The sequence below is a fragment of the Crassostrea angulata genome, chromosome 4 (genome assembly GCF_025612915.1).
Source record: "Crassostrea angulata isolate pt1a10 chromosome 4, ASM2561291v2, whole genome shotgun sequence".
In the NCBI taxonomy this organism is placed as follows: Eukaryota; Metazoa; Mollusca; class Bivalvia; order Ostreida; family Ostreidae; genus Magallana; species Magallana angulata.
Window position 1 is genome coordinate 22216799 of NC_069114.1, and position 68744 is coordinate 22285542.

The window sequence follows — 68744 nt, forward strand, 5'->3', positions numbered from 1 at the left end:
CTGAATGTCTTTTTTAAAATTTTTAAGAAAATTTTACTGCTTTTATATAGGAATAACGTGAATTCTACAGCGAACCGTACGCGCAAAATTTTCGCGCATGTAACATTTTTTAATATTACCCGTTGCCAAGTGCGTTGCTAACGCTGAGGGTAATAGTAAATATTATTAACTGCGTCTTAACCAATCAGATTTCAGTATTTAACATGAAAGTATAACATAACGTATGCTATGATGTGCTATGATATAACAAATAAATAATTTGTTATAATAAAATACTAGTTTGTTATAACAAATTAATAATTTGTTTTAACAAATTAATAATAGCAGATAGATATCATAGCATTGCATAGAAATCTCATAGCATTGCATTTTTATACTATTTTTTAGTATGCTATGATATTTTCAATGTTTTGTAATGAGATTCCATTGCTATGCTATGATATTTGACCGTCATTTTATGCATATCTATTACAATCTCATGCTATGCTGTGCTATGAGATTCCAGTAATGTTTTAAGATTCATAAGCAATGATATTATTCCTATGGAATTCTGTAAAATTTCTATGCGATGCTATATTAAATTGAAACGAAATGCTTAATGATATAGTAAGCAATGCTATGATCAGTGAGAATCATATGAAATGCTATAGGATTCAAATGCTTTATAATGTATATCGATGCTATGCTATGAAATTTAAGGAGGCCGACTTTAGTTTGCATAGCGCATGTTTTAGCGCATTCAAATATAATACAGTTGTTTTATACTTCTTATGAATTTTTTTCGATATCATTTATAAAATTGAACACAATAAACAAAAAACAGATCAAAATATTTAGATTTTTAAAGGACATTTTTATTTCTAACACGATTTTTACGTTGTGCGGTAGGGGAGCATTGCCATTGCGCTTTTATGACGTTATGATAAAAATGAAGCTTTGTAGGAGTACGTTATAAGAAATAACATAAAAGAAAAAGTAAAAATTGTACGCTGTTGAAATTTTATATACAGAATGATGCTATCCTCGAGGATATTTTCCTCATTTTTGGAATGAATCCATTATACCAATCATCATTCGTGATGATCCAAATATATAGCAAAATTTGGTGCATTTTAATATTTTGAGATGGCCCCCACTAAAAACCAGACGGTAGAATTTTGTGTTTTTTTTTACATATAAGGTAGGAAATGATATTAAAACTGCTATGATGTGCGGAAAATGACAGTTTCCTATACATTCCTATAGTAAATGTACCTCTATTTTGAGATGGTCCCTTAAAAGAACCAGACGGTCGATTTTCATGAACCTTCGCATAAAAACTAGAGTTGGTTTAAATTACATATGGTTAAAAAATAAAGAGTTTTGCTATTGTAGTTTTTCCGCAAAAAAACCCAAATCGGCCTCCTTAAATAACATAGCATTAAAATCGTATGTCATAACATTGGAATCCTATAGCATATCACTTGATTCTCATTCAGCATAGCATAACAAAACCTGCACAGCATACCATATCATGTAATATCATATATCTTCATAAAGCATTTTATTAAATTTACTAAATCAAAAGCATTTAATGATATGCTATGATATTTCTATACTATTCAATGTTATGGATATAAAAGGCTAAATGATGCTATGCTTTGATGAATGAAAATCAAATTATATTCTATAAGATTCCAATGGTATATAATGTAATTCCAATGCTATGCTATATGGAATTAGATAATTGTAAACATATCATTGGAATTACATTGCATAGGATTGGATCTTATAGCATATCATTTGATTCTCATTCATCATAGCAAAACAAAACCTAGCACTGCATACCATATCATGTAATATCATATATCGTCAGACAGCATTTTAATTTACCAAAAAAATAGTATAAAAATGTTATGCTATGAGATTTCTATGATATGCTATGATATCTGTATGCTATTATTAATCTGTTAAAACAAAATATTAATTTGTTATAACAGATTGATAACTTGTTATAACAAATTATTAATTCGTATATCAAATTACTAATTTGTTATAACAAATTGATAATCTGTTATAACAAATTACTAATCTGTTATAACAAATTATTAATCTGTTATAACAAATTGATAATTTGTTAAAACAAATTGAAAATCTGTTTTGTTATACTTTCATGTTAAATACTGAAATCTGATTGGTTAAGACGCAGTTCATAATCCGTTCTATTACCCTCAGCGTTAGCAACACACTTAGCAACGGGTAACATTAAAAATTGTTACATGCGCAAAAATTATGCGCGTACGGTTCGCTGTAGAATTCACGTTATTCCTATATAAAAGCAGTAAAATTTTCTTAAAAATTAAGACATTCAGTATAACAAGATAAATAGTGCCTGTTTTGGAGGATAACAGTTGAAATCGACACCCCTCGAAAACCCTTGTCAACCTCCGCTTCGCGTCGGTTGACAATGGTTTTCTTGGGGTGTCGATTTCAACTGTTACCCTCCCATACAGGCACTATTTATATAATAACAAATTATTAATCTGTTATAACAAATTAGTAATCAACAAATTGATAATCATTTGCGATTGAAAAAATAATTTATGTGATAAATATAGTTTACTAAAAAAGACGAAAACAATTACTTATTATAAAACAGATTATAAAAGCAATGTTACAAGGTACATCGGAATGAACTTGGTTGATTTACGTTTCAAACAGTCAAATCGTTCATAATTATAAACAAAGAAGAGGGGCGTACAAGGCGTTGCATACCCCACCACTCGGAGCAATGAAGACGAAAGAATTTCAGTTCAAGTTAGAATATTAATTTTTGACTTGTATGGATTGTTTAAGTTATAAATTTCACGATGGAAGTCAATATTGCGCTTTCATTCTATAAACACGACAGATATTGGTTTCCGAATTAAGCTGCACCTCGTTTTTGCCTAAATCTTGGATCATTCACTGTTCTTCAAAATTAGGTATAAATCGTCCTGACTCCATCTTAAAATTACTTTTGTTTAAAGAATAAGTTTATTTTGATTTTTATTATTGATTTATTAAAATGGAGTCTAGACCCATAATGGGTCAAATTTGTGATTTTCACCAAAAACGTTTACTTTATTAATTATTGTCAAAAAAGTTCAATTTATTCCCCCGTACTCTAACGTAGCTCACTGTGATAGGCGGAGGCTCGTAGTCCATACTTCTCCATGGAGAGGGTGTGCGAATCGTATAGACGGTGTTTTACTTTTAATACATTTGCCTTTAAGTAAAACGTGTTTTGCTTTTTTATTGATTGTGAATAAATTATAAAAAACAAAACAATTTATATAATGACAACTGTTCATGTTCTGTACATACAATGTCGGATAAAAAATAGCGCTAGCACAGATATGAAATCATGCTGTAATGCTTAGGAAGCATCAAATAAAACAAAGGAGATAAGTACCAAGTACATGTATTATTGTATATTTTTTATTATTTGTCAGAGAATGCAGTTCCATATTATACATGTACATGTACTGATGCAGAGTTTCAAATGTGTACGAGGGGATTTGTCAGGCCTTGTACGCTCTTGTCTTTTATGTACATTACATTCAAATTCCCATTTATTTCAGGGTTTATCAATTAATTACATGCGCAGGTCCAAAAAAAAAAATCCGGAGGCGGGGGTGGGGTGTGTCCAAGGGCCTTGGTTTTGGTAATTTTACATATAAATTTAGCCTTTTAAATAGATATGCATGGTTCACCATATTTATTAAACAATAAAACGTTTTCTTTGGTGATTCATTCGGGATTTATGAAGATAGCCACATGGCAGAAAAAATACATAACCCGCTAACGCGTATTTTTTTCTTGCAATGATCACTACCTTCATAACCCGCATGATTCATCAAAGACAAGGCGCTTGCACTCATTGTCAATGAAAATCAAACCAGCTAGTATATTATTTGAGTATGCATATTTTGATCCCGAGCATAATTTGACTTCAGCATAAAAAATATGTTTTTAAAATTTCTAACCTTTTTATTATTCATTTGGAATAGATAGCACTGAAAATTCATCATTATAATTTTTTTTTTTTTTTTTACAAAATCTTAAGCCTTGTTTCCTAACCCATCACCCCCTGTTTTGCTGTTTCCTTCAGAATAATTTCTTCTATATATAGGTAATCCTATAATTCACAACTTTCCCCCCTAAAAAAACAAAAAAAAAAACGCCTCACTGTGAACCACAGGGGTAATACATGTGTAGCAATACTAAAAAGAATAAACTTAGAATTTGTGATTATCTATTTTTACAAGTAATACCTTTTTGATTCCTCAGAAGAACCATACCCCTTTCTGACCTACTGAGGTTATGATTTGAACAAATTTGAATCTATAATACACATGTATATCAATAGCTAATGTAAAAGTTTGCTTATTATGGACTATTTGGTTCTGGAGAAGAAGTTTTTTAAAGGACTATGTGTGGTATGGTCAAATATCTGCCCCCGATTTCAACCAATTTTTAAATAGTATCGTATAAAAATAAAATCTTCACAAATCATTGTATAGAGGATACCTATAACTTTAATCTTGATTTTAGTCATCATTGCTCATTCGCTGCTTATCTATGACGTCACTAAAATGACCTAATTTCCGCAAATTTGCAAACAAATGAAAATATTCTCATTTTTGCTCTATATTTTGCATTAGGAAGTATAGAGCGCAGGTCTGCTCAAGTGCGATTTTAACATATGTTTTTCTTCAGATAGATATACACATTATACTAAAAAATGGTACTTGAGCAAGCCTGCGCTCGATGTTTCCCAGTCGAAAAACCATCGGAAAACACCCATATTTGGCTACAAAACATAAATTTATCAAAATAATGCCATCTTCATGATGTCATTTCTACATTATGACGTCACTGTGGTGATAACCTTTTACACCTTTATTTCCAATATGATTTTAACTATCTTTTACCTTATTTTCAAAGCTCTTTCTAAAACTTTGATTTTGGGGGCAAAAAATGCATAAAACCGCACATAGTCCTTTCCTCATCATACATTCACTCTTTCTTAATTATCTCCCCTTTGAAAGGGAACTGGTCCTTCATTTTAACAAACTTGAAAGCCCTTCCTCCAAGGATGCTTTGTACCAAGTTTGCTTGAAATTGTCTTTGTAATTTCCTAATCATCTCCTCTTTCAAGTAGGACTGGCCCTTCATTTAAACAAACTTGAAGGCTCTTTCCACAAAGATTATTTTTGCCAAGTTTGGTTGAAATTGGCCCAGTGGTTCTGGAGAAGAAAATAAAAATGTGAAAAATTTACGACAATATGATCAGAAAAGTTCATTTGAGCCTTAATAGCTAAAGTGAGCAAAAAATTTAAATTTCCATTGTGACCCCACCCTACCCCTGACAACATGATTTGAACAACTTCAAATCAATACACTATCTGAGGATGCTTCTATACAAGTTTCAGCTTTTCTGGCCAAATGGTTTTGAGAAGATGTTTAAAAAATACCAACAAATTACAAATTTTCAATAATTCTTAACTATCTCCCATTGAAAGAGGGCATGGCCCTTTATTTCACAAAACTTGAATCCTCTTTACCCGATAATGCTTTGTGCCAAGTTTGGTTGAAAATGGCTCAGTGGTTCTTGAGAAGAAGTTGAAAATGTAAAATGTTTACAAACAGATAGACTGAAGGATGCCAGACAAAAAGGGATCAGAGAAGCTCAAAAGCTAAAAAAAAATACAACTTTTACATTACTGGAATCATCAAAGATACTGCATGCATTCAGTCGTGTTAAATATAAATATATTTCACTAATCAAAAAATCATTGTAAATTGTACCGGTAATAAGAGAAAATATCTTCAAAAAATTGTATACAGTGTAATAATTAGGACTGCAGCAAAATCTTTTATTAATTTGTTATATCAGATAATAATTCATAGATTTAATTTGTTTCTTTTACATCATTTTATTTAATAAATCGATCACACAACAACGTTAAAAGCAAAGACAAAGATAAGCACATCTTATGAACAAAAATTGTATTAAAAACATCAACAAATCTGTAATGTGACAAAAGATACTGATCTTTAAAATTGAAGATAGATTTATTAAAGCTTCATTATGTAATAATCAAAACCATGATTCTTTTTGTTATCAATTTCATAAATAAATTATTTTATCTGGTATATATTAAGGTCAGATGACACATTCTTTGAGCATCTTTTTTGTATTTCCTCAAAATAAAGAGTTCCAATATTTTTTTCTTATTTAAAATCATTGTTAAAATGATTAGAATTTTATTTTTTTGCATTTATGGGCCTAGATGGCCGAGTGGTTACAGCGGTGGCCGCTCACTGCTAGGAATGTAGGTTCCATAGGTCCTGGGTTCAAACCCTGGCCCCGGCCGAGGTGGAGCTCTGACAAAATGAATTTCCCTGTGATGTATATATAAGTATATAAATTTTTATATCAGCAATTCAAGTGTACCGGTAGTTACAAGAAGATTATATAGGAAATTGCATACTCTAGTATTTTGTAGAAATGCCTGGTAAGGTATCCCAATTTTGTGCAAGAAAGCTTGTCAAAGTAGTAGTAAATCAATGACAAATTTCCTGGAAAAAGTTATATAAAATTGAGGAACATGTCATCTGACCTTAATAATGCACTAATATAAGTGATAAATAAAGTTTTTATACATAAATACAAATCTTATGTCAAACATGAGGTTCATGTGGAAGTTCCATCCTACGTGGATAAAATGTATGCTCTATGGGATAATTCAAGAGATTTCTAACATTAGACATGTACAAATCAGCAAAGCGGGCCAATCTCCGACTAAAGTAGGTTGGATTATGATAAGTCCTGAATATGCTTCCAAATTGGGCATTGAAAAGAGACTTCGTGTAATTTCTACAATACAAACAAGAAAGGACATCAGTAATCGATATTGTTATTTGTATGCATTTCAGTTAAATACTTCTTTGTTAATTATCTGAACAGCCCACAACTTCTCATACCTATCCCCAATTGTCCCCTTCTCTGATCGAAAGGCATTATGGAATAAATAAACCTGAAACTTCTTTAAAATAGGTTGCTTTTTACAAAATTCCTTAAATAACGACTTCCATTTTCTGCAAATAAATTTTTATTCTTGATTCTAACAGCCCACCCTCTCTCTCTCTAGCTCTCACAGACCCTTTGGCTGAAGGTAAAAATGAACAAGAGGCCAACAGGCCTTGACGGTAATTGTTGATGAAGATATTCAGATCACTGACCTGATTTCCTTCCTTTCATCGAGCCAGGACTGCCTTATTTCAGTTGTATCCTGTGTTGTGTCCATCTGTAAATGATGGTTGCTTATATTTCCTTTCACACATTTCAAAGAAATATTTAGACTCATCTAAGCTACCAAATGAGCATATCACATTAAAGTTTCCTATTTGTTTCAAAAATACCTTTCAGTGAACTAAAAATCTTTCCATCACCCATGCTTATCTAAAATGTTGTTTGAATAAAATTTAAAATTTATGCTTTTGTGATGAATTATCAAGAAGACATTGGTGGTTTCTTTTCTGCACATATCAGTTTAATAAATAAACAAGAGGCCAATTGGCCTTAACGGTCACCTGAGTAGCATATATCCAATAGACAAACTTGTCATGGAGTCTCATATATGCATCTAATTAATTAGGTTTCATACTGGAGTAGAAAAATTATAAATTTGTAATGACAACCACATTTAATTCAAAAAGAACTGTGAAACCTATAATTTTGGTGAAAAACTAAAAGATCTGGTCTACAAAATAATGAATTTAGTTTTCCTTTCAGGTGTGTGGGAGTAAAAAAGATAATTTTTTAACGTTATATGCATTAACATCTATACATCCATTTTGGCCCTGCCCTAGAGTCAAAACCCATAACCCAGGGGACATGAAAATTAAAATTTCAGTAGAGGACTTCCTGGTAAACATAATTATTAGTCGTTTTTTTTTATACAGATGTGTGAGAATAGAGAAGAAGATTTTTAAACATTATATGCATTTACACTTTATTGCCATATTGCCCCCCTCCCCCCCCCCCCCATGTCCTGAACCCATGACCCAGGGGCCATGAATTTCACAATTTAGGTAAAGGAGATTGTGGATATCATAACCATGTATTCAGTTTTTTGCCCACATGTGTGGGAGTAGAGAAGAAGATTTTCTTAGATTTAATACATTTTTACTATATGGCCATATTGGCCCCACCCTAAAGCATGAACACCTAACAAAGGGGTCATGAATTTCACAATTTTAGTAGAGAGCCTCATGGACATCATAATCATGCATTTAGTTTTTCACAAATATATATAGGAGTAGAGAAGAAGATTTTCTAAGATTTAATACATTTTTACTATTTGGCCATATCGGCCCCACCCTAGAGCCTGAACCCCTGACCGAGGGGTCGTGAATTTCACAATTAAGGTAGAGGGCTTCATGGACATCATTAACATGCATTTAGTTTTTAACAAATATATATGGGAGTAGAGAAGAAGATTTTCTAAGATTTAATATATTTTTACTATTTGGCCATATTGGCCCTACCCTAGAGCCTGAACCCCTGACCCAGGGGTCATGAATTTCACAATTTAGGTAGAGGGCTTCATGGACATCATAATCATGCATTTAGTATTTAACAAATATATAAGAGAGTAGAGAAGAAGATTTTCTAAGATTTAATACATTTTTACTATATGGCCATATTGGCCCCACCCTAGAGCATGAACACCTAACAAAGGGGTCATGAATTTCACAATTTAGGTTGAGGGCTTCATGGACATCATTATCATGCATTTAGTTTTTAACAAATATATATGATAGTAGAGAAGAAGATTTTCTAAGATTTAATACATTTTTACTATTTGGCCATATTGGCCCCACCCTAGAGCCTGAACCCCTGACCCAGGGGTCATGAATTTCACAATTAAGGTAGAGGGCCTCATGGACATCATAACCATGCATTTAGTTTTTAACAAATATATATGGGAGTAGAGAAGAAGATTTTCTAAGATTTTAATACATTTTTACTATATGGCCATATTCGCCCCACCCTAGAGCCAGAACCCCTGACCCAGGGGCCATAAATTTCACAATTTTGGTAGAGGGCCTCATGGACATCATAACCATGCATTCAGTTTTTTCCTCACATGTGTGGAAGTAGAGAAGAAGATTTTTGAAAATTTGGCTTTTTTTGCATATTTAGCCCCGCCCGTGGCACCCCAGGGGTGGTAGAGCCATAAATTTCACAATTTAGATTCTTCCTACCATAGAGATGCTTCACACCAAAAATGGTAACGATTGGCCTGGTAGTTTCCAAGAAGAAGTTAAAAATGTAAAATTGTTAACACACGACGCACGGCGCACGACACACAACGCACGACGACGGACGAAGACCAATTGCAATAGGTCACCTGAGTGACTCAGGTGACCTAAAAATCTTTTAATACTTTTACTGCTTAAAAAAGGAATTTATTTCTTTTGTGCAATTAGAGGGCAATGAAGAAGAAAATCTAAGGGATTTTCAGCAGAGTGGGTGCTTGGAAGAGCTTGCCAAAATTCCCTATACCTGCAACACAAATTTTGGCAAGCGCTCACAAGCTCCCACTCTGCTGAACTTGCCTCTAGATGATTGCTAAAAGACTTTCAAGCATTGCTCAATGCCTTAAAAACAGACAGCAAGCACCCAATATCTACTCATATGCATTTGTAAATCTTTAAAAAATCAGATTGTCTTTATGATGTCGTATCTATAGTGACATCATTTGGATAATTTGCCTATTTTCTACATTATTTAAACTCTCTTTAACCTTATTCATAAATCTCTCTTTAGAAATTTGATTTTAGGGCCAAAATTGCATTATTACTATAGTATTTAATACACATGCAACTTCTCTCACATGAATCTCAGAGTTGTAAATATTTATGTATACCTGGGCATTTTCGATTAGGTTCTGCAAAATATTTAACCATTTAACTGCTTGCTGGTATTCCAAACAATTGGACCTTATGATTTCCCTCTAGAAAAGAAAGAAAACAATTTACATGTATATGAAAAAGCAAATTAAGTGGTCCAAAATAAAATCAAAAATAATTTTTTGTTATTTACACATTAACTGAACTAACACTATAAATTAATGAAGTTTAGTTCAACTATGGCTATCAAAATGGCCAATCTTTCAGTAGTTGATGCAAGTAGTTGTTGAAAATTATGTACAAAGAGATATGTTTTCATATAAGAGGAGCACATTGTGTGAAATTTTAATAAATACATCTAAATGTAAAATTTTCCACATCTGTGGTTTCACTGTAATCAGCTGCCTTGAATACATATGATAAGTTGAACACCAAAACACTGTACAGGAGCCTTAAAAAAATGTAATTTGGGTAAAAAACTGTACACTGCCTAACAAGAGGCCCAGGGGCAACATTGCTCACCTGAGCAACAACAGCCATAACTCTGATCAAGTCAGCATTACGGTATCAAAATAACTTGACAACAAAGTATGGATCTTGTGCAAAAGTTTAAAAAGAATTGCTAATCTTTATCCACATATTTTTTATGGTAATACCAAACCCATTTTGTTGTTTTGGTATTAGTGAGAAGATTGTTTCTATTCCTATTTAAAAATCCCCCCGTTGTGACCCTCTTTTTCTTCAGAGAATCAGGGTTTGATCAAACTTTAATCTGCGCAACCTGTGCTTTCACACAATTTTCTGATTTTTGAACTGAATGATTTTCCTGAAGATTTTTAAAGATTTTTCTCTATATCTTCCTGTGTAAAAATTTGACACCACCATTGTGGCCCACACTACCCCCAAGGATCATGATTTGAACAAACTTGAATCTCAACTACATAAGGATGCTTCCACACAAGTAATAGCTTCTTGTTAATTGTTTTTTAGAAAAAGATTTTAAGGGTTATTTTCTAAAATTTGAACCCCCCCTTCATTAAGGCTGACTGGTTTTTGAAAAGATTTGAAAAATACCCCAAAAGTTTCAAGAAATCTTAATTATCTCCCCTTTCATGGGGACTTGGCCCTTTATTTGTACAAACTTGAGAGCCCTTCCCCCAAGGATCCTTTGGGCCAAATTTGGCTCAATTTGTCCCAGCGGATCTGGAGAAGATGATAAAATGTTGAAAGTATATGACAACAACACCAATGTCAATGACGATGACAAACAAGGACATAATTTGATCAGAAAAGCTTACTTGAGCCGTTGGCTCAGGTGAGCTAAAAATGATAATAAAAGGACATTAAAACCAGTTTATTCATCTAACCTTTTAGCTATGTGTACTACGGTCAAGGTAAAGGACTTCCAGCTTGTCATATTAACTCTACTGCAATTTAACCTTATCAGGTTTCAAATAATTAAGAATATAGATTCTAAAATATCTGAGTAAAATGTGACTTAATCAGTCTGATGCAGAAACAAATACACAAAGCACATACTTCTAACTCTGGTATGATTGCTCCAGTTCTCCATCCATGCTTCAAAGAAGGATCCTGTCAACAGAATTACAATTCTTACCATAGTCTTTTTGTTTAATTCTTTAATAGATTTGCAAAAAAAGATTGTTATTGATATATTTTATGCATATATTGATGAAGCAGATTCTACAATATGAAATATTTTATTTAGCCAAAAAAGCAGTACACTACAATCAAATTCAAATTTTAAATGAAAGGAAACTTACTGCCAAATCACTGTAAACATGGTCTCCAAAATACAGTACATTGAATCCATACCACCCAGTCATGTCCTGTAGCATGTAGTAATTTCCCTACAAAAGTATTCATTTCAATAATTTTCTTGTTAAAGTTTCTTTTTGCATGCCAATTTTTACTTTATCCAATCGATCACAAAAAATAATAGTGTGTCTCAATAATTTCCTAAAAGCCTTCATAAAATCAATTGAAACTAAAATTGATACTACATGTACATGTATTAATTTGAAATAGAAGTATCTTTTCAAAACAATTATTTCTCTTTAAACCTATGCACAGATAATGTTACACACATTATAGAATCAACTACAGAAAGCCTAATGACCATGGGACTCTTGTTGTTTCATATAAAAGTAAACAAATTAAGTTTTTGTTAATTTATTTAAATTAGTAATATGATGATGATGATGTTATGTTGATGATTATGTGAATGAACTTGATTTTAATAAATGAGAGAAAAAAATTAGTAATATAAATACAGAATATTTTAAGAATTTCACTAAGCCATAGAACTAAGACTTGAATGAAATAATGATTTTTGATGACCAGGGGGCAGTTACCAAATTGGTGAGGATCTAACCTCTTTAGACCAGAAACTGCTTAAAGACACACAAGAGGGTGGACCATTAAATTTAACCGTTAATCTTTATGAAATTTGCAGAGGCACATCTTCTGATCATGTTCAGCATATGTAGTGCTTTTATGCCCCAAAATTCAAAGTTATGAAAAAAGCTTTTAAACTAGAAATTTGATAAAAGATAAGTTAATATACATCTAATTCAGGTTTATAAAGATAAATTGTCTAATCGAAGTCATAATAGAAATATGTTAGATTAATAATAGCTAATTTCACAAAAAAAGTATGTATTTTAACAAAAAATTGAGGGATTGCCTATCAGTTTTTGGAAAAAGAAACATCAAGTGCATGCTTGCTCCAACACTATTTTTTAATATGATATGCAAAATAATATGACCAATTATATATGTATGTGGTTTTAGAGCAGCATTGCTCTCTTCACCTCCTACTCTTGAATATGAAGAAAAAAGCTGATGAAATTTTTATGCTTTTGAGAAAATACGGGAAATGGCCCATTTATGTGACTTCATAGAAGCACAACGTATGATCAATGCTTTAAAACTTGTAGATTTCTGTAACTAGCGTATTCAGTTTTATGTTTTATAAAAAAATATCTTTATAATATGATGTTTTTTTCAAATTTATAAAGCATGGGGACAGAAATTAGGCCTTTAGACTATTCAATGCAGTTGTTAAAAAAGCTTATTGGGGGGGACAAAATTGTGTCTAGACAAATGAACAGATGGATAGGGCAATTCCAGTATACCCCTCTAAACTAAGTTTGCTAGGGTATAATGATCAATATTAGCAAGTTTTATAAAACAAGTTGAAAACGTTCAAAAGGAAATGCTGGATGATCATGAAGAGCCAAAGATAAAAATCAATTAGTTCACTACCAGGTGACCTGGAAAGGCAGACAATTATTTTTTACTACAGTATATTTTCCAAACATATACACTGGAACAAATCTTTAATTTCAATGACACAATCACTGATAACTGATCTGTTTACCTGTTGGTAAATTTTTCCTTTGCTTAACTTCAGCACCCTGTCATATGATTCACTATTGGTTTGTGGATCATAGATTCTAAATGGTCTGTAAACAAAAGTAGATTTTGAAAAATTATCCATATTAAATTGTAAATGAATAAGTAAAAATAGGTATTTAGAGTTACACAAAAAATCAGGGGCAAACGCATACTGTTTTGCCGTAATGTCTGTACTTAGATCACAGATCTGTTTGCCTGTAATTAACTTATATAAAAATCTATTAAATCTATCAAATTACATAATGCATACTCAACTGTTTTGAGGTTTTGTCTGGTGTAAAAGTGAATAACTCATAGAATATCATTTATATTCAGTCTAGTAATTAGTTTACTAAGGAACAATAATTATTCAAGTAAAACTTTTCAAAGTTGAGGCTATGTGTTAAAAAAAAAAACAAGAGAAAAACTGTCAATGGGACAGCAAACCAGTTTTCTTTTGTGTGAACAGTATATGATTTCCATTTGTCTACCATAAATTGATAAACACTAAGTAACCTTTCCAGAAAAATGAGGTACTCTTTATGCAATACAATGCAAAATAAGAGACCCATAGGCCACAACGCTCACCTAAACAACAGTTTATATAAAACCAACCAAAATAAAGATTTACAAATTTATTCAAATTGCCTTCTGGGCACTACTCAGCTATTAAGCAACAGAACATACAGTAATATAAAAATACACACGCAAACAAAATATTAGAAACAGAATGAGGCAATAAGGCCTGCAATATCTAGAAAAGATATGTAGTAGCCGATGGCTTGAGATGTGATGTAGAAGGCCGATGGCCTGATATGTAGTAGCCGATGGCTGATGTGGAAGGCCGATGGCCTGTGTGCGTGTGTTTGTACTAATACAAAATGAGTGAACATTGTACAATTCTTTTGGGGTATAATAACACATGGCCAATTGACCATGTGTGAAATGCCATAACACATGGCTAATTGACCATGTGTGAAATGCAAGTAGTTACCCAAGATCAGATCAAGGTGGTGGTGGGGAGGATGGTGGTACTTTGAGTGTTTACTGTTCAACTGCAAGCTACAAACAGGCTGCTGCGATAATATGATTGGCTTAGCGTAACACGTGATCCAACACAGATGAAATACGATCTGCTCTACATGATTTTATATAAACAACATTTAATTACATTAAATTACATTTTATATAAAACCAACCAAAATAAAGATTTACAAATTTATTCAAATTGCCTTCTGGGCACTACTCAGCTATTAAGCAACAGAACATACAGTAATATAAAAATACACACGCAAACAAAATATTAGAAACAGAATGAGGCAATAAGGCCTGCAATATCTAGAAAAGATATGTAGTAGCCGATGGCTTGAGATGTGATGTAGAAGGCCGATGGCCTGATATGTAGTAGCCGATGGCTGATGTGGAAGGCCGATGGCCTGTGTGCGTGTGTTTGTACTAATACAAAATGAGTGAACATTGTACAATTCTTTTGGGGTATAATAACACATGGCCAATTGACCATGTGTGAAATGCCCAAACGAAGTTATTATAAATGTTAATTGTAATAGCTGAGAGCCCCAAAAGGAATTGGGTTGATCACCACCACTCTTGATCTGATAATACACCTTCATGACTAATACACCTTCATCAACTAATATAAGAAACATTCCGACACACAAACAGTACAAATTTCGCAAAATAATTAAACATTGTATCCTGCAACAAATAAGTACGGTACATAGTAACTGCAGTTAAAGGATAACCTCTATGCAAAGTCATTATCTAAGCTACACATAACAATAACAAACATCAGTCCATTTCAACAATCGTGAGATATTGCCAATACATATGCAAAGTAAGTAATCAATTGAAAGTCCATACACCCGACTCACATAGTTCTAGAATTTAAAGACAACACATAGCTTGTTGAGCACGCGATAAAGTTTGGTCATCGGAGCGAATGTATCTGGTATAGCAATCGGAATTCCATCTTCCCAAGGTTTTGATCAGGTGATCCTCTACCTGTCCTGCGGCCGCGGATGTAGCTGCTCCAATCCTAAATGAATGTCCCTGGAATTTCTCATCATCAAAACCAAGCGATTTTAGAATCTGTTTTAGTTTTGATATGAATAAATGTCTTGATAAAGGATTTCCACTCTCATCTACGAATAATGCTGAGGACACATTACGGTTGAACCAACTTCGTCGGAACATCAAGTACTTTTTCATACACTGCACTGGACACACGGTTTGACCGGATTGAAATAAACGGATTTGTATTCCTTTTCGAAAAGGGTCGGTTTTGGATCTTCTCAGAATGAGAGTAAAAGCTGTTTCTTCAGTATCCATAACCATGTCTTCCGTACGCAGTATATTGTCTTGTTTTGCGTTGTTTATGGTAAATTCCCCACATCGAAGATAGGCAAAGAATGCTGTGGAACAAGCCGCTTGCAACATAGTATCAAGAAATACTCCGAACATTCCTCTTTTTAATGCATTATGGATTTGAACTAACACACTATATGTTATGGGTCTTCTTTTCTCCTTTGTGCACTTTTGCTTCTGAATTCCTCTCATCACTGTTTGTAACCTCACACAAGTATCTGTTGCCGAACACAAAGGATTTGGCACTCCAGCCTTGATGTAATGGAATCTCACCGCTGCAAGATACAATTTGATAGTACTGTGACTCAAATTGAGCATATTGCAGCAGTGGGTAACGAAGTATATCAAGATCTGCTCAGAAATTTCTGGAGGATGATAATCCCTTGCTTCAATTCCAATGGACGATAGAAATTGACAAAACATAGTAAATCCAGTTCTATAGGTACTCCTGGTATTATCACTAATGGATGCCTCACATAACATCCTAGATTCTCTTTCTAATACAGGATTAACTCTTGTATGGGTGGAACTGGGGTTGGAGTTGCTGCTGCCGCCGGAGCTGCTTCGCGGAATCGTGACATCTGGAATCGAGATAAAGAGTCAGCTATAATGTTTATCTTTCCTGGAACATGGTCACATAAAATTATGAAATTGTCAATGGCTGATATCCAAGTTAGTTTTCTAAGTAATTTCATAATCATTGGTGATTTTGATCTACGTTTTTTAATGATTTGAACAGTGGCAAGATTATCACACCAGAATTTTATCCTCATCCCCGACCACTTGTGGCCCCATAATACAGCTGCAACCACGATAGGATAAAGTTCCAACAAAGCCATAGATAAGGGGTCATCTCCTAAATTTTGAATTTCTGACGGCCATTTTCCTTGAAACCATTTACCATCGTAGTAGCCTCCAAATCCCATGGTAGAAGAAGCATCTGTATATAAGCAAATATCAGAAGCGCTGGTCACATTTTCATCCAAAAAGAAAGACTTTCCATTCCATTGCTTTAAGAATGTCTCCCACATAACCAGATCATTTCTGCATTCTTTCGTTAAATTCACATGATGATGTAATTTCTTTACAGAATGTGCCAATGTTAATAAATAGGAAGTAAACGATCTTCCTGCTGGTATTATGCGTGCTGCAAAGTTGAAATGGCCTAAGATACTAAGAAGCTCTCGTTTTGTACATGAACGTTTTGACTTTAAATTCCCAATGAGGAAGAATAGGCGCTCTACTTTCTCTAAAGGTATGCGTGCTTCCATCTTAGATGAGTCCAATATTATTCCTAAGTACTCCATCTCCTCACATGGACCTTTTGTTTTCTTCTCTGATATTGGAATTCCTAATTTATTGAACACCATTGTCAGTATCGCCATGCTTCGGAATCCTTCATCGCCTGTTGGGTCAATAGTCAAGAAATCATCTAACAAATGTAATATATGCTTAATATGGTAATTATTGTTCAAAATCCAGCAAACAGCCTGAGAAAGCATGTCAAAGATTTTTGGACTACTTCTGCATCCAAAGACTAATCTTTTGTAGAAATAATATTTATCTCTCCACTTTATTCCATAGTAGGGTTCCACAGATGCCGATAAAGGCAATAATTTGAAAGCATCCACAATGTCTGTCTTGCACATAAGTGAATTATCACCTAATATCTTCAAAATATTAATAGCATCATCAATTCGAACATACTGGAGTGAGTAATCTTCCTTATCAATAAGACTGTTGATACTGACTTCAGAAATGTGTTCGTGAGGTGATGATAGATCGACTATCAATCTATATTTTTTCGAATATTTTCCTTCCACCACACCAATCGGACTTATACGATATATGTCATAGGGTGGCTTTTCAAACGGACCATCTAAGTATCCCTTGTCTAACTCATATTTGAGTAAATTGTCCACTACATCAGGATTCTTTCTAGCAGAACTTAGATTTTTGCATTCTAATGTTGTAGCTGGTAATTGGGCAATTCCTGTGTCAAATCCTCTTTCCAAACCATTGATAAAAGTATTCACAAAATCTCTATCTGGGTGGTGTTGTAATTCAAGTTTAAAGGCCATGATGTTAATTGGCGTTACACATGTATTTCTCTTCCCACAAGAATCCGTTTTTGTAGATGCATTCTCTAGTCACTGTTTCTCCATTGTATTTCCGTCTTTTTGTCTAACAGCAGTTTTGCACTGAATAGATGCATGTTTCCCTAGCTTGCAGGCTGAGCAGATATGAACTAAATTACAGGATTGTCTGTTACAGCCATTTTCTCCATTGAAATTGTTACATATCTCTTTTCCTTTGTGTGTTAATCGCGGTCTGCCTTGAACATCAAGTTGATTGGACGATCCTCTGTATTTAGAATGCACAGGGTTATTTTGGACCGGCTGGACAGGATTTAATTTAGCTTTTGGGCAAAAATGAGCTGTGTGCGTCATACTGTTGCAGCTGTCACATCTAATCACAGTTTGACCCGCGAATATGGAAGTAAACAGTTTCGTGTCTCTAACTGACCAATCGACTCTTATATTTCTTTGATGGAGCAGGGCACTTGCTCTTGCGGAAAATGCCTTGTGATAATCGTAAAAAGCTGGCCCACGCGTCATGGATGCCATCTCTACGATGTCCCTCTCATATGCATCCAACTCTTGTCGTCTCTCAGGATAAACCTCACACATGACGTTTTTAAACTTGGAGAAGGCCAGGATAAATTCGCTTATTGATAGATTTCTCTGCAGTCTGACATCGTGATTTGGTTTGATTAATATGACTTGACCCTCGTTATCTTGGATTTTATGTTCTTCATTTTCACGGGGCAAAAGTAAAGTAGCCAAATTAACATCTTTACCTTGTATAATGTTGTTGCGCAGAGTTGTGGACACCGTCTCTATAAACGGAACAGAATCCGAAGAGACCCGTGTGTTTAGGTCGGTTGTTGTTCCGTACGTCAATGACTGGTTTCTGTTCCCGTTGTGAGCCTGAATGCTGCTGACTGCGTTCGTCAATGATACCAATGACTGTTGTATGTTTTCTACAGCGTGGGTGAGCGAGTCTACTTTCGCTTCGGTGGACATCCGCCCAGCCTCACTTTCGATAACATCAGATGAAGTTGCCGGAAGTACGGGTAAGACGTCGCCATTTTGAATCGCGTTACAGTCAATTCCTTCCCCGCTTGGTATTGTTCTGTCACTCGATTGGTTTGAATTCAAAACATTGTCTCGATATATCTGAATCAACTGCGACTTTTTCAAAGAAGCTGGCACCAAGATACTTGCCTCTTTAAGTCTCCGAATTAACTCGGTCACCGACCAATTTTCAGGCTCGTTTTCATCCCATCGTGGAATTTCACCGCGTGTACGTACATTTCTAACGGGTTGGCTCGCCTGTTTTCGCTTTCTTCCAGTCATGTCTAGTCTATTAATATCACATGTAAGAGGTTAAAAGTCAAGGGCTGAAGGCACTCAGCCGTGTCTTGTAAACACAACACACGTGGATTAACGTTAGTTACTTTCACTATATATTTAACACCTTTCACAATGTTGTTTATGTTCCGCGTTAATATCGACGATAAATCCAAATGAATTAGGGTATATTCCAAAGGAATCGGTATAAAATACTTTGAGTGTTTACTGTTCAACTGCAAGCTACAAACAGGCTGCTGCGATAATATGATTGGCTTAGCGTAACACGTGATCCAACACAGATGAAATACGATCTGCTCTACATGATTTTATATAAACAACATTTAATTACATTAAATTACATTTATTGTATCATTCACTTTCAAATTTATGAATATGAAAATACAGTAAAATTTGTCGAATCCAGATGTTGTGCATTATGGCATGTTGTTCAATGCAGCAAAATTATTCAGTCCCTTGACATTTTCTAAGTATCATTTATGTTAAAAAAAGGTTGTGCAATCTGGCCATTTATCGGTCGGCCTTATGCCGGATAATTATTACTCAATTATCGAATAATTTTCCTGCCATTGCTATTGATTTGATACCCTTAAGTCTTACCAGAATACACATTTTTTAGCCAAAATTAGATAATTAAATTATACTTCACGCCATTTTTTTTAGGCCATGATTCTGGATACTGAGTAAGACTGTCGATATTGTTTGTAATGCCCGTTGTGTGGTTACACTTACAGAGTTACATTTTATTCTGTCAAAATGTTTCATTCTATATTAAATTGTCATGTATATTAATATTTATCCATTATTCCCTGCATCAAAACAGTTCTTGCCATTACTTAATCAGCCACTTGTTGACTTGTGGCGTCGTCAATGTTTATTTAATACTTTCCAGTGAAGCATGCACTTGTCTCGTGATGGACTTTTCAGATTAATTGGATGTTTATAAATTTATCAATTACGATGATTTAATTGAACAAGAGACCCACAGGCCACATCACTCGCCTGAACAACAGTTCCTTGTTTCATTTACATATATTCGTTTTTTAAACATTTTACCAATATATTTCTATTTTAAACTTTTAACACCTCTTGGGACCCAAGTATTAGCCCAGGGACCACAATTTTAACAATTTAGAATCTACATCATCTTAGGATGCTTGCATTGTAATTTCACAAATTGTAGCATTGTAATTCTTAAAAAAGAAGATTTTTAAACGTTTTCTATGATAAACTTTGAACTCCTCTTGGGGCCTCAGTAATAGTTGGGCCATCAATATTTATTTATGTGTTTAATCTTTAATCATTAAACAGAAATTGCTGGTCTTTGATACCACTACTGCCTTTAGACACCATTTTTAAAAATAGTTTTCTATAAACAGAGAACTCTTTCTTGTGGTTAATAACTTTCGATTTTGGATGTTATTTTTTTAAACACTCATTACAACTGGATAATAGCAAAGTAATATAACGAATTGGAGCATAGTAGTTCTTGAGATGAAGATTTTTGAACATTTTCCCTATATATTTCTATGTTAAAATTTGAACCCCTCATGGGGCCCCAGTATTGGTCCAGGGGTCATGATTTTAATAATTTACAATCTACATTATTTGAGGATGCTTGCATTGTAGTCTCACAAATTGAAGCATTGTGATGATTGAAAAAAGATTTGAGAACTTTTAGCTATATATCTCAAACTTTGAACCCCGAAGGGGCCTCAGTATTGGTCCAGGGGTAATGATTTAAACAATTTATGATCTTCATTATTTTAGGATGCTTGAACTGTAATATTACAAATTTGTGCATTGTGGTTCTTGAGAAGAAGATTTGAAAACATTTTCCCTATACATTTCTATGTTAAATATGAACCCCTGATGGGGCCTCAGTATTAGTCTGGGGGTCACGATTTTGACAATTGATCATCTACATTGAGGATGGTTGCATAGTAATATCACAAATTGGAGCATTGTGGTTCTTAAGAAGAAGTTTTTTAAACATTCTCCCTAAATATTTTTACTTTAAAATTTGAACCCCTGATGGGGCTCCAGTATTGGTGCAGGTGTCACGATAATGACAATTCAGAATCTTCACTATACATTGATTATACAAGCTTTGGTGTAAATATTAGCATTTCTGGTGCTGTGGTTCTTAAGAAGATTTCTTAAGACATGCACCGTATTTTAACTTTTTCACAATTATCTCCCTTTTATAAAGGGATTTGCCCGTTATTTAAATAATTTAGAATTCCCTTACCATAAGGATGCTTTGTACCAAGTTTGGTTAAATTTTGCCCAGTGGTTCTAGAGAAGAAATCAGAAATGTGAAAAGCTTTCAGACAGATGGACGGACAGACAACAGATGACCGACAACAAGTGATCAGTGTCTCAAGTTTGACTATGCGACATGTCATCCAGAATACTGTAGATACCTTATTAAATGTGAGGAATTAATATTCCCGTAAAATTGCGGATTTTAAAATCTCACTTTTATTTATCAGACAGATATCAACTAAATGAAGCTATATAGACAATCTAATTAAAATTGGATGTTATATCTGTTCACTTACTCGCTACACAAAATATAACTTGTGTAGTAAGTAAGCGAGCGGATCCAACATCTAATTTTAATTAGATTGCTATATTTTATATTCTCACAATTTGATGCAAAACAGTTGAGTCGTGGAATTAAGAACTTGTGTAAAATAAGGATTCTACAGTACCTTTCATCTATATTAATAGCTTTGATAAGTTCAATCTTTGTCTTGGTCTCTTTTCCACATTTCAGCACACCCATTTTAAACTTATCAATATTTAAATATTAAGTCTAAAGATGCATGATGAATACCTTTTTGATTCATTGAAAAACTTGGGTTTTCTAGCTTTTGTAATGATGACTTCAAAAAGATCTCTCCAGTGATTCCCTATCAAGAACTTCATTCCAGCATCTCTGTAAGAGAAAAGTCTCATGTATATTCAAAATATAAAATACAAGTATATTTGCGATGTTGTGAATTACAGTAAAACACGCTTATAACGAAGTGCCAGGAACGGGCAATTTAACTTCGTTATAAGCGTAATTCGTTATATCCGTCATGTTTACAACATTAAATAGAGACTTGGGGAATGAAATTCACTTCGCTGTAACCGTGTTTTACTGTAGTTATCAATTGACACTCTATGGTTGTACTACAACTTGCTTTATATTTGTGTTTGCATGCATGTGTATGTAGTTAAACTTACACAAAGGGGAAGCCACTGTTTGTGATCAAAAAAAGTTGTTTTCCCTGGCTCACCAGTGATTCTAATAAATCACTTGTACCAGAATCTTTGTCTAAATATGTTTCTGTAATTCAAAAAAAAAACTGTAATCAGATAACATGCAGATTGTATCATATCTTACTAGATCATATGAAACAATACCATATGATACAAGTTCATAATTATGATACACTAACATATCAAATAATTATAATATATCATATCAAATAATATGATGCCATATCATGATACAATATAATTGTATAACATAGGGTACTATCAAATAATATATATGATACAATGTTGTATAACACAATATCATATGATATCTTACAATATTTTACCACATGACACGATATCATAATACAATATTGTATATCATATACAGCACTACAATATCATATTAAAGGCGCATGGCCACAATTTTGGTCAAATTCTATTTTTATTATTTAAAATGCTTTAAAAATGCATTTCTAATGACAAAATTAAATTTGAGAGTCAGTTGTAGAGTTATAAGCAAGATTCAGGGCTCACAAAATTCTTGTCATGTAAACAAGGCTCATGCCCTGTTTTTGATTACATGGGTTCAATATACCAGTAAAAATTCTTTTTCAAGCTGATTTTTCAATCTCCTTCAATCTTTCTCAAAAAAAAAAGTTCCTAACATTTAACAAATTCATTTTTAGTTGAAAACTTGAATTTTCACTTCAACATTCAAAATGTGAACAAACAAGGCTTTGTGTACATTTCAAAGCTCTGTAACTCACTTAAAACTCGACAAATGACGCTAAAATTTTGGTTGCCTATTAAAAATGTCTTACTGAAGCATTGTAAATATTAAAATAGGAAAAATCATTTTTGACCAAAATTGTGACCATGCCCATTTAAATGAAAAAATATATCATATGATTTAATATTATAGGAATAGGAATAGGAATCATATATCATATTTCAACAATCACATCTATCAAGCATGTTCAGGTGAGGTAGGACAAGGTTTTCTTTGCATCCTTGATAATGAGATTGGGCTCTGCATCTGAAGCAACCCTTTTATTTTAATTTTTTTAATTGTACAACAACTTTTGGATTAAATAATCAATCAAATTAATTGATTAATTTGAAAGAAGAAACGCTAGCTTTTCCAGTGAGTTTTTTTAGGGACCTCAAACATCACAGCTACTTATAGCAAAGCACATCAGTATATACAACACTTGGCATGATAATAACAATAGTGTAATGTTGTGCATGTACTATGCCTCGCCATAGTACATGTACTATGTACATATACCATGTACTCGCCTCCGGCTCGTGCCCATGTATCAAACCTTAACTACTATTTAGGCATAACACAACACTATTATACAAATAGTGTATCAATATCATAGGAATCATGTTATATCATAAATTTAACAACAAATACATCTATCAAGCAGGTTTGAGTGAGGTATGACATTTTTTTTGCATCATTGATAATGGAGATCAGGCTCTGCATCTGAAGCTACCTCTGCAATTCAATTATAGTTATAGTCAAATCAACTATGCAAGCTATTACCTACCAAATATGTGACCTGTTCCAGAACACTAAACTCTCATCCAGTATCTGAAACCTGTGGCTCAGATTCAGCATTCAAGCCTGTCAAGTGCATCAGTATCATAAGACGCATCATCCATGCAAGTTTGGTGACGTTAGGACCAATAATAACTAAAATATAATCATCAGAGGGCACCTGCTCCAGAAACTTTAACTAGCTCTTAAAACCTGAATCCCCTCCAGCATCTGAAATCTGTGGCTCAGATTCAGCATTCAAGCCTGCCAAGTGCATCAGTATCATAAGACGCACCATCCATGCAAGTTTGGTGAAGTTAGGACCAGCAGTAACTAAGATTTAATTATCAGAGAGCACCTGCTCCAAAAACTTTAACTAGATCTAAAAAGAGGCACCATCCAGGCAAGTTTGGTGAAGTTAGGACCAGCAGTAACTTAAAAATTGCTATCAAAGGGCACCTACAAGTACTCCAAAAAATTTTAACCTTCTCCAGCACCTGAAATTTAGGGCCAGGTTCAGCATCCAAGTCTTTCAAGTCCATGAGAAGGTCCAGATGCATCATCCATGCGAGTTTGGTGAAGATGGGACAGGTAATAACTTATATACAGGACCTGCAACAAAAACTTTAACCAGGTCCGGAAGCCGACGCTGGGGGTATAGCATTAGTTACCCCCGACTTCGTCTCGGTGAGCTAAAAATGGTTTTTGAGAAGATAAACCTCCATTGTGATGCCATCTTACCCCAGGGATAATGATTTATACAAACTTGAATCTACATTACTTGAAGATTCCTCCGTACAAGTTTCAGCTTCTCTGGCCATTTGGTTTTAGAGGAGAAGATTCGATGAGTTTTCACAATTGTAAACATTCAACCCCCATGTGTGGCCCCTACCTACCCCTGGGGAACATGTTTGGTGAGAGAAAGTTTATTTTGTAATTGTAGTTTGCGCAATATATATAACTATCGTATATTTTATAGTCTAGCTGTAATAATAACACAGAAATAAAGCATTATTTAAAATAACAATTGCTTGAATTGAAACAAATTGATTTTTTTTACCTAAATCAGCCAATATCTGACTATGGAGTTGACCAGAAGTGTGAACACCTTGCACTGCAGACTGAAAAGAAACAAAAGTAGAAGGATCTACAAACAAGAACATTAAGCATTTAGTCAACATATATTTAAACTAAATCTTGGTGTGTTGATCAATCCTTCTTAATATTTGACTTATGATAATCTTACTTTAAATTTTGCAGAATTCCCGGATAATATTGAAAAGTGACCAACTCTAAGTACATAAAAGTTAATAAAGTCAAACAAAAAAATTATAAAGATACAAGCAGCTATGATCATACATATAATTTTTTTTTCTGAGTAGAGAAACTTTTTATACTTTTAAATCCTATAAAACTTACACGAACATCATGAAACACATATTCTGGATCATATGGTATTCCATTTTCCATGAAGAACTGCAAAACAATTTTGATAAAATATGAATCACTAACTTTAACAAAAATAACAACATATAAAATTTGAATATGTACAGTTTTCAGTTTCTTTATGATAACACTAGTACTACAAATCAAGTTTGTATTAATGTATGGTTCAATACAATTCATCAATGATGCAAATGATGTACTGTTGGGGCGCAAGCAGGGTTTGCATCATTATACGAAGTGAAAACAAGAGACCAATGGGCCCCATCGCTGATCTGATCAACAATAGCCATTTTTCTCCAGATATTCTCATGTTTAAAACTGAGCCCCTTTTAAAACAGGTTGATTTCATAGTAATATCACATATTGAACATTGCAGTTCTCAAGAAGATCTTAAAACAATTGTTCATAAATTGACTGTAATTTACATTTTTTCCTATGTAAAAACTGGACCTCCCCCTCCCTACCCCCCCCCCCCCCCCCCAATGTGATCCCACCCTACCACTGGAGATCACAATTTTGAAAAACTTGAATCTACACAATCTGAGGATACTTTCACCAAAATTACAGCTTTTCTAGCCGTTTATTGTTATGCTCATCACTGCATACCCTCTATATAAGGCCAATACACTATTCAGGTTTCACCACAATCAGGTATTTCAGTCACCCAAACATGTTACATTAGAAGAATAGATTTGAAGAAAATATGACGACCACTGCACTAGTAAGAAATATTCAATGAAAGACAAAATAAAAAACAGAAAGAAATCCAGTGATTCATGTTTCAAAAATCCTCAATCATTTCAGAACGCTTTTCTGTGTAGTACTGTGATATCATTGAACATGCGCAAACCACACACCATACAGATTGTGCAATGACAGCACGGACTTCAGAAAATGGAGTATTTTTGTAGAAACTAATAAAAACAATATTACATTGTTACTTTCTTGGATATAATATCTCTTATCTACTGTGTTTGGTGTGATGGGACTGATGTCTACAATATGATGCTGACGTTATGCACATGCACTGTATGAACGACACATGTTTGATGTGCATGCTAAGTAAGGCAACACAACGTATCTCTATACATGGTAAAATGAATAACTTGAAAATTCTTCTAAAGAATATACATGTACAATCTTTTATTTTTCATTCATTTGATCATAATTTTCTTCATTTATTTTTGAAAAACATTTGCAGTTCATGCATTTTTAAGTCCATGCAACCTGAATGCCTCAATCGGAAAGCAACCCGCAATAATAACTTTCTCGGCCTGTAGACAGACAGACAGACAGATGGGTAACAGACAATTTGATATCTACTGTACACAGGGTTATAAAAATTAAGCCATAGATTCAGGTGTGCTGAAAACAATGTCTACCCTTTGTAAAGGAGAAATATAAATACTTACATCAGTCAAATTGCACAAGAGGGTCATTTCTGGAGGAGCAAATAAGTCAACCAACTGGTACATGGGACCCTGTTATAGAATAAAGTATATAAGTTACAAACTAAATATTTACTTATAAACTTGAGTTGTCCTAAAGAAGTAAAATATTTTCCTGAAAAACAATAAAAGTACTGTGACATTTTATTTTGACAAGTTTTAGCCTATTTTCAAATTAACACTGTAGTACATGTACAGCATTTTTTTCTGTAAATCTCATTAGCTAAAACAATGATCTCACTTTATCACTATATAGATAGTTCATAACAATTTCATATTTGTATTCACTAAGTATGATTCACTCTATTTCTTATGGAAATTGATTGTATTTCAAAGCTCTATAGAACCCGACAGGACTGAAATCTCTGCAATCCAGTTCTAACAGTTTAACCAAGTCTTCAGCAACCTATGAAAAATCACAGACTGCACGAAATAATCATGATGTTCCCATAAAAAACAACTTGAATTGGCTTTAATCTAATGTACTGATGTACATTACCGGTAACAATAATTTAGTTACTTTTTAAGATCAATTCAATAATTTGTTAAAAGAGAGATGTAAATATAAACAATAAAATGATTTCTTTGATGATTCATGGGGGTAATGAAGGTAGCGGTCATTGCAGAAAAAATTAGCTTACGCAAATGCAGGTAATGAAATTTTGCAATGTCGCTGTAACCTTCATATCCCACATTTATCTCCAAAGAAAGCATTTTATTGTTTAAATATTGACTGAACAACCATCAAAATGAACTTGTATTAAAACCACCTGAGCAATAACCTCCATGCCTTATGGTTTACCTTGAAAACAAGAATTGTTTTTTATTCAACTAGCAGCTCCAAATTGCTTTATAGAGAGATGAAGTGGGTTTTGAAGACAGCTGTTCATTGTAATGCAGAATATTTTGTTAGTAATTGTTTATATGTTTAACAATCACAGGCTACTACGGTAATCGAAATGATATGCAGACAACGAACTTTTTGTTGGATGTGAAATGCACTTCACTTATATATGAAATATCATTTTTAATTATTTTTTTTTTTTAATTCTAAGGGTAATTAATTATAATTATTAATATTATGCTTGAATTATTTTATGTAAGAACATGCAATGCAAATGTGTAAGGGAGGTCCTTGGAACATCCACATTGAGATATACATATGAAGCAATACACAATGATTGGACTGTAACTTAGACGCGAAATTGGCATGATTTTAAAACTTTCTCTATCTGAAGTAATATACTCATGATCAGTGAATGCATGTGTTTCTGATAATATACTGATGGAATTCATTGTATATTGGAAATGTAAAATTAAAGATATTTCTTGTAGTCAGTATATTCACTCATCCACTGGGTATTATAAAAGAAAATCCATGCATTTTCAGACTCATTAACTCAATAAGCAAGTCAATATTTGAGCTATAAGCAACTTTATAAGAAATCACTTAACTGTTCCATAAAATGTGTTCATGTCCTCAAGAGAAACATGGATTCCACCATACAAGGTTTTTACAGCCTCATCACTGAGGGCCTTGGTACCTCTACAATAAAAAGAATTAAACTTAAAAAAAAAAATTGTGAACAATAAAAATCAGCAAAAACTTCAATTATTGATTCATGTATTAGTTACTACTATACCTGTAAACAGTACCCAGCTGTATATTATGGAAGGAATCCAGTTTAAGCAAAAGGCCCTGTAAATATGAAAAAATATAAATATGATAAACAATAGTTATATAGTTTGATATTGATTATCTTATTTAAAAAGAAATGTTTTGTAAGTACATTCAAACTTCGTTATCTCGAACCAGATGGGACTGTTTAAAAACTTCGAGATATCAAAGTATTCGAGATATCGAGAGTAGAATACTTAAAAATAAGTAGTTGGGACTTACAGATCACTTCGACATATCCATTGTATTCGAGATATCAGTGTTCGAGACACCGAAGTTTAATTGTAGATTGAAGAAATAGAAACTTTGGGAATATAAAGAGTCTTTTGAGATTTAGAAGGATTCCATAGAGATTTAATTTCATTGTTTCTAAAAATTATCACATTCAACAAAAGGTTATATAAACATTTTGCGGAGAATGAAATTTTTGATGTGATCATGCAGCGAAATTAACAAAATTTATTCCCCAACAAATTTGTGATCCGTACATCCCGAGTTGGAATTTCCCAGGGGCTTTTGTTGTGCCTTAATTTCTGAATTAATTTTTTTAATATATTCATATTTTATTCCCAAACTGCAAAATTTTTGCTTATTTGACGTTTGTAAAGCTTATTTGTCATTATATCTTTTATAATCAAATAATTTACTGTTATTTTAAGTGACTTTTTCCAGGTGTGTTATTCAACCTTAAAATCAAAGTCTAATAACTCAAATTTGTTGGCCATCAACAAACTCAGCATCACACACTGTACAAATTAAGTTTTCTTCGGTATAATAAAACACCTATGCACTGACCTGTAAGACAAAAACAAGTTAAAGTCAGACGCGACCTTTCTTCCATTTTTTCTATTTTTTCCTATCACCACAATGTGAAGATTTCCATTAAGTAATTCCATAATTATTTTTTTATGTTAAATGATATACTTCTTTTATTTAGATATAAAGTGTTCAATTGAAAATATATAATACAACTTTATTTATAAGCATTCAAATGCATTTTGAAGTGATCAGAATAGATGTGTATCAGTTCATCAAACTGATGCACCTTTCATGACCGCTCAATATTCTTTTCATACTGACTGGCTAGGAATAATATTTTACAAGAGAGTATTCCCTCTATTTCAATATAACCTCTGATTTGTTGATTTTTAAATGGTACGTGACAAATTAATTATATTAGCCTCCTTGGAACAAAAATATTGCCCTCTGCTTTGCCTCGGGCAATATTTCGTCCTGCAGGGGCTAATATAGTCAATGCTGCCCTGAACCCTAGTCAATATTTGTATAATATATTAACTTATACAATCTATATTATTATACTTTCATGTTAAGTACTGAAATCTGATTGGTTTAGATGCAGTTGGTTATCCGTTCTATTACCCTCAGCGTTAGCAACACACTTGGCAACGGGTAACACAACGAATTGTTACATGCGCGTAAATTATGCGTGTACGGTTCCCGTAGAATTCACTTCATTTCTATATAAAAGCAGTAAAATTTTCTTAAAAAATAAGACATTCAGTATAATAAAATAAATATTGCCTGTTTGGGAGGGTAACTGTTGAAATTGACATCCCTCGAAAACCATTGTTTTCTCGGGGTGTCAATTTCAACATTTACCCTCCCAAACAGGCAATATTTATATATTACCGGTACTTTTCAAAGATGACCAGTGTACATTTTTCAAATTGAGTCACTAAAATTTTCAACTGATACATATTTTTCTATTTAAAACCAATATGATGCAGTGTGCAAGTATTAAGTGCCAGCGCAACTGCTTACCTTTCTAACATCATAATGGCAACCTCTTACTGCAAAGTCAGGACAGTATTCTATGTTAATAAGTTCCGATGGATACTAAAAGAAAAGCATATATTATTAGTTAGTATATACAGTGCTAACTTAAAAACAACAACTTATCAAGTATAACTAATTATTCAATTACATTACTGCTTTTATTTAACCAAGAAAGGACTGTGCTCGACATATATAAGGAATAAGGAATCATTCTTTAAAGGGACTTGGACACGATTTGACTTAAAATTTTCAAATTTTATTTTTTCCATTTTCAGTGTTTATACTGATAAATATAAAAGTTTATAATGCTTTGTCAAAATTTGAAAGTCAAATATTAAGTTATAAGCAAGACACAGAGTTCATAATTTTTTGTTTTGTAAACAAAGCCCGAATGTTGTCATTTTTACATATGTGTTGTATTGGTGTAAGTTTCAATCAAATGTAATTTTCTTTTGTGATACTAGTATTTATGAAGATATTGAGTTAGTTTTAATTGTTTTTTACATGTCATTTTGTCTAAGAAATGGTTAATCTCTACTTTACATATTTTGTAAACAACTATAAAACTCGAGCTCTGTTTACATAACAACCAATTCTTACCTCTGTATCTCACTTGTAACTTGACTTTAACATTCAATATTTTGGTCAATCATTTAAAATGCACCAATAAACCATTTTATACATAAAAAATTAAAATAAAATTTTTGATCTCAAATCGTGTCCAAGTCCCTTTAAGTATTATGAGGTGATAATTTTAGTCGGGGTGTGATTATCCAATAAAGCCCAAAGGACTTTATGATAGATTTGATCACGCCCCGATCGAAATTATCACCTCATAATATTCAAAGAATGATTCCTTATTACTTATATTTATATAATTTTGTGCCATTGTACGATGAAATATTTAAATATATATAAGCAAACCCCGCTGGCGCCTCAATTTGGCGCCATTTGAAGTTATGGGTTTTATAGTACAAAATCGATACGTAGTGTACGTTATCACAGGCAAAGACACTGGAAAATGTAAATATATGTATATAAAGGTTCTAGGCCTATCTGAGCCTTTTAAAAACTGTGTATACATAGCATTTATAATTATTACTGGGCCTTGCTGCTTCCTTTGAAATATATGGCAGCTAGGGCACAAAATTCATCTGTTCATCATAATAATTAACTTACCCCATATTTCTGAATTAAAGCCTCTTGTCCAAGCTTAAAAATCAGATAATGCAATTCAGGTTTGTAACAAGCCAGTGTATAGTCATAGTCAAATCCATAAATGTCTATTTCACTGAGAGAAGTTTCATTGTTTGCAAAAATTGCATTAGGATTGATCTGCACAGGATCCTTGAAATTTTCTGGAGTAAAAAAAATAAATGTATTTTACATTCTAAATATTTATACAAATGAAATCCATAGGCCTAAGCACGCACCTCAGAAACATGCATCCTCATGTTCCACGAGATAGAATCATGAAGTTGCATGACATTGAATGCATGTCAAATAAAATACCTTGTAGTTTCTTCTTTTGTCGGTTATAAATTTCACTCCAATTGATGGATCCGGTGCCGTTGACATTGCTAGAGATCATACAACGAACAATGCTATTCTCTTTTAAATACTTGTAAAAAATGCGTTTCCTAATACAATAACGCTGAAAACATATTCGACCCGTCTGCATTTTGTAAACACTTATTTAGGTTACTGTCAGTTCGCCCTATAGCTAAACCGACCCGTGTACTTGCGCCCAAACATTTTAATCAATTTGTTATCACGATCCCATTACTGTTGTGTAGCCGAGTCAAATTATTACTTACGAGGTTGATATTATGGAGTTTTGAGGATTAATGAGGGATGGTATATATTTGGGGGGGGGGGGGGCTGGAAAAAGTTCAAAATTCTGATGGTTTGAAATAGATATTATAATTTTTTTCTTTGATTCTGTTTTGCTTTTGAGAAAGTTCTTTTTTTTTTTTATAAACGTTTAAGTGATTTGTTTCTTTATTTATGCATGCTGATCAGGCACGTAGCATCGTTTTTGAAAGTGGGGGGGCCAGACCCATCCAAAAATTCTTGACAAGAAAAAAAAAGAAAAGGAAAATTAAAGTTTTCAAAATCTTCAAAATCCTAATCCGTGGGGGGGGGGGGGGGGGGGGAGGTAACTTCAATTTGACTCCTCATTTCCTTATTTTCATATCAATTTTTTTACTTACTTCCAAAAAAGTGGGGGGGCCAACGCCATTTAAAATCATTTTTTTGTAAATTTTAAAAAATTTGTTGCTGCGAGAAAAAGTGGGGGGGGGGGGGCAGTTGATTAATTTTTTTCTTCATTTGAAATAATTAACATAATGATATCATATCTTCAAAAATGGGTTTATATGAATTGTTTACATTCATTCCCTGTAGACTAACTCTGTCCAACAATTCAAGGCCTTTAAAATACACGAGCTCATTTGCATGATTTGGGTACATTTTTCTCTTCAGCTGGTCATTGAATGTCATCTTATGAAAGTTTATCTATATGTGACAGGAGAAAAATGTACTCGCAAGTCACGTGACATACAAATCGGTAAGCGTGTTCGATGAGATTGTTCATTAACCTTCACTTATGCGAACACATCTTTTGTAAGTTGTATTTTTCAACAAGAGCTTAAATTTTTGATCGTTAAATTTTCCCTCAAATGGGGAGATTTTGGTGATAAACAATGTCACGTGTTACGTAAACTAGCATTGTCTGATCTGCTTAGTTCCTCATACATAATTGTATATCTACATCCACCAAGTATTATTCCCTCTATTTCTTACGGAAAATTATAGTTAATTCATAGCTCTATAGAAACAGCCAGACTGAAATCTACACGCCCCGTTTATCGAATGGTCGAAATATACGGCAGCTGAAACTAACAAGAAAGTGACAGGTTTGAATTTGACACGCCGTGTTTATCGATTGGTGGAGACCTACAACTATACCTAAGAAAACTCACGGACTGCACGAACTAACCATGATGGTGTCAGACTCAAAGTCTCACTGGAGACGATTTGGCTGTTTCTTTTAGCTAACGTACTTATGTACATTAACAGTAATTTAGCGAATTTTACTTACTTTTTACGCGCAATTAATTAATTAGTTAAAATAAAGATGTTAATATAAACAATAAAATGCTCACTTTCGTGATTCATGTGGGTTATGAAGGTAGCGATCATTGCAGAAAAAATTTACATAACCCGCTAATGCGGGTTATGTATTTTTTTTGCAATGTCGCCACCTTCATATCCCAAATGAAACACCAAAGTGAGCATTTTATTGTTTAAATATCCTCTTCTGTAATGTATATAGGGCCCGCCCATTCTTTTCATTTTTATTCATAGAAAGGGCTAGGTCACCAACCTGTTACTGGGTCTACAATTTTATTTGTTATACTTTCATGTTAGATACTGAAATCTGATTGGTTAAGACGCAGTTCATAATCCGTTCTTATACCCTCAGCGTTAGCAACGCACTTAGCAACGGGTAACAATATATAAACAGGCACTTTTTATTTTGTTATACTGAATGTCTTAATTTTTAAGAAAATTTTACTGCTTTTATATAAGAATAACGTTCTATTACCCTCAGCGTTAGCAACGCACTTAGTAACGGGTAACATTACAAATTTTTACATGCGCGAAAATTATGCGCGTTCGGTTTGCTGTAGAATTCACGTTATTCCTAAATAAAAGCAGTAAAATTTTCTTAAAAATTAAGACATTCAGTATAACAAAACAAATAGTGCCTGTTTGGGAGGATAACAGTTGAAATTGACACCCCTCGAAAACCATTGTCAATCTCCGCTACGCGTCGGTTGACAATGGTTTTCTCGGGGTGTCAATTTCAACTGTTACCCTCCCAAACAGGCACTATTTACAAATGTTACCCGTAGCTAAGTGCGTTGCTAACGCTGAGGGTAATAGAACGGATTATGAACTGCGTCTTAACCAATCAGATTTCAGTATTTACTAGTAACATGAAAGTATATAACAATTCAACTTGTTATATGCGCGTAAATTATGCGCGTACGGTTCGCTGTAGAATTCACGTTATTCTTATATAAAAGCAGTAAAATTTTCTTAAAATTAAGACATTCAGTATAACAAAATAAATAGTGCCTGTTTGGGAGGATAACAGTTGAAATTGACACCCATCGAAAACCATTGTCAACCTCCGCTTCGCATCGGTTGACAATGGTTTTTTCGGGGTGTCAATTCATCTGTTACCCTCCCAAACAGGCACTATTTATATAGTATCCTTTCCTAAAATCATTTGTTGGTTTAAGTTTTTAGTCCGAGTTTATATATATAATACTTTATTTTTTACACGTGTAAAGCATAGGAAAGTTAGAAAAAAGTATAGAGTTTTATATATAAAAATATGAAGATGACTGTATTAAAAATAGTACATATATTTAAATATAGTATAATACTTAAGTACTTTATTTAGCACATTCACGGGTTTGCTTTTAGACATTAATACATGAAACAAAATTGCTAACCTTTATCTATTTTTTCAGTAACTTAATTATATTCATGAAATAAATAAAAATTATTGTATCAATAAATGACTTTTTCTTCATAATTCTCGATAATGTTCGGGTTTTTCTATTAGGGGAATTCAAACATAAATCAGATTGATATTTAAAACGAAAGTACGTAAGAAATATAAGTACGATACTGTTATAAATATAAAGAGGTACATGGTGAACATTGTCCTCTCAGTCAACACTGGTATGTAACAGTCAGGCGTATTGATACTGTTATCTACTCAATCTTCCGGCTTGTAAACATTTACAAAAGCGATGTTTTATATTGGTGTACATTGAAATACAGTCAGAACAATCGAAGATGGATAAACTGTCGTCTATCAGAGTGTCAGGCGGGTTTTCGTGTTCTCTATTAACGAGAGGACTATCGCTTCGAATCGACAGCCTTAAGCTGGAATTCATCCTGTCCGCCACCAAGGTACAGCAGGATCTAGAGAGGGACCTGGCAGCTTTTTACGCCACAGTGGAGTGGCCGAAGTCTTCCAGTGACGCTCTTGTCGTCCAGTGCAGTGATTCTAACAGGTATATACCTGTCTGTGCTTATCATACAACTAACTACTATATATATAATGTCGGTGACGATTGTTTCTCAAAGGACTTATCTTCTTTACAAATATATGTATACTTTGTAGACACATATAAATAGTTGTCCATATATAGCATACCTGATCGCTGAAAAGTTAAGGAAATGAGAGTGTGTGAGATTTCCTTTCTACTCGTTTAACAGTTTAAAAATGGCTGGATTTATCTCAAATTTATTATGAATTCATTTTTTAGCTCACCTGAGCTGAAAGCTCAAGTGAGCTATTCTGATCACATTTTGTCCGTCGTCCGTCTGTCCGTCCGTCTGTCCGTCCGTCTGTCCGTCTGTCCGTCTGTAAACTTTTTACATTTTGAACTTCTTCTCTAAAACCGCTTATCCAATTTCAACCAAATTTGGCACAAAGCATCCTTATGGGAGGGCGAATATAAATTGCAGAAATAAAAGTTTGATCTGTATTCAAAGCGGAGAAAACCTTGAAACTGTAGAAAAAGGGGGGTGCATTTTTAAAAATCTTCTTCTCAAGAACTACCGAGGCAAATTCAACCTAGTTTAGCATAAATTATCCTTATGGGAAGGAAAATATAAATTGCAAAAATTAAGTGGTAATTCTGTTTCAAATCTGAGTTATTACGAAAATAATAATAAAGGAAAGGCGTGTTTCAATCAGTTTAATAGCTTCGGGTTCGGCATCCGGTAAAATGATTCCATACTTCTAAAACGAGGTTCTTTGTTTAAAGCAGCCATGACATTATACGAAAAAGGGTCGATCTGACTATGATGAATTTGCTTGTTGTGCAACAGTTCGCGTATGAAGGGAAATTTTGAAACATACAAAATATATTGGTGCCGATTTTGTGAAGTAAATTGAGGCTAAATATTTCAATGCGTTGACAGTTTTCACACATGACGTTGGTGTTAGCTTGTTCTGATTTTCGTTTCGTTCTCATTATGCTTTGTAACCTGGAAACTATCATCTGTATTTCGTGATTTTTACGTATCAAATCAAACAGAGACTTCGGTAAATCAAACAGTTAACTGTTTACCTGCGCAAATTAAGCAAAATCGGATGTAGGGGTACTGAAATACAATTCATTCTATCGGTAATTCGACATTATCTTTTGCGTAATGGTACATGTAGATTAATGCAAAAGGTTTTGTTGAGATGCTCGGCATTTTCTCGAGTTTATTCAGTTTAAATAGAGTTTGATATCGCTGACGGAAATATGTAGGTATATACATGTATATATATGATTCATTTCGAAAAAATAAATTGTGTTCTTTATTTGTTATACATGTAGTGCATGTTTCTTGTGTTTAATTGTTTACAATTTCTATTTACCAACCATATTTAAGTGTTAAGTTTCGAATTATAAGCAAGATACAGAGATTTGCTCACAATTCTATGTTTGTACACAGATCTTAAAAACTAAAGCTTAAAAAGGTAAAAAAATTTGTCAATATTTATTAAGAAAATTTTCAAAGTCTGTTCTTCCAGAAACCAACTTTAACAACTTATTGTATTGTAAACTTAACCTTTTTAGCTCACCTGAGGGTGGGGCCACAATTGGGGGTCGAAGTTTAACAAATGAATATATAGAGTAAATCTTTAAAAATCTTCTCCTCAGAAACTAATCAGCCAGGAAAGCTGAAACTTGTGTGAAAGCATCATCAGGTAATGTAGATACAAATTTGTGAAAATCATGATCCCTGGAGGTAGGGTGGGGCCACAATGAAGGATCGAAGTTTTACATAGGAATATATATAGAATAAATCTTTAAAAATCTTCTTCTCAGAAACTAATCGGCCAGGAAAGCTGACACTTGTGTGGAAGGATCCATAGGTAGTGTAGATTCAAAGTTGTGAAAATCATGACCCCCGGGGTACGGTGGGGCCACAATGGGGGATCGAAGTTTAACATAGGAATATACAGTGTATAGAGAAATCTTTAAAAATCTTCTTCTCAGAAACTAATTAGCCAGGAAAGCTGAAACTTGTGTAAAAGCATCCTCAGGTAGTGTAGATTCATAGTTGTGAAAATCATGACCCCCGGGGGTAGGGTGGGGCCACAATGGGGGGGGGGTCGATGTTTTACATAGGAATAAACAGAGTAAATCTTTAAAAATCTTCTTCTCAGAAACTAATCAGCCAGGAAAGCTGAAACTTATGTGAAAGCATCCTCAGGTAGTGTAGATTCATAGTTGTGAAAATCATGATCCCCAGGGGTAGGGTGGGGCCACAATGGGGGGGGGGGTCAAAGTTTAACAAAGGAATATATAGGGTAAATCTTTAAAAATCTTCTTCTCAGAAACTAATTAGCCAGGAAAGCTGAAACTTCTTCGTAAGCATCCTCAGGTAGTGTTGATTCAAAGTTGTGAAAATAATAACCCCTGGGGGTAAGGTGGGGCCACAATGGGGGGTCGAAGTTTAACATATGATTATATAGAGTAAATCTTTAAAAATCTTCTTCTCAGAAACTAATCAGCCAGGAAAGCTGAAACTTGTGTGGAAGCATCATCAGGTAGTGTAGATTCAAATTTGTGAAAATCATAACCCTGGGGGTAGGTTTGGGCCACAATGGGAGGTCGATGTTTTACATAGGAATAAACAGAGTAAATCTTTAAAAATCCTCTTCTCAGAAACTAATCAGCCAGGAAAGCTGAAACTTGTGTGAAAGCATCCTCAGGTAGTGTAGATTCATAGTTGTGAAAATCATGATCCCCACGGGTAGGGTGGGGCCACAATGGGGGCGCGGGTAGGTTAAGGCAACTCATAGTTTAATGACCGTCAAAATTATGATCAATTTAAATAATGTTTATTTTTATGAAAACAGCGCTGGATATTAATACCAAGTGAAAGAGTTCACCAAGGTATTATTTTTCTTCTTCGGAATCGACTCAACCTTTGAAGCTGCCGTGCAATGGTATCACGTGACAGTTAAAAATAGATCACTTTTTTACCTTAACAAAAAATCAAAAAGTGTAACACTACCCCGAAGTTCATTTGTATGTTTTCTACAATAATTCGATTGGAAATTAGTTCATGTTTATTAGTATTACTGCTAGAATCCTATTGTACATCGCATAAAATAAATATTGTAAATATTTATCGGAAACCCTCTCAACTTCTAAAATTTCATTGAAAATACTACGTATTTTTCGTTTAAAACAACAAAGCACAGGATTCTAGCAGCACTTTTCATGTAGTTTAGGTCATATACCGTTGATATTTACCAAAGTCATCTTTCCTAATATCCAGGGTAGTGTTACACTTTTGCCATTTTTTGTACACACTGACAGAGGAAAGGCTGGTCAAGCCATATAAATTTCGATCCCCTTACCTTACAACACTCGCTGATTATATCCAAAATATCCATGCCTGTATTATCCTGATTATATTCGAACTGACACTCATCTAAATCTTAGGTATCCGTATTAAATAAGTCTTATTTCGGCATTGTTTACACTGCATTCCGATAATTTGTCTCCCGACATGATCTTCTCTTTTAAACATGCTTGTGACGTCATCAATGATAATTATACGTAATAGAGAGAAATCGAAGATATATTCAGTTAGAAGAGTTTCTAGTGATATTTTATGTCTGTAATTTTTATAATATAAACCAGAGATAAAGTTAAAATCGACATGTTTCTGAGTAAAATATGACATCATGCTGCTTATTGTGACGTCATATTGATTAGAGGAATTTGATCGCTGTGAGTTGCCTTATCATACCCGCGGGGTCAAAGTTTAACAAAGGAATATATAGGGTAAATCTTTAAAAATCTTCTCAGAAACTAATCAGCCAGATGTTTCTTTATAATTGTTAAGACTTTGGCCCCAGGACAATTCTTTGGCCTCCCGAGAAGGTTCAGAGTTTGATGTACGTTTATATCTAATATATAAACTATTGTTAAGGATCTTTTTGAGAACTGCAATACTCAACATATGATATGACTATAAAATCATCTTGTTAGAAAAGGGACTAATGATTATAAACATAAGAATATCCAGGGGAAAATGGATTTTATTTATACAGGATCTACATGTATTATTGTACATTGTCCAGATAGTTTGTATTATGACTCCATTAAGCTGATTTTATCATACCTATTGTTCCTCAGGTGAGCGATGTGGCCCATGGGCCTCTTGTTTTTTTTTGGGGGGGGGGGAGACAAACTTTATATCTGAACCTGTCCTTTGACGCATTCTATGGTTCAAGATTATATTCCAATGTCTTATTTATGTCTGTAAATCAGTCTTCACACTGATTACTGCAAAAAATAAGGTATGATCTGTCCCTATATTTATTTTTGGAGATGGTGGTGGTTGTTATTCCTTTATTTAAGGATCATTTTCATAATGAATGAATTTCTTTCAAGAATGTATATTATTATGATTAAAATGAACACTCTATATATAGATATATCATCTTTACTCAACGCCTTTATATCAGTAACAACTTTCTTTCCTACTAGAGACCCACCACATCTCAAATGTCAACGTTGTGTGACTTATTTTACAAAGGACATATTTCTCTTTAAGGCCATTTTGTAGATTGGATAACTGTATTTTGGTCATCTGATCTTGATGTGTAATGGTTTATTTAAGTGTATGAATTAATCATTAGCCCACTCATTTATATCTGTCTGAGGTTATTATGTGGCCTTCTTGTTTGTTTCCCCCCAATTTTCCTAAAACTATTAGTATCGATCCTATCCCGCGAGTAAATGATACAACCTTTTCAAGAAGGAAGAAATGTTGGTTATTGTTACTGGGAATTACCCACTAGTATATTTGACTTCCGTCTTCTTTTTTTAGTTTGAACCCTCCATTGTAGAAAACAGATGGCCAGCATTCAACGCTGAAAACAGAATCTATCTGTACGTGACTGGCCAGTATCTATAGAAAGGCTCAAAGCTTTGTCATCGATAACAGCGATTAGTTCTAATAGTCTTTGGCTAGTGACAAAAATAATTCGACAAACACAAATATAAGTATAAGGTATTGAGTTATGTATCAATCTGAGCTTGATTCGGATGTGGACTTGACTTCTTCCGGTTGAATCTTTTACAGGGACGTAATGAATTGGCAGAAAGATGTTGAAGGTTGCATCGAACAATTTGTGGAGCAGATTGGCGTGAGATCAACACCACTTACATCTAAGAAATGTTCTCACATCATACAGCAACTAGCGAGCCCACAGAAGATACTGATTAAAGAAGATGCTGACTCCCAGTCAGTGCACGTGGTCGGTGTACCGGAGTTCATAGATAAAATAATATTGCAAATAGAACTACTTGAGACCGAAAACTTCAAAAAGGAAAACAAAATGGAAATCAAATTATCAGATAGTGAAATTTTCCTCTTAATGAATTCTGGCATCAAAACAAGAATTGCAAACAGCGTACACTCTGTTACATGTTCTTTTGACTTGTCTCAGAAAAGAATTTTGCTCCTCGGAAATGAAGAAGCTCTGCGATGTGCAAGTATTATAATTGCTAATGAACGATACATTATTAAAGAGAGACTGATTGGTGACATTTCTCCAATTAAAAGCTATCTTTTAAGATTAAAAAACGCTAAGCGACATGTGTGTACGAAAATCGCTGCATCAAGGGCTCTCTGCTACTTGGACACATCTCATTCCGACGTCATAAAGTTGTTTGCTTTCACAGAAAAGGATTTAAACAAATCTGAAACTCTTCTTCGTACAACAATAGTGGAAGAGAAAGTTGACATTGAAGGTGATCTCACAGGCTCCATCACTCCTGCGGAATACACCCCGATGTTTAAGCAAATCGAATGTAGATTCTCTGAGCTTGCAAAAATTGACTTCGTTCCCGTCGAATTAGCGGTTCGTATCGTAGCTACTATTGACCACATTCACACAATAAAGAAGGAAGTGGAAGCTATACTTTTAAGAGGCCAAGTATTTGAAGTAACGGACTTTTATCGACCCTGTGTTTTCAGATATCTCTTTAAAAATAGAACAGAAGAGTTTAAAACACTTTCCACCAAACATAATGTTGTTGTTTCGACAAACATGAAAATTTCTGCTATCAAAGTTAGAGGAAAATTTGAAGCAATAAATTGTTTTAGGCAAGATGTGGAAAGAATGATACTAACTATAAAATCTAAAAGACATACTTTTTCGTTACCTCCAGAGTACCGGGAAAAGTTCTTGGACATGTGTTTGAATTTAGAAACACAATTAAATTGTACAGTGGATGTCCTCAACCTCTCTGAAGGCCCCGAGGACAAAATAAAGCATAGAAAAATTATTGTAATGGCAGGAATGCTCAGTAAAGTAGAATGTGACGTCTTACTTGTGTATTCAGATAAGAAGTACAACCACATCACACAGCAGTCAAAGATGGTTGTCAAAACAGGTAGTTCATTCTCTTTTTGTCAGTAGGGGTGTTTAGCAAACGAACGTGTGCGTGTATAAAGGAAAATATACATGTGTGCATTTCGTCATCAGTTTTTTGTAATGACGGATTTTTACACGTTAGTTCAATACTATTGAAAAGAAGTGTAGAATGCAAAGTACCAGTAAAATCAAACTTGCAGCTTATATTTTCTTGTTGCTATTTGATCAATTGTGTTTATTTTCTAAAGCCATAATATTTGAACGATGCGTATTGATATAAAGAAACATGAGTTTTAACTAAAATTAATTGTGTTGTAGAGGCTTTTTTAAATACATTTATCTTTTCGTACAAAACATGCAATGACCCTCTGATCGACTGTGATATATTAAAATTTATATACATATTTACTTGCAACAATGGTGTTCAATAAAAATAACACTTGCAATTTTCAGGTTTTGACTGAAAATTCAGAGTCTTGAAGAATCTATAGATCATTGCTGTTTCATAAGAAGCAATAACTGTATTCAAACCTCTATATCTACATTCAGAGTGAATTTCCCCTTATGTCTGCATTAAAATCGCGGTATTAAATTTGTCTGCACCGCTTGGTAATAAGCATTGAATGCTTAAATGACACAATATCCATTTATCAAAATATGGTGTGGGGGGGGGGACGCATGTTTGAATGTTTATTCCCCATGAACAATCTACCAGTATTTCTCGATTTTTAGGGAGAATAAATCTTCACATATCCCGAAGATTCTTGCAATAAATTGTTTTAAATAATATCATATCGAACGACATATACTATGATTCAAAATACATCGGATTCTCATGCTTCTTTTTAGCTCTAAAAATAAAAAGTGTCGTGAGTGTTGTCTTTCAAAATTAATATCTCCCTTTTTCATATATAGTTGGTTTGTTTTTGTTTTGTTTTGTTTTTTCAAAAAATTAAGACTAATGAATATTTTACATTTAATCAAGTCTGATTTCGTCGTTTACTTCATTTAGGCTTCTTCTATCGATGGAATGAAAAAAAACCCATCCCCAAACTTCCGAAGAGGTGGGATGCGACCTTACGGGTACTTTGTAATCTTCACGTCGGGCCATTTGTGTCCATACATGTAGAGATTCGTCATTACAAAGAGTGATGACGTAATGGACATATTGTTTTTCTACACGTATACACGTTGATTTGCTAAACCTACCTTATCGTCTCTCATCGACACCTATCTATCTATCTATCTATCTATCTATCTATCTATCTATCTATCTATCTATCTATCTATCTAATTTTTCCTTGAAAAGGTGGAAAAGCAATTACAAAAGAATGCAAAGAATACTTGAAAGAAAGGGGCGAACCTGATGAATGGAGTGTGACTGCCACTGGAGCTGGAAAACTCAAAAATTGTTTAGCTGTGTATCATGTTATTTCACCGAATACGGGTAGTGGTTCTTCAGAAGAAGCCAGTCCAATGGTTTCCCTAAAGACCGCATACAGCCGCTGCTTTTCTATGTTGGAGGAGCAGAAATTCCGATCTTTGGCGTTATCATGTAATAGAACACTCACAAACAGTCACCAAGTCCAGACTTTAGCAAATTTCCTCAGAGAATATTTTGCTTTCAACACTAACAGTGGGATCAACACAGTTGTATTTTGTGATGAAAGAGAAATTGCTAGTTCTTTTTTGAACGAATTCCGGGCGTCTAAAATTCCATGGACTTGCAGAATGGAGGGACAGCTCAAACACAACACTGCTTCGTATTCTATTAAGCCAGGTTAACTCTTTTATTATATTGTCTGAAAATATTGTTTTGTATTATGATGATTACATGTATCACATCTTTTATTTCAAGAATCTATTGTCCTATATTTACCAGGACTAGACTGGAATACCACTCCAATATGTCACGTGTCCTCCTCCTTCACTTTTGACGTGGGGCCACTGAAGGTACGGGGATTGGTTGGGGACATCACTAACCTTACAGTAGATGCCATTGTTAACAGTTCTAACAAATGCCTTGACCTTCGGAAAGGTCAGTACTCGATAAGTGCTTTTCACATTACCTGATTCGGCCCACTGACCTAGACAGATTTGTTTTAATAGTAAACAGAGCAAAAGATGTGTGGGTCATCGTACATGTACATACTAGTGTATCAGTGCAATTCCACTTTTGAAGAAGCTAGTACAAAAAATCTTTACCTGATGGTTACTGTTATGCAATGATTTCTGTCACAAATCTCATTTCCCAATCTTCAAAGTAATTAAAGATGATGGGGTTAGCCTCATTTGATAACACCCAGTTTGATATGTTTATATCAATATTTCACTGAATCATGTAATATAACAATTACTGATTATAATATAACAATTCCGACCACAATATTGGCCTAGAATCCCCAGCAATAAATAAATAGTATTTTATAAAAGTAAGCTATGATCAAATGCGCGCAACAATATACTTGGGGGAAAAGTTAATGTTGCGTAGGTCAGCAATATGGCCCATGAGCTTCTTGTTTAAATGTGTCTATCTGTTAGGTGCTGTGTCTCAGAACATACTCATCAAAGGCGGTTCTTCGTTGGAAAAACAATTGAATACTGCAGAAAATCGTAAGTTTCCTTTTGCTGTGTATACTAGATCTTTGAAAGAACCCTATGAAAAACTAATTTGTATTCGAGGATGAGCAGTGTTCGGTCATTTTTGATTATAGAAAGTGTTGATAGACAGTGGCAAGTGTGTTGAATAGTACATGTATATGATGAGGACTAAATGCCAAATTTTAAATGTGATACGCATCAGATTATGTAATCATCATTATTTGATATTATTCTTTCATTTTTATTCAAACTGTAAAAATCATTTACGTGACCGAACAAATTTTCTTCATGTAGTAATTAATAATTTTTAAATATTAAAACACTGAACGAAAAGTACTCGTATTGGTTGATGCTCATTGCGATATTTTTTATCGAATAAGGTCGAGACATGTTAAAACATGGACTGACAGTGACAACATCTGAGGAAATGTCTCAGATTCGCTGTAGATTTATTTACCACGTCGACGCGGCATCCATCGCCAAAACCAGTCACGTGACTGCTACCTGGAGGAAGATGGTTGTAAAATGTTTGATGAAAGCAGAGGAGATGCGATTGTCAAGCTTGGCTTTTCCAGCACTTGGAACAGGTTGGTTGGTAATTTACAGAAATTCAGCGTTTAACGACCATTTACCGTAGCTAATGTACGGAGAGTTTGATCATCCGTTCGTGAAACCAATCTGAAGGACTTGAATAATGTGTTGAATAATGAAAATGATTTATCTTGGGGATTTTCAAATATTTGATAAATACTTAATTCAATGTCCATTGAAATAGCATTAAACAGCTGTTAAAGTCAAAGCGCTTTTTATTATACAGGCATCTTATAAAATAAATATTCATAGTTATGGTGATAATAGGGCATGGTTTTTATCTTGAACAAAGTAAACCAAACTTATATTTTACCACAAAGGATACACAACACCTTTTATATAAAATGCTCAGTTGCGTCTAATGATTTGGTGATATTTAATTATTTCACAATCAAAACATTTTACAAGCCTTTACATACATGTTTTGAACTACTGGGTATTGGTACGACAGAAAAATGTTATGCATATTGCTTTTTTAAAACATTAAGTGGATGAAAAATGAAGCAAAAATATACAAGTAAACAAGTTACGTTTATTTTTATCTGCAATAAGTTGCTGTGAAAAAACTTTAATTTTATATTATAGAAGATCACATAGAAATAATCGAGTAACTTTCATAATGTAAGAGTCATCCTCTGAACTTTTGATTTGAACTTATCATGATTGAAACATTACTTATAAATAGCAATACTCATTGCAGCTTAAATTCAGGGAAAATGCATTATACTATTACATAAAGATGTATACACTTATAGATACAATGGTTTGTTTATTTTAGTTTTGTTCGTCTACTCATTCTACTGCAGGTTCTTTACATGGTAACCTAAGGATTACAGCACAGTTTATGTTGGAGGCGCTGGAAGAGTTCGGCAGTAAACGACCTCTCCATCTTACCCACATCTCTATCGCTGTTCTAGAACAACATGTGCTAGAAGCGTTGCACAACGGAATGCGAGAGCGATATATAGGTTGTTAAACTTAGTTTCACAAGTACATTAATTAAATCTTTTTATTCCACGGTTAACTGCAGATCAGTAGTTGTTCTGTGTATTAAGATCGCTGTTTTCTCGGTCGAGTGTGTAGTACGGAATCGCAGTCAAAATTACTGGACTAAATTAGATATATGATCAAGAAATATGTAAAGTTTTTTCCCATTCATTGGACAAACATGACTTTCATGAACTTTTCTGTTAAATTGAAAAATTTCCAAATTTTTAAATATCAATAATTTTGAGATATTACTTTGATACCCCAAAATGTCAAAAGTGTTTCGTTTCATCTGTAAAATATCTAAGACGAATTCATTAACTGTTGATCATTCTGTTGTAGTAATACCTTTTCTGTTCATGTTATCTTGAATATTACCTGTTTGTATTGTAAACAATAACTATCAAATTTTTTAAACAGAAAACATGAGGTTGTGGAATCCGGAATATGAAGAAAAAATGAGTGGTGATTTGCTGATCTGTGGGGAATCCTCTGATATCCTTGAAGAAGCAATACAGCCCATTAATAGAGCTTTATGTGTGTTATTCACATGAAAAATCACTAAAGAATGTCAATAAATGTAAGCTTAGGGATCATTTGATGACATTTTACGAGGGAGATACTACTGTTTTAATAACAAAATTCATTCGTTGAGGTGATACTATATGAAATTGGAATTGGAGATTCAAAATTTTCAATGTTTAAGAGTTATTATCGGACAAAGATCGAAGAAAATGCTAAATATAAGAAAATGCTCAAGGAAAAATTAGATGTATTTTTCATGTTTCGATAGAATATTTTTGTTTATAACATTTGTAAGAGTCATGATGTAAGGGTGAATGATTTATCATTTAATTGTTTAATGTCAAATCAATATGATTTGTGAAAATATTTTATTTTTTCATATTTTTTATGAAATATTAATCGGAGACTTACCCCTACTTGTTTTACTTTTAAATGAGATATTAAATGTATGTCTACTTGTATGCAAAGTTTTGGAAAGATGACATTACTATATATTTTTTTATTTGCGTTATAATTTGATTACTCCAAAATTTTGTAACAGCTGTTGTTTTGTTCATTGTGTACTGGCCTTTGAAGCCACCAGTAAAGCAAGAAGTTATAAACTTTGACTTAGATTTTACTTTTATAGTCACTACATGTGTTCAACTTCATACTGTTTTAAAATCATAACTAATAATTGTTCAAACTTAATAAATATTTGTTTGATTTCTTCAAATTATCAATTTCTATGTCAAATTTTAGCAAAAATTTCACAAAAATTATCATTTCTGTTTGAGGCCCTATATTTAAAAAAAAAAATGGCATGTCACATGATTCACAAATTAAAACAAAGTACTGAGAGTACTGAAAGACGGGGTCTTGAAAGTTTGAATTTGTAATTGTCCAGGATTTCCTCGAATATGCTTCCAAAATTTATTTGAGTTTGAATTAGTTGTTACAATCTATGTTAATTTGGCTTTTTGCAATTGTCTGATACTTTGTCTAAATTTTACTCAATCCCGGCCTTCATAATTGTAGAAAATTAACACAACGGTATATTATGTAAAATAAGACCCCAAGGAAAAATTTTAAAAATACTACTAACCGGGAAAATCAAACAACTACCGGTATATCAAAGAAGATAATTTTAATCATTAGATTTATTCAATTTTGTGATCCAAGGGAAAATCCACAAGTCGGATGGTATCCGTAATAAAAGTTTTATGAACACCCCAAAAACTCTAAAACTTCTGAATTAACAAACAAAGTGAACATTTGTATACCAATAACAAACACAGGCACCTGACGTTAGAAATATTTTTTTTTTACAATAAGATTCCAAGACTAAAGAAGTAAAATTTAGACAAAGTATCAGACAATTGCAAAAAAGCCGAATTAAGATAGATTGTAACAACTAGGCCTAATTCAAACTCATAAATTTTGGAAGCATATTCGAGGAAATCCAGGACAATTACAAATTCAAACTTTCAAGGCCCTGTCTTTCAGTACTCTCAGTACTTTGATTTTTAAAGGGGGATGGACGGATGGCAGCTTCATCCAAAAAAAAATGTACAAGTAAAAAGAAAAAAAAAGATAATTCTCAAAATCACGAAAATTCTAATCCTTCAGCTCCTTTGCGGTTCAATGGTTTCTTTATTTTCACGTCCATTTATTACATGCTCCCAATCCCAAGGTGGGGGGGGGGGCTCCATTTTTTTTGGGGTATAATATGATAAGCATTTTTTTCGAAGCGTAAATTAAAAAAAAAAAATTTTAAAGTGGAGGGGACAACTCCATGATTAGTCAATTTTCTATGTGTAAATTGAAAAAAAAAATTATTATGGGATCCGTATTGTTTGATGATAAAAATCTCAGCGAAGACAAAATCAGGGACGTATATACGTTCCTGGCAAAATGTGATGTATTAAAATAAAGTAGTGCAGAACAAATGAGTATTTAAGGTATCTCACTCCTCATGTTTTGATTTCATTGCGCAGATGATCATTATATTTAAAATGAATATGATTTTATTTATTTAATCATCACAGATAGATTATTATTTCATAATTACACAACATTCATAAAGAAAATCCATTTGAATTCAAGAAACAAACAAGTTTTGGGGGGAACTGTTTTTTCGTGCGGAAGGCTTTTTAGACGAAAATGACAGAAACAAGCAATTTTATGAATTTTCAATATACTTTTCTTTTTATTATACTTTATTCATTATTCACATTTTTAACATTTGATAGGTTTGTAACATATTTTATAGGTTCTGTGTGACATGTACAAAACCAAATCTTGAGAATATGATAGCCGTTTAGCATAAAATCATGCATATATATAGAACATGTCTGAATTTTTTTAAGCCAAATTTTGCGAGAATTTTACCTTTGAAGCCCTATATCTATCGCTTTTCGCGGTTTATAAAGCGTAAACTGCCCCAAACCATTTTATATCGTATAAAACAAATAAATATTGAATTCATTCCTTAAATGATACTGAATACATATTTAGGCAAACTGGATTAATCTTATAAAATTCTTGATATTCAAAAAGTTTTTATTTCAAATCAAATTGTAACTATTATAGAAATTGTCTATTTTAAGTGCAAAAAGGTCACACAAAAATTATGCAGCTTTGTACAATTTTTTTTCATAATCCCTCTATTCAGTTTGACCATTGTGCATAATTAAAAACAATATTTGAAGAAATAAGTTTGCTTAATCAAAAATACTGACAACAAATCCTAATCAGGATGAAATTGCATTTTAGGTGCAAAAAGGTCAAATAAAATGGGCCATAACTCAGAGGGATGGATACTGATCCCCCATTATCTTTGTATTTTTTAAGTTTGTTTTGTCTACAGATTTCAATGATATACTTCTCAAGAAAATCTTGATACAACAACATTGAGGAGTGGGATACCTTAAGAAAACAACAAAAACTCCGTCTGGCCTGGCTCGGATTTTGCTACTCATTTTAGTCACTCTCGAATCCGATCGGGATCGGCATTACCAAAGTTCTCTCCAAAAAGAGAGGACAGGGCTGAGGACACCGAAGATACTCAAAGTTTGTTTTTGTTGGAGAGTGGTTGATGGTTTAACGTGATTTCGTGCGTTTATTCCTTAGCAAATGTTTGAATGTTAAATAATATGCAAGTCATCATAAAGCAGTTTTAAATAAAATGTGTACATTGTCTTGTGATTGACAGATTGAAAACATCGAAGATAATAATAAAATCATATAAAGATTTGGTATTTTTAAAAAATCTTTTTCTCCAAAACTTTTGGCAAGAAAAGCTGAAACTTATGATGAAGCATCCTCTGGTAGTGTTGATTCAAGTTTGTTCAAATCATGATCCCCAGGGTTAGCTTAGTGCACAATTTGGTGTCAAATTTTTACATAATTACGAATCTATTTATTCTATTAAGAACAATCTTTAAAAATCCTCTTGTCAAAAACCAAGTGGCCAAAAAAGCTGTAACTTGTATGGAAGCATCCTATTAAAGCATTAAATTACTATTATTTTGAAAGATATCGCACAGGAGTCAGCAATCTTATCAATAAATAATACCTAAAGTCAAAATTAGTAAAAACCCAGCCATGAGCGCCAATTGAGCACGTTTTAATGTGGGCAACCCAATTTAAAAATAAATTGATACATGTATACCACTTACTTTGTAATTAATTGAATTATATTCTTGTTCAGTGAACATAATGACGTCTTCCTTCTGTCTGATGGACCGGGTGTGTCAATTGACAATTTTTATGGGACAGTTGTAATATTTTGATTGGCATAATTATTGTCATTTATCAAATTACTCATATAGTTGTTGTATGCAGGACACAGAAAAAGTATGCAGTAATCAACAATGTTGAAAGTGATTATAATGAGATTAAAAATATATCTAACAGAAAATGTGAAGGCAAGGAAAGGGGGCAATGATCCTGAGAGTAAAATTCACAGTCAATGGAAAAGTTTGTTTTTTAATAATTTGAAATAGGAAAAAATCATCATTGTTCATGGGGGACCAATGTTTGTGGCTTTCTTGGGTAACCCTTGCCCACAAATTTACACCCCATAAACCTATACACAATCAGTTGTGTAATGTTTATTCAAATTACCCAGATTATACACCAACAAAATAACGTCCAGGAAAGTTTTGGCTGACCATGAACACTGACCCCCATGAATAAAAATGAGTCCACAGTATTGCATATAAAATACCCTATTTCTTTGGATAGGTAATATTTATCAATCCAGGGTTGACAAATGGATTATGGATACTGTTCACACACAAAATAAAACCAGGTTTACTATCACATTGACAGATTTTCTCTTGTCTTAATCATTAGATATGTTAATTTGGGCTTTGTCCCTGCCTTATTTTGTAGTGCACAACTAGATCCTGTATGTATTTTATTTTGACAGAATTCAACTTGGCATAAACACCATGGAGGAAGACAAGGAAAGAGTTCAACAGAAACATAAAATATCAAGGACACTGCCAGCATCCATCAGTCGCTGGGAACGAAACACCAAGCTTCCAGAAGGGGCAATTCTCCTTAACCCTTATGAAGTCAAACAGGTTATTGAGAAGAAGTTATCTGCTCACCCTGATTATACAGACACGTAAGTAGACTTGACGACTTGCCTTTAAATTTTGTTTGACCATTAACTTATGCTTGATTAAGTATTGTAAACATAAAAAAATAGAAAAACAATATGATTGAAAATTTTCTGCTAAAAATATAACATTGCCTCTTTAATGTTTGTAGGAAATTTAGATATGCCACTTGTATTTTTACAGTTATGCTGTGCTAGCAATATACTTTGTTGCTTTTGTGAGAAATGTGACTCATGAGCCTCTTGTTTTTAATTGATATTTAAGCTCAAACAATAACTAGCAGGGTTCAACATTGAACAAATTAATATCTTGCTCTGAAGTGCATTTGAAGAAGGAAGGAAAATTTTCATAAAATTATATGGAAACAAGCGGTACATGTTTGTTTGAATATTGACTGCCTAGATTCGGAAACTTGTGGAAATCAGGACATTGAGGTTCAAATTTTGACACAGAATTGTATTAAGAAAAATTCTTTTCAGGAATACTGAGGCAAAGTTTGTGAAATTTTAAAAAGGCTTGTATTAGTAATGTTTTAGTGTATAAGGATACACAGAAATAGCAAATTTAAAATTTTAAAATTAAAGTTTTTGAATAAAAAGTATGTATGCCAAAAAAATTGAGAAATCCAGATTAAATTCAGCTAATACATAGAAACTTACAAAAATACAAATTTAAAACTTAACCTTTAGAGATTTTTTAACAAGTTTTTAAAATGTAATGATTTTTATTGATTGCTAAATGATCGGTATAGCCTAACCTTACCCAGATTAATATTGCGAAAGTTATTTCAGGGAAACGAGTATATTTACAAACACAAGAACCTCCACAAGGGTATAATGAATATGATTGACACTCTAGGTGTTGTACTAGTGCTGTCTTGTTTAGGTTGGACTGTACACACACACAGTGGCAAAAATGACTAATAACTTACGTACAATACCAACAGGACAGTCTCTCTATGGCCTGCCAAAAGCACTCAACACTGTTACAAACGGAGGAGCTAGTATTAACACAATACCTATTATTCAACTGTAAATATCTCCTTCTCCTTTGGTTCATTTTCAGCTTAGCACCTGGCAGCTAATTTTACCCGCATGCACATCAAGAGATCCAATACAATAATTATTACAAATTAAGAATTCATTTATTAATACATTGTAAATTTAACCATATTTCAAATGTCAGGCAGACTAACTTAAATATCTTACAGGTTTTGGTTTTGTAACTTCAAGCTTAAGTATCTTCATCTCCTCCTTTATATCCTGCACTGGTCTTCTTAGTACAGCTGTAGATTTCATAGTTAATAGTTAAGTTCATAGTTAAGCAGCGATGTTACAGTGTCCTAAAGCTGACATTTCTTATACCGTAACCAGTCTGGTGTGAATCAACAAACTTTATACTTTGACATAGAGTATTTCTTTAAATCTTTATTTAAATATAATACATGTATTGACAGCAATATTCAACACTTTTGATGCATAATTGTGACGTCATTTCTAGTTTTTCCTTAAAGGGACTTGGACATTTTTTTTTATGTATAAAATGGTGTACTGGTGCATTTTAAATGATTGACCAAAATATTGATTGCTTAAGACAAGTTACAAGCGAGATACAGAGGTACGAATTGATTGTTAAGTACTGTAAATTCATTATGAAACGAGGAGTTTATTTTCGCGTAAAATCGCGAGAAGCACCCTTCGCGGATTTTAAAATCTCGCCATTATTTTCTGAGAGTTGAGAACTATAAGAAATAAATAGCAAAGTTCCACGTTTGCGATTTTATAATCTCTCGATTTGATACAACCCAGCGTGGTCGCAGAATTAAGTACTCGCGCAAAGATTGAGTCCTATAGTTGTTTATAAAAAATGAAATGTGGAGAATTTCTATTTTTTAGACAAAATGACATGCAAAAAACAATTTAAACTAACTCAATATCTTCATAAATACTATTATCAACAAAAGAAAGTTACATTTGATTGAAACTTACACCAATACAACTCATATGTAAAAATGACAATATTCGAGCTTTGTTTACAAAACGAAGAATTACGAACCCTGTATCTTGCCTATAACTTTTTATTTGACTTTTAATTTTGACATAACATTATAAACCTTTATATTTATCATTATAAACATTGAAAATGGAAAAATAAAATTTGAAAATTTTAAGTCAAATCCTATCAAAGTCCCTTTAAACACTGCAAATGATCTGTTTAAATTGCATCAGCATAGATGATTTAAATGACATTAAATAAAGAAAATTTCATTTATTCCCCCAGGAAAATCATATTCCCCTTGGGCGTTGCCGTTGGATAATATGATTTTTCTAGGAGATTAATCTTCATTTCTCCCTCACCATCATTCAATAAATTGTGTATTTTATATCAATATTAATTTTAGTTTAAATATATATTCCAGTTGAGTTCAGTGGTATAAGCTGATAGACATTCTGATACTCTATCATTTCATTGAAGAATTGAAACTTTATATCTTAATCAGATGTCTACATAACTGCAAATAACTATATATATTTTTATCATCCTTTAAGTTGAGAAAAAAGATAGTGACCTCGACCTGACCTTTAGGCAATAACAAGATGGTCAAATTTGACTAGAATGATAGAATCATTTGGTTATATGATCTGTTTGACAGTGTCAAAATTTCACAAATTTCTTAATACCCCGGTATAAGAAGTTTATGTCTGATAATGAGAAGACTTGAAGTCTATATGATAAAGGTTGTCTCATAAAGGTGATGTATTGTCTCAGTGAGCTCTGTAATCTCTTATTACCTACGTTTAATTTTATCATGAAACCTCAAGGTAATCATTAAATTCTTTTGCCTTTACAATACTATGATAGCTAAGGAGGATTAGAAAGTGACTTCAATGACAATAGTGCACCAAAACTGTTAAATATCACAACATTCTTGGCTCCAAACTTTATATTTTACTTGGTGATCATTAAAGGCCTGCAGATCTCTTTTTACCAAAAGTTTACAATATGAATTGATGTTTGTAAACATTAAAGCTGTCAAGTATTAAAAAGATACACAATTTGGATAATATGTGTATAGATATCAATATCACCAGTATTTATGACTGCATCCATGGATTTTAAAACTGTAAAAATAAAATTTGATTTTAATGTTATGATACATTCCTTGTCAGAGAACAATTGAATGGAATGCAGTTTGTGACATCAAATCTAATTATGATATAGTGTATGAAGTAGAAGTTAGTGACTTTCTAGTCAACTCTGAAATCAATTGAAAAGCCTCAACATATAATGCTAAAGTGAGTAATATATGGCCCCTGGGCTTTTTGCCGTGTGTAATGAAAAATTAGTGTATATATATTTTTATTTAAAACAATTTTTCACTGGTATATTTTGAAGGTTTCTCTTACAAAAAGGACCAGTGATGGCAGCTTCTGTAGCAGGTGTTACCGCTTCCTATCTCGCAGCAGGCATGCCAAAGGTCTTCTCATACTCAGCATCTTCATCATTAGCCATGATTGCAGGCACAACATTAGTATCAGTGCTGCCAACAGTTTCCTCTCAGACATTTTTTATTAGAGAACCAATTATAAGTGGTCTCAATGTAAGCTTGCCTCAATTATTAGCAACGAGCTTGGCCACTCAGACTGTGTTTGGAGTATTCTGTCCATGTTTTCTAACCACCTTAAGAATGTTCTCAACACAGAACAATTCTAGTTCACTGAAAGGAAATTTTGCATGGATGTATAAGGCAATTTTACAAAACAAAAAGTTTACCAGGATGCTTTATGGTTGTTTGACTGTACAAATTGTCTTTGGAGGTCTTCTGCCATATTTTACTCTAATACAGTTTGAGGATTTTGTAGCTAATGTGGTGAGCCCTAAATGATATGTAAACTTGAAATCCATTTTTTCTGGTAAATATATCTTTGCACTTTCAATTTTATGGATAAATATATCAGAATAATCGATTTTATGAAATAAAAAACTTTAAATTTGTCATTTGATGATGTCGTAGAGTTGACATGTGCATGTATTTGACCATTGTCTTCAATAAATTGTTTTTATAACAGAGTATTATTTAAATTTGGAATTATTTTAATTCTTGGAATTTAGAGAAACAGTGAAAAGTAGCCTTAGTCACTACTAATTCATCAACTAACCGTGGATTTTAAACAGTCAGTGTAATACAGGGCATTACTTCAAATGCCCTTAGTTTCTTGATGTGGAAACTAAAATTTATCAATATCATTTATATTACATAAGTATTCAATAAAACAAAAAAATTAAAATGTCTGTAGCTATTGATTAATAAAAAAACATTCAGTCATGTATATCTTACACACTGAATTTATTCTTTCAAAAATATGTATGTATTTTTTTTTTTTGTAGATGGTATGATCTAAGTTCTTTTGTTAGGTGCTTGAGTAAAAATTCTTCAGGATTCACTGGAAGTTAGTAAATCCAGGATTTGCTAACCCCTATTGAGCGCATGCGTGCGCTGTCTTTGGTTAGTAAATCCAGGATTTACTAACCCCCCCCCCCCCCGACCCTCTTGACACACGTTCCAGTCCGTCCTTTTAAGCATTCAGTTGAAGAGATAATCCCCGGCTTCTTTAACATATCCTCTTTTATTGGTCAACAAAGATGCACTTCCCAATCGCTCTCGTAAAATCATAAAATGATAGCCATCATGCTTCGCCATGTGCACTACAATGTCAACACATCCGCATTGCCAATTCGATCGCCCGTTTTATTGTGAATTACAATATGTACCTACCATTGTTTGCCTTACATAACGATATCATTATCCTAGCGCGGTGGAATATATAACAAACTTGTAACATAAAGCCCCTGTCAAACAAGCAGCCATCACTGCAGAAGGTAGTAAATTTAGCGTCACTTCCGCATTTCCTGACGTCATATTCAACAGTGAAAAAAAATTGGCGGATCACGATAGTTATTTTTATCCTGATGATAATAAATGCTATAACTATATGCTTCAATCCTCTTTCTCTATTATTTATAGATAATTTTATTAAATGTTTCTATTTTTTCAACTACAATCATTATGATATAAAGGGTTACGATAACTAGTTGAACTGTTTACTTTATACATACCCCCCTCCCCCCTTTCCCCATGCATCTACGTCTGTACGTCTGAATTTTTTATTTCCGTCTTTTATGACAATCAATTTTCTGGATAAGCAAACTATTTTAATATAAAGTGTTTTGTGTCTTTATATAGGTACAGGGTAGATGTATAACAAGCAGTGGTAAAATCATTCAGAACATTTGCGTTATTTTCATACTTACAATAACACCACCATTACAGTTTTACCCCCCCCCCCCAACTTCCTCATTGATTTGTTTTCCTGTTCTTTTAATTCGTTTTGATTTGTTCATTTGCATGAATTTATGGGCTGCTTTCTTTTGTAATATACATATAACACGTTATAGATATATAATTGAGGAAAAAAAAAATCAAAATGAAATTTTTGATAATACACTTATCAGAGCTAAAATGATGTATTGTTAACGTTATGCGTTGTAATGCATTTTTGAACTGTAACTATAACTTTATCTTTTTTCCCTCCATTTCCACAAGCTGACGACATTTCCCATTGTTAATGTGAAAAGCTGTGTCAAGGATCTAGCAGAATCTGCACCATTCCCTATCAAAATATTAATTCAAAGTTTCGAATTTCAGGATCCGCCCATGGATATTTCTACCAAATAAGAGTGCCGATTTAGTGTGCACATCTTCCAAAACTTACTTCAAACTGACGTAAGGCTTACTGTTACGTCATGAAGCTAGCACTGAGCTGTTCAAGATCGATTCGGCCTTACAGCAGCGCACCAGAGAGAGAGAGAGAGAGAGAGAGAGAGAGAGAGAGAGAGAGAGAGAGAGAGAGAGGAGTTAAAACATTATTTTCAAACTTCATTTTCAGATGTAAGTTAAGAATCATGGATTTGCAGTTAAAGAAAAATAACTAATTTGTCAAAAAAAAAAAAAAATCCGTAGCCTACTTTAATGTATTCCATACACTTGTATTCCAGTGCATGCCATATAGCAATTTGGATTACTTATTTACCGGTAATATACATGTACAACGAATGTTGGCTTTCAATTAAATTTACTATGGGCATTTCTATCAAGTAAATACACAGAAAAATTCTGAGGTTCAAAAAAAAGTTGATATAAATTCAAACGAAATATATATTAATAGATCTTTAAATGTGGTAAATCAATTGAGCACGACAACAAATAATAACTGGAAGCCCAAATACCCCACAGAATTTCAATTCTGTTATTTCACGAGGTGTTTCTCCGAGCTCTACCGAAAAAGGTGTTTACATTAGAAAATATCTATAGCCTGTTCCAAGATATTTTTGCCGCATTTTTCCTTAAATTATTCGATATTTATAAATACCTCTTGGTTCAGATGATGTTCATTCAATAGTATGAAAAAATCCCAAGATTTGAAAAGCCCCCTCTATCTTGTCGGGTATCAATACACGGCTAAAAATAAAAAGTCTATGGGGTTTTTCCATTGCCAAGGAGATGAAGACGCCCGGATGATAACGTTGAAAAATTGCGCGAGGTGTCCCGAGTACTTCCGAATGGAGAAAAGATGTCAACATTCCCAATTATAAATCTCCGTAGGAAACCTGTGAATTTTTATGAGGGAAAAATGATAATGTGTGAATAAAGTTATCTTGGGAATTTCCTCTTTCATCGATTTTAATTGCACTTCTGTCACAGCAGGTATGTGTGTTTATGTTAAAGATCTTTCAAATATGCAGCATAAATATCTTGGGACAGACTATAGTACTTCTTGCAATATTTTGAATTTATTCATATTTCTTTGTTTTCCTTCATTCTTTTTTTTTTTGTCGTCCTAAATCCAACATGCAGTCGACTCCATTGTTGTACATGATCACTTCCGGGTACATGTGTATGTCCACTTCTTGGTATTTCTAATCACCTTGTAAAACAACGAGTTATATAAAATATTAACCCCCCCCCCCCTTGCACGTAAAGTCAGTTTCGTCCAAAAGAAAAGTTATCATTTTGGTAATAGCATGTAAATAGAAAAAAACGTTTGTTTAATACTCTTCGCCGGGGGAGTATTGGCAAAGACAATGCCAAGTAGGACTTTTTTGTCTTCAACAAGAAGTAACGGCTTTTCGACATCCCCTTATTCCTTTATTGTTTAAAATATCAGAAAAAATCAAATAAGGTGTCGCTTACGATTTTGCATATTATAGCATGAAGTATCTAATTCCAAAACTTCTTAGTTTATAATTAAAAAATTAAATAGATACAAGGGTCTTTTTAACATTTTGTATTTTTACATGTGTTAACCGGAAGCATATAAACTGGAAGTCCAAAAAGGGACATACGGGAGAACAAAGATATTGCTACAATAATTAACATTAAATTCATATTTTTTACTTCCGTTTTCTAAAAACCGAAGAAACTTTGTCAAGAAGAATAATAACAAAACAGAACGAAAACAATAGGTTTTTTCGACCGATGGTCGAAAAGCCCTATAAACCTAAAGATATAAACATATTCATCTTCGCTAGCGAAGGGTTTTTGGTCCATTTCGCTCCCCATAACCCTAGGGTTTATGGGGAGCGAAGTGAAGGGTTTTTGGTCCACTTCGCTCCCCATAACCCTAGGGTTTATGGGGGGGGGGGGGGGGGGTTTATGGGGGAGCGAAGTGGACCGAAAACCCTTGGCTAGCGAAGATGAAACATATTTGACTATAAAATGAGTTGTTGTCAATAAACTTTTTAGTCGAAACAACGAATCATTGAAATATCTGACATGATTTAGCATTACTGTAGCATATATTTTGTCAACTAAATAACAACTACATTTGTATGAATATACATGTATGAGAATACCAGTATGTTTATTATCTGTTTACCCCAAAGAACAGAGGCGTACAAGGCGTTGCATATCCCCCACTCGGAGCAATGAAGACGAAAGAATTTTAATTCAAGTTAATAGAATATTATTTTTTGACTTGTATGCATTGTTTTCATGATAAATTTCACGATGTAAGTCAATATTGTGCGTTTATTTTCTAAAAACGACAGGTATTGGTTTCCAGATTAAGCTGCACATCATTTTTTGCCTAAATCTTGGATCATTCCCCGTTTTTAATTGCAAAATTAGGTATGAATGAGTCTTGACTCCATCCTAAAAGTACTTTTATTTAAAGAATAAGTTTGTTTTCATTTTTATTATTGATTTAATAAAATGGAATATAGACCCATGATGGGTCAAATTTGTGATTTCACCTGAATCGTTTTCCTTTATTAATTATTGTCAAAGAGTTCAATTTATTCACCCGTGCTTTTATGTGTCAACGTAGCCCAGTGTGATATGCGGATGCTCGTAGTCCATCCTTCTCCTGTTCGAATCGTAGAGACGACGTTTTATTTTTAATTCATTTGCCTTTAAGTAAAACGTGTTTTGCTTTTTTATTGATTATGAGAAAAGTATCTAATACCATTTATATAATGACAACAAATACGTAATGTTCATGTTCTGTACATATATTGTCGGTGAAAAATAGCGCTAGCACAGATATGAAATCATTCTGTAATGCTTAGAAAGCATCAAACAAAACAAAGGAGGTAAGTACCAAGGACATGTATTATTGTTTATTATGTATTTGTCAGAGAATGCAGTTCTATATTATACATGTACATGTACTGATGCACAGTTTCAAATGTATAGATATTTTTATATGGTCATATGCCATTTCAAAATCCTCGGTAGGGGGATTTGTCAGGCCTTGTACGCTCTTGTCCTTTATCAATTTTTCATAAGAAAGATTTTAATCATTTTGAAAATGTACAATGTGATATGAAAATTGCTTCAATAAAAAAACCCTAGTAAACAGTGTATATGACTCTTGGATCTGGCTTGCGTAGTATAGTCAATAATTTTATGCTTCATGTTTAATTTTCAAATTACTGAAATTCCCGACTTCTTGTCAATAACATGCACACGAAAAACTGCTTTTACGAAATCTACGCTGGTTTTTTCGTCGAACAAATTAGTTTGCTGGTATTCCCCGCAATATGTCGACTTTGAAATCATCACATACGAGTATTTGAGGACTGAAATTCAGCATGGAACAATACACATACATTGAACTATATATGCTTTCAATAAGAATACTTCGTACATTTAGTTTTTAAGTTCTTGACCAAGATGATTCCCCCAGGACTTCGTGTTGAATTAAAGAACATCACAGACGGAATTCTGTATAAAGAAAGGAAGAGCTCTCCTTCGGAACTCCACTCTCTTACCACCATCAACAACTTAAATATATCCAGGGTCTTCAAAGATCAAGAAAAAAACACAAACACGGATAAATGTATATGCATGATTTAAAAATCATTGGGATTTGGGGATCCTCGGGCATAACAGTTTCAGCATTCATACTTGATAGCCGCAGATTTTTTTTACATCACAATTAGTAGAGTTGATCTGTCATCTCGATGGAAGTGAATGTGTGATGTGTTGGGACTTAACACTTACTAATGCACCGATCTACGGTGGGGGGGGGGGGGGGGGGGGGGGGGGTCCAGACCCCCTGTGAAATTCAAATTTCTTTTAATTACATTATAGAATTACGAAAACTATTCCTCGGACCCCCCCCCCCCCCCTACCCGGCAAACACAAATAGTCGTCGGACCTCCCTGGAAAAATTTCTGATCCGCACATGTTAACTAGTTCTTACCCCTGAGAATATTTTAAAGTGGGACAACTGTCATGTTGTAAATTTTGAATTTACTGGGTGGGTGTAAATACAAAATTTACAACATGACACAACCCCCACCCCGCCCCACCCTACCAGCGAATCCAAAGCTTATGCGTGTATTTAAAAAAAATGCTGGTTCGCTGTACTAGAATTAGCCATATTCCTTGCCTTCATATGTTCTATAAAAATGTAATGTGGACAGCAAGATTCCTTTTAAGGTGTCACTACAGTAATTCACTGAACGTTCACGTCAAAACATGGCTGAAGCAAAATAATTCCCGAATTATAATTATTTGTATATTTATTATATACTTTGAATTTGGGGCGTTCCGCATAGGACAGGAGCTTTTTTTATGAGATAAAAACCAACGTGTAAGAAGTCTAACTGTCCCTGCTTTGTAACAATGCGAGGTCATCTGAATATATCATTTTCGATGCGTGTTTCCGGAGGGGGGGGGGGGGGATTATCGGGCTTAATTTTCAAGCACACGTGTAACTTCGACGTAAACAAAGTATCATGCTTTGCTGGATGCACGTGTGTGTTTTTGCTTTGCTACTAGATTGTAAATAAAGTATTGTTTAAAACGATGCTAAGAGGAGTTTTCCCAGAAGTTCGTTTTAAATTTTTAATCTGTATCTAAAGTTGCGCAATTTTGGTAAGAATTTATAGCATATATATAGACTTAGTAAATTGAATTCGAACCGATTCCGATTGTAACTAAACTTAATCATATCAAGTTGAAATTGATATTTATAATATTTTGCAAGAGCTGGGTGTCTGAGATATTTGAATGAGTTCGCGCTATAGCGGAGGAGTTAACACTCATAATATCACATGATACTCAATATCGCTGCTCAAGAAAGAACTTGTTTCAAATTCATGACAATCGATATCACTTGCATGACGTTTTTTCTTTACACCCCCCCCCCCCCCACCGCACACACAGATACACATACCCGATCCTTTTCAGCACTGCACCATAATATCATATATTTACATTATCCAGTGTCTTTGCCTGTGATAACACTACGTATCGATTTTGTACTATATATATAATACAGATGACGCCAGATTGAGGCACCAGCGGGGTTTGTTTATTTATATTTCGGGCTTTATTGGATTTGATCACGCCCTGACCAAAATTATCACGTCATAATACTCAAAGAATGATTCCTTATTCCTTTTTTAACCCGGAATGCAGTGACAAGATTAACTCAAACAAGTAGTACACATTGCATGACCAAGTCAGCATTTTTTTTCAGCCGGACATTGTGATTTTTAAGAAATTAAAAGGACAGTTATTTGCGTTAGCTGATCGTTCATTTTCATAGGGATTTACTGTTTTACCTAACTTTTATTACTGGCAATACTTTACTTACATTATTTAAGTTAACAAACTGTGTTTTTATTGAGTTTGCGGAGTTCATGAATAGCTCTCAGTGGGCTGTTCTTAAAATTCATCGCAAGGACAACGATTTCTCGGAGTGAGGCAGTAACAGATTTCCCCTACCTCAAACTCTCTCTGAAAGAAGATGGGGGAATAAGATGGCGCAAATGCCCATTCGGTTTAGTAGTGAAATACAATTTTAAATTTATTTTTCCCCAATTAAATCTATTCAAAATATATTGTAATACAACCTTGCAAAAGCAAAATTTCTAACTATAGTCAGTTTTTAATATATTTAACAAAAAATAAGAAAAAAAAATATTGTCGGAAATTTTGGTGGTATCGAACCCGTAACATAAAAACCCTAGATTTACACTGTTAGCTTATGCCAGGTACTCTAACCACTGAGCCATTTCAGACACAACAAAGGCGGCTTTTTAAATATTATGTGTGACTAAGGTCACGAATTACCGGACTTGTATTATTTTTTCAATACGTTCAGTTGTTGGGATACAAAATGATATTTTTAATGTATAGTGAGTCATCTCTCCACGTTTTTGTTGATTGAAATCGGTTTGTTTTCCATTAGACCTTAATTAGACTATGATAAAAATATGGAGCACAGACCCACTCTATAAAAGAAAATGCCTTGAAGTTCTAAAAAATGACAATATTTGCAGGTTTTGATACGTATACGCCTGTTTGAGTCAACATATTCCAAGTATATAACATACCTACAGGTTACAAATCAACGATTCGTTAAATATATATTGTTTTAAATGATTTTAAAAAAACCCATCAGATTTGTTGATACTTTAATTTTTTAGTAGCCTGTCCGACCGAGTATGGGCATTTTACACGCCTTATCCACCCATCTTCTTTTTATTCTGTACGGCTCACCGTTGAATGTAATTTTCACCTTATAAAAATTGAATCTAAATCAACAGAAAATGGACTGTTCTATATATATGCTAAAAATACCTTGATCTACTGTTGTTTATGATATTGGTATTATTTTATCAGTTGGCTTTATTTTCATTTTGAATTTCCTAATTTCACAAAGTTTGCATTCAACTGAAGAAAAAACATTGCCCGACACATGTTTTTTGAAGTTAATGAATACACAAAAACTCCTCAAAATCGAACGATGCCACGCTAAACTTCACCTTTGTTTGAGTAATAAGATCAAGAGCACATCAGTCATCAAAGAAAAACACCATGATACAAATGTGATGTGATGGTGGTGTAGATATTGAACCTTGCTCATACATAGATGAAATGACATCAAAGCTGCAGAAATTGAAGTATATATATTAATTTTAAGATTGAAGTATTGGGGAGAAGGGGTCTGCGGAATGGTATTGTTTGCCTTGTTTACATGACAAAGAATTGTGAGCCATGTATATTGCTTATAACTCTACGACTGACTCTCAAATTTTATTTGATTATTAAAATGCATTCCTTAAGCATCTATACTACTATATCACATTTGCATGAATAAACCCAGAAAGTCAAACGATGATACAAATACGTGTAAATTTTCATTCAATCATTGAAAATTCGCAATATTTTCTGTTCATCAAAGAAAATACGGGAGATAGCTCTAAATCAGTACATTTAATATGAAAATTCCAGAAAGTTCCGAATGTCAACGTTATTTGAAAATTTGAAGCGAGTAAAAAACGAATGTCTTCCGTGTATTGTCTCTGTAGCAAAGAAAATAGGGTACGTTGATGAAAAAGTGTTAAATTCTTCTTTAATATGAATTGTATTTTAGATGAAAGGAATTTACAGCCTCAGAATGGTTTGTTATAAATAATTTGACGGTTATTTTCATTGCAGCTTCATTAGCTTTCTCCAAAATCGTTTGGAGCTATTCTACAATTGCTACATTACGGGTATATGGCACTGGCGTCGGAAGCAAATTGAAAGTGGGGGGGGGGGGGGGGCTAGCCTAGACTAATCCTCAGAAATATTGAGAAAAAAGTAATTCACAAAATCATGGAAATCCTAATCCGGGGGGGGGGGGGGGGGGGGGGAAGGATACCTATACTTCCAAAAAAGAAAAATTCACTTACCCACCCAAATTTTTTTCCAAAATCATGAAATTCCTAACCCGGGGGGGGGGGGGTCTTTCAAGGTAAATTTAGGAACAATAATCTTTCCTGCGAGAAAAAGTGGGGGGGCTGAACCCTCTATCATGCTATGTTTCTAATGGTTAGGTATAACTTGGCAAAAAAAGTGGGGGGGGGGGGGCTAAGCCCCCCCCCCCCGGTTCCGACGCCTATGTATGGGATGCATTTTAACTGTGGTAAAGGCCTGTCCCGAGACACAGATTATTATAACTAAGCAGAGGGTAGTGAAATTAATGGCATTAGTGTAGGCTTAAAGCTTTTAACATCAACAATATACATGTATCGATGTATCTATTTCGTAAATGTCCAATATCATATGCAATGTCAACATGTGCACGCACGGGTCAAAGCAGGCACGTAGCATCAGGGGAGGGGGGGGGGGCTGCCCCCCTCCCCTCCCCCCCCCCACTATTTTTTTCTTAAATTTACATACAAAAAACTGAATTAACATGGAGTTGTTTTTTTTTGCTTTTCAAGATTTTTTGGGTGAGTCTGCCCCCCCCCCCCCCCCTTTTCAAAAACGATGCTACCTGCCTGCAAAGTATAGTTGTAAATAAAACCAGAAAAAAAAAATTGACTATACTTCTTTAAAAACATTTATAATTCTTATTGTAACATACTAAACAATTTTTAAACTCTACTGCAGTATATCCTCCTCCGATGTTGATTATAGACGGGATGATTATTCGGGGTTTTTTTACCTGTCAAGATGCTGGGGTAGTTCTGCCCCCCCCCCCAAACCCCCACGCACACACACTAAACTTGCCAAATAAAGCAAAAATTACTGACGGTTTGATTTTGTGTGCCTATGGTCCCGTAGGTAGCTACATATTTATGTAGCATTTCAGTAAAGTGATATAACAATATTACGTAATTCTGTTTAGATTTTCTCTCTCTCTCTCTCTCTCTCTCTCTCTCTCTCTCTCTCTCTCTCTCTCTCTCTCTCTGGTGCGCTGCTGTAAGGCCGAATCGATCTTGAACAGCTCAGTGCTAGCTTCATGACGTAACAGTAAGCCTTACGTCAGTTTGAAGTAAGTTTTGGAAGATGTGCACACTAAATCGGCACTCTTATTTGGTAGAAATATCCATGGGCGGATCCTGAAATTCGAAACTTTGAATTAATATTTTGATAGGGAATGGTGCAGATTCTGCTAGATCCTTGACACAGCTTTTCACATTAACAATGGGAAATGTCGTCAGCTTGTGGAAATGGAGGGAAAAAAGGATAAAGTTATAGTTACAGTTCAAAAATGCATTACAACGCATAACGTTAACAATACATCATTTTAGCTCTGATAAGTGTATTATCAAAAATTTCATTTTGATTTTTTTTTTCCTCAATTATATATAACGTGTTATATGTATATTACAAAAGAAAGCAGCCCATAAATTCATGCAAATGAACAAATCAAAATGAATTAAAAGAACAGGAAAACAAAACACATAAACAAAATGTATACAAACAAATCAATGAGGAAGTTGGGGGGGGGGGGGGGTAAAACTGTAATGGTGGTGTTATTGTAAGTATGAAAATAACGCAAATGTTCTGAATGATTTTACCACTGCTTGTTATACATCTACCCTGTACCTATATAAAGACACAAAACACTTTATATTAAAATAGTTTGCTTATCCAGAAAATTGATTGTCATAAAAGACGGAAATAAAAAATTCAGACGTACAGACGTAGATGCATGGGGAAAGGGGGGAGGGGGGTATGTATAAAGTAAACAGTTCAACTAGTTATCGTAACCCTTTATATCATAATGATTGTAGTTGAAAAAATAGAAACATTTAATAAAATTATCTATAAATAATAGAGAAAGAGGATTGAAGCATATAGTTATAGCATTTATTATCATCTGGATAAAAATAACTATCGTGATCCGCCAATTTTTTTTCACTGTTGAATATGACGTCAGGAAATGCGGAAGTGACGCTAAATTTACTACCTTCTGCAGTGATGGCTGCTTGTTTGACAGGGGCTTTATGTTACAAGTTTGTTATATATTCCACCGCGCTAGGATAATGATATCGTTATGTAAGGCAAACAATGGTAGGTACATATTGTAATTCACAATAAAACGGGCGATCGAATTGGCAATGCGGATGTGTTGACATTGTAGTGCACATGGCGAAGCATGATGGCTATCATTTTATGATTTTACGAGAGCGATTGGGAAGTGCATCTTTGTTGACCAATAAAAGAGGATATGTTAAAGAAGCCGGAGATTATCTCTTCAACTGAATGCTTAAAAGGACGGACTGGAACGTGTGTCAAGAGGGTCGGGGGGGGGGGGGGTTAGTAAATCCTGGATTTACTAACCAAAGACAGCGCACGCATGCGCTCAATAGGGGTTAGCAAATCCTGGATTTACTAACCCCAAAGAAAACCTAAGGCATGCGCCCAATAGGGGTTAGCAAATCCTGGATTTACTAACTTCCAGTGAATCCTGAAGAATTTTTACTCAAGCACCTAACAAAAGAACTTAGATCATACCATCTACAAAAAAAAATATACATACATATTTTTGAAAGAATAAATCCAGTGTGTAAGATATACATGACTGAATGTTTTTTTATTAATCAATAGCTACAGACATTTTAATTTTTTTGTTTTATTGAATACTTATGTAATATAAATGATATTGATAAATTTTAGTTTCCACATCAAGAAACTAAGGGCATTTGAAGTAATGCCCTGTATTACACTGACTGTTTAAAATCCACGGTTAGTTGATGAATTAGTAGTGACTAAGGCTACTTTTCACTGTTTCTCTAAATTCCAAGAATTAAAATAATTCCAAATTTAAATAATACTCTGTTTTATGCAATTTGTGATTCCAAAAGGATGTTGTTTACTCAGAATAAAAAGAACCTTACTGATGAAAATGCAAATCCATCCTTTGTATGTTATTGCGAATTATTTTTCTTCTTCTAACCAAATACAGTCAAACTTCATTATCTCGACTAGATGGGATTGTTTAAAAACTTCGATATATCAAGGGTATAAAATTAAAAAATAAGTAGTTGGGACTTATTATTATTACCCGAGAATAAGTTATTGGCATTTCAATATTTTTCAGGTCACCTGTAATCTGTTTTAATCTGTCAGCATGCTTTGTGCATTAACAGTTTAAACTCTCTGAGACTTCTAGGGTTAACTTGACCAACATTTTGCGTAGCATCTTATTGTATTTGAGGAGTAGAATATTTATAAATAGTCCCTGTTTGGGAGGGTAGCAGTTAAAATGGATACCCCCGAGAAAACCATTATCAACCGACGCGAAGCGGAGGTTGACAATGGTTTTCGAGGGGTGTCATTTCATCTGTTGCCCTCCCAGACAGGCACTTTTTGTTTGATTATACTGAATGTCTTAATTTTTAAGAAAACTTTTTTGCTTTTAAATTGTTTGACGTGAATTCTGCGGCGAACATTACGCGCATGTAACGGTTCGTTGTCATGTGTTACCCGTTGCCAAATTTGAGGGTAATAGAACGGATTATAAACTGCGTCAGATTTCAGTATTCAGTGTTTCAGTATTACAAGTACAACTTGATATTTCGCAGACAAACTAAGCACAAAGTTACTAAGTAATATGATTATAAAGGAAGCCTCTACTAAAATTGTGAAATGTATGGTCCAAGAGACAGGGGTTTTGGTATAAGAATGGGGCTCTAGTGGTAATTTAGCGAATATGCATTACTAAATGTAATAATTCCTTAAAAATCGTTTTCTCTCCTTCTAGAATTCAGCAGACAAACTAAGCACAAAATTATGGTGAGCAAGGAAGCATCTTCTAAAAACTTACGGGCTCAGTTTCTTTGGTTCTTGTATTAGAGCCGGACTCTAGTGGTAATTTAGTGAGTAAGCACATATATATAATAATTCTTTAAAAAAAACTTCTCTACTTCTAAACAATCAGCAGACAAATGAATGATGGTGGTAAAGACTATTTTCAGAGTTATGACCAAACGTGGAGTCTTGACTTGACATCTTAGATCCTTAGCCATGTTCAATAACTCTAGATTATCCGGAGTTTTCGTACCATAAATCTGCCTTTTATATAGACAAATATAATAAGTCTTCTAGTGTTAATGTTATGATTAGTTGTTTTTGCTTCTTTTATCTATAAATATGATTATTTGTAAATTCAATTTAAATCTTTAAAGGGCCATGGTCACGATTTTGTTCAAATTCTCTATTTCTGTTTTTATTTTTTACACTGCTTTAGGAATGCATTTCTGTCGATCAACCGAAATTCGAGAGCCAG

At 33.6% G+C, this 68744-nt stretch overlaps 2 protein-coding genes and 1 pseudogene across 2 annotated transcripts; 1 reads left to right on the forward strand and 2 right to left on the reverse strand.

The window, feature by feature from the left end:
- Positions 1 to 5921: 5921 nt before the first annotated feature.
- LOC128181418 (5'-nucleotidase domain-containing protein 3-like) lies at positions 5922 to 32059 on the reverse strand. The gene is made up of 16 exons (XM_052849818.1): positions 31867 to 32059; positions 31534 to 31712; positions 30340 to 30414; positions 28523 to 28578; positions 28335 to 28425; positions 26844 to 26912; positions 25405 to 25461; positions 25046 to 25106; positions 22422 to 22524; positions 22027 to 22128; positions 13349 to 13433; positions 11730 to 11816; positions 11485 to 11538; positions 9963 to 10049; positions 7270 to 7334; positions 5922 to 6904 (listed from the first exon to the last, which is right to left on the reverse strand). The coding sequence occupies exons 1-16, from the start codon at positions 32033 to 32035 to the stop codon at positions 6709 to 6711; spliced, it is 1536 nt and encodes a 511-aa protein (XP_052705778.1). The 5' UTR covers positions 32036 to 32059; the 3' UTR covers positions 5922 to 6708.
- LOC128181420 (uncharacterized) lies at positions 14015 to 18135 on the reverse strand. The gene has a single exon (XM_052849819.1). The coding sequence runs from the start codon at positions 16231 to 16233 to the stop codon at positions 15271 to 15273; it is 963 nt and encodes a 320-aa protein (XP_052705779.1). The 5' UTR covers positions 16234 to 18135; the 3' UTR covers positions 14015 to 15270.
- A 3032-nt stretch (positions 32060 to 35091) lies between the features above and the next one.
- On the forward strand, positions 35092 to 55218 carry LOC128180686 (protein mono-ADP-ribosyltransferase PARP14-like; annotated as a pseudogene).
- The last annotated feature ends 13526 nt before the right edge of the window (positions 55219 to 68744 follow it).

Excerpts from the sequence above, each read along its gene's own strand:
- LOC128181420 (XM_052849819.1), bottom strand. The coding sequence starts at position 16,233 with ATGTTATGTGAGGCATCCATTAGTGATAATACCAGGAGTACCTATAGA.
- LOC128181418 (XM_052849818.1), bottom strand. The coding sequence starts at position 32,035 with ATGCAGACGGGTCGAATATGTTTTCAGCGTTATTGTATTAGGAAACGC. Across the intron at positions 22,525-25,045 it reads TCAGATATTGGCTGATTTAG|AAACATATTTAGACAAAGAT; the intron begins GTAAAAAAAATC and ends TTTGAATTACAG. Across the intron at positions 13,434-22,026 it reads TTTTTCAATGAATCAAAAAG|ACCATTTAGAATCTATGATC; the intron begins GTATTCATCATG and ends TTTTGTTTACAG.